The sequence below is a fragment of the Indicator indicator genome, chromosome 11 (assembly GCF_027791375.1).
Source record: "Indicator indicator isolate 239-I01 chromosome 11, UM_Iind_1.1, whole genome shotgun sequence".
In the NCBI taxonomy this organism is placed as follows: Eukaryota; Metazoa; Chordata; class Aves; order Piciformes; family Indicatoridae; genus Indicator; species Indicator indicator.
Window position 1 is genome coordinate 25,374,078 of NC_072020.1, and position 72,089 is coordinate 25,446,166.

General features: G+C 39.7%; 1 protein-coding gene across 1 annotated transcript; it reads left to right on the plus strand.

Moving 5' to 3' along the window:
• The first annotated feature begins 13,906 nt into the window (after positions 1-13,906).
• On the plus strand, positions 13,907-35,667 carry SP4 (Sp4 transcription factor). Its single transcript, XM_054384881.1, has 5 exons — positions 13,907-14,005; positions 14,488-16,045; positions 33,728-33,956; positions 34,171-34,370; positions 35,423-35,667. The coding sequence occupies exons 1-5, from the start codon at positions 13,925-13,927 to the stop codon at positions 35,665-35,667; spliced, it is 2,313 nt and encodes a 770-aa protein (XP_054240856.1). The 5' UTR covers positions 13,907-13,924.
• Positions 35,668-72,089: the final 36,422 nt, after the last annotated feature.

Below are 72,089 nucleotides of genomic sequence, written 5' to 3' on the forward strand. Positions count from 1 at the left end.
TGACCAGAGAGATTAGTATAGATTACTGTGATTTGCAAGATCGTGGCTTTGCTGAGTGAACTGCCAAGAACAAGTGAGAAAAAAAATATTAAATGTTTCTGAAGTCTTTCTCTTACTAACAATGAGAGATTATAAACTCTGGAAATTCAAGAGAAATATTTAAATAAGAGTTGAAAGTAAGGAATCCCAGATAAGTCTTCTGCTACAGGATAGCAGAAGGGATCAAACTGACATAAGCTGCAGCGTGGCAGTTTTCTGCTTATAGAGATTCTTCCTGCTTTGCTGTGTTCACAGCTGGCCATCTCAGCTTTACAGAGAGACTCTGCAGGGCTTGTGCAAAAAGCATACGCTGGTCACATGAAACAGAAGGTGTCAGGTTTGACTTTGGTTATCCCTGCCATTCCCCTTCTCACTCTCTATTCAAAACAGGAAAAATAGGTAGTGTAGGGATGGAGACCAAGGAATTCTACCTTCACATAATTTGCTGGTAAATGGACAGAATAGTTTAGCTACTCAGAGCCACATCTTCTATCTGCACCACCATATGATTATGGCAGCCACTGCCCAGCTGTTTCCTGCCCTTACCTCCCTCCAGTGACGGAGTGCATACACTCCCACAGAGGTGTACCTCATAGCACCCAAGCAGTTTGGCTCTCCATGCATGCTCTGTAGTCATTTCACCAATGCAGCAGAGCAGTGCTTACTCCAGAGCTGTGAGGTGCCCTTGTGAAGCTTCAGAGTAGACTTCAACTCAGGTGATTCAAGACAGCCTGCCTGGCTTTGCTAGGGGCAAATTCTGCCTGACCAACCTAGTGGTTTTCTATGATAAAGTGACTGTGACAGTAGATAACGGACAACCTATGGATGTGACCTATCTGGAGTTCTGCAAGGCCTTTGACAGGGTCCCCCACAACAGCCTACTGGCCAAGGTGGAGAGATACGGATTTGATGGGTGGACTGTTCAGTGGGTAAGGAATTGGCTGGATGTCACATCTGGAGGGTGGTGCTTAATGGCTTAAACTCCAGATGGAGAGCAGTGACAAGTGGTGTCCCTCAGGGGTCCATGCTGGGACCTGTGCTGTTCAGTATTTTTTTCAATGCTATAGAGAGTGGATCAAGTGCACCATCAGCAAGTTTGCAGATTACACCAAGCTGAGTGGTGTTGTCAACAGACCAGAGGGACAGGAGGTCATCCAGAGGGACCTGGACAAGCTGGATGAACCTCATGAGGTTCAACAAGAGCAAGTGCAGGGTACTGCACCTGGGCTGGAACAATCCTCACTATCACTACAGGCTGGGGGATGAGGTGATAGAAAACAGCCCTGTGGAAAAGGATTTGGGGGTGCTGATGGATGAGAAGCTGGACATGAGCAGGCAGTGTGAGCTTGCAGCCCAGAAGGCCAATGGCATCCTGCGCTGCATCAAAAGAAGCATGGCCAGCAGATGCAGAGAGGGGATTCTGCCACTTTGCTCTGGTGAGACCTCACCTGGAGTGCTGTGTACAGGTCTGGAGCTCTCAATACAGGAAGGACATGGACCTGATGGAGAGGGTCCAGAGAAGAACCATGAAAATTGTAATGGGGTTGGAGCACCTCTGCTATGAAGACAGGCTGAGGGAGCTGGGGTTGTTCAGCCTGGGGAAGAGGAGGCTCTGGGGAGACCTAACAATGACCTTCCAGTACCTGAAGGGGGTCTGCAAGAAGGATGGAGAGAGACTGTTTACAAAAGCCTGAAGTGATAGGATTAGGGGCAATGGTTTCAAACCAGAAAAGAGCAGATTCAGATTGGATATTAGGAACAGGTTCTCCATTATGAACAGATTGCCCAGGGAGGTGGTTGGGGCCCCATCCCTGGAGATACTCACAATGGAGCTTGACGGGGCTCTGAGCAGCCTGATCCAGCCCCTGCTGACTGCAGAGGGGGTTGGACTAGACAACTTTCAGAGCTCCCTTGCAACCCAGACCATTCTATGATTCTATGATATCTTCCATCTTTTAATATGTAAAATAGACATAAACCATAAATTATTATTTTTCAAGTAGGTAAAGAGAGAAACTATTTCCATATTATATGTTGAGCTTACTCACTTGTTTGGCAAGTTTAATGTTTAATTGCAGGAAAAAAATACCAACATTTGAAATAATCTTTCACGATCTAGTAACTGAATTTTGCAGTGCTCATACATTTCTCGTTGCAAATATGTATTTCAGCAGGAAACCACATGCGATAAATTAGATTTCCTGTTCAGCTTAGAGAGTAGCAGAAGGCTATTGATGCATTTAGGTAGTTTAGAGTTGTTATCTGCTGTTACAGGAGATACAACCCTGACATTAAAACTCTTTAGCTGTTCTTCATCTGAAGACTACTGTGAATAGTGTCAGATTGGTTTAGTCCATGTCTGTGAGCTGCTTGTCATGCAGCTATGGAGACAGCAAAGTACAAGAAATCTGAAGACTGGGAAAGCTTTGATGCAGACAAGTGTGTGTGTGCTCTAAAATAAAAAGTTAAACATACAGCTATAAATGAAGGTGCTCTTCTAAGTCACACAGAGAGCTGTTCATGGCCAAGGAAAAAAACCTGAAATCTCCTATTTCTTAGCAACAGCTTCTTATAGCATCACATAATTCCAAGCAGCATCCAAAAGCAATCTCCCTTTTTTTTCCCTCTCACATAATAGCTAAAACTTAATGAAAAGTGAAGACTTCTGTTATGATTTAGAATGTGAATTTTAGCACTTTGGAGGTGAACTTGGCAATCTGCATAAAGCTTTTTATAAAACAGAAAAGCCACTTTTTACATTTCCATCATAATTTAACTAAAAAAGTCAAGGTTATAAATACCAAAATGAAATACAACCAATGTAAAATAGTACATTTTCTTCACTGGTTTGTTGATTTTTTTTTTTTTTCAAAGCAGATGAAAGAACAAAATCAAGAAATCATTGAAATTTCCACAACCCAAAACATCAAATAGAGGTTGCTTTTCTTTCAAGGCCAAGAGCAAATGGGTATTTATAGAGAGGCTTAAATTTCACTAACAAAATTGGGTTACATATGAAAGGTTCCAACTGGTTGTTTTTAGGGTGATGGGGTTTGTTTTGGTTTGTCTGTTTCTTGGGGGGTTTTTTGTGTGTGCTTTTTTGTTTAGTTGAATGGTTGGTTTGGTTTGGGGGTTTTTTTGAGGGTTGGTTGGTTGGTTTGTTTTTTTATTGTCTGGAGTCCCATCTCTGGCAGAGGAACTACTCTGCTTGGGTGTGTGACAAAGCTCAACTGCACACCCACAAAGATGCTCAGAGAGACAGTGGCCTTAGGGGAAAACCAAATGATATCCTGTCAGGCTATCTTCAGGCCCATAACAGGGGCCATCAGCCCACTGAAGGCCCACCTCCACAAGCTCAGAAGAACACAGGGATGTAGAATGGTTGGCAGGGACCAAGGACCACTGAGGAACAAACACCTTATCCAGGCCTCTCCCTGGGCTGTCCCAGCAGAGCCTCAGCTGCACTCTCCTCATGAAAAAAAACATCACAATGAAGTGCTGTGAGCTCTCTCAATCACCTTTCAGTCCAAGGGGAGGTGCTACCCAGGAGTGGGATGCATCATGAGATAGAGAAGAAAACCAGTTTGGATTGAGCAGGATTTACTATGGGAAGTTTAGAGGAGGAATCAAAGGCAGGAAAACCGAGAGGTTTAGGTGATTTGGGCAGAAACAAGAGTGGGAAAATTGAGGGGTAAAGGGATAAAAAGGGTCAGTTGTGTAAATACTGTGTTTCAGTATTTCTGTATATCACTACCTGTAACCTAACATTTTGTTTCCTTTTTTAGCTCCTTCTGCCCACTGAGTTTCAAGTACACAACTTGGGCAACCAGCACTTCATGACAATGCAGTTTTGGTAAAGAAAATTCTCACAGGGTAGAGCAATATTTTGTTCTAGGCTAAAATGCTACACAGCAGAATCACAACTAATTGCAGAAAACACTCCAAGACTTATCAATATTGTGTTTTCAAACAAAAAGTATAGAATTCTGCTGGAGTCTCACCAAGATGTGACACAATGCAACATTTTCATTTGTGACTTGGGGGATGGATTGGAGAGCACGCTTACATGATGCCAAAACAGGAGGGATTCCAAGGGAATTGAAGGATTAGAATTCAAAATGACTTTGATAAATGGGAGAAGTGGTCTGTAATCAATAAAATGAAACTCAGCAAGCAGAAGTACCAAGTAATATACTGAGGCAAGAAAAAAATCAAATGCATGAACCCAAAATGAAGAATAGTAACAGCACTGTAGAAAGAGACCCGGGTGTTGCAGCAAGCCACATATTGAGTATGAGTCAACAATATGATGCTGATGCAAAAATAGTAAACCTCATCTTGGGACATTTTAATAGATGTCTCATATGCCAGACAGGGTTAGTAATTGTTTTTTCTTAACTCTCCATGGCAGTTTTAGGCTGATGCCTAGGAAATTTTCCACAGATCTTGAGTAGAAAGTGGTAGAATAAATTACCATTGGATGCAAAAGAAAAATAATGATGTCTAAATAATCCCATTGGTCTGATAATTAACATAAAGTTAGTTGTATAGACTAACTTTCTCTCTTCCTCAGTTTCTTTGCTCTAGCTCATACTAGCTGGTAGCTTTTGCTTGGCTGTTGCTGACCTTGGCTGCATTCTCATTGTGGATAGGTACTAACAAGATACTCTGCTCTTCTCTTTCTCTTTTCCCTTGTATAAGCAGGGGAAAGGGGGGAAGAGAGAGGGAAGCTACTGATAACCCCTGGTTTTGTCCAGGGGGGTTCTTGTGTTGTTTATAAATATATGTAACTATTGTATATTTTGTACATATTCATTGCATTTCATATTTCTAGATTTTAGTTTGCTTGTAAATACAGCTTCATTTGCTTCTAGCTGAGTTGGTCTGGCAATTTTATTTTGGAAGTAATTCTCCAAATTAGTTGGGGGGTAATTTCAAGTCTTAGTTTGGCGTAGTATAAAAGAATAGTACAAAAAGAAAGGGAGGCTTATTTTAAAAAAAGGTTTAAAATATGGAGAATGTTGAAAAAGGAGAAAGATGCATCTGCTCTGTGATGGCAGGTGTGGAGGTGATATGATAACAACCTTCCAATATGTGGAAGGTTCTCATAAACATAGATCCCATTGACTGGTTGTCATGACACTGAGGACAGGACAAAATCCAACTGGCTTCAATTGCAACAGGAAAGGTTTAGGCTAAGGTAGGAAAAACTTCTACCTCTGAGGATATCTACAGGTAGAAATAGGTCAGCTAAAGATGTGGTATAATCTCCACCATTCATCTTTCTAAGGGCTTAGAAAAACACTCTTCTGAGATTCTCTATTCCTTGGAGCAAGAGGCAAATATTTGTGCTCCTGCAATTTTCACTCTAGCTACTGTTGCTACAGTATCGAAGAAATAGAAATTTGTAACTTAAATTAGATTTTTCATCCTAATACTAAATATTTTCAAGTCAGGTTTTGACACTGGCTTGCCTTTCTTATCTGCAAGAAGAAATTCATGCCCTCGTGGTCTGCTCCTTGTAAGTAGCAACATCTGCAGGTTAGATCTGTTGCTACTGACCCGTTCTCTTAAGACAGCTTAATGCATCTCTCGATGCTTGCAGGTCTTTGATTCCATTTTGATTTACTTCTCACCATGTAAATCTTATGTTTCATTAGAGAGTCATTCTGATACATACATCAGCTGTAGAATTTAGATGTCACTTCTCATGATGTTTGCTCCTGGCATCACTGGGTCTGTTGTTAATTCTTGGAAGACTTCTTTCTTACCCAAATTTTCTAATATCTAATGCAATGTGTTTGTTGTTTTTAACATCCTGCTGTGGTGTGCTGAAATACTTACCAAGTTCATTTTAAGGATTTTATTCTCTTAAATATTTTGCCGTTGGTTTCATGGTTCTGTTCCTTTGGACACGGCAGTTCAGATCACTCTACTAATCTTCACTATCTTGCAGCTACTGTGACAGAGGGATTCAGCTGTAATTACTTCTTAAATCAGATCTCATTTGTTACTTAGTCCTAAATCTCTTGTGCACCAGTGAAGCTACCTACTGCTTAAAGCAGTCATTTGTGGCAACAGAAATTTGCTACTCTTAGCTATATCCTTCAGTGGCATTTGAGGCATTAATCCTGGGTACTTGAAATGATCTATTCAAACTACTTTACTTCCAATGGTACCCTTCTTTGTGGACTTCTTTCACAGGAGTCATTCTTCTGCCACAAAATGTACTGAGACTTGGATCTAGGTAAAAATAGAATCTGTGGTTCATGTTCTCAGTTCTCTCACCTCAGAAACTTCATTAAAGTTATCATATTGAAGAGCAGAGATTAGAAAATATATTTGAGACTATGGAATGTGCTTGTCAGTTTTGCTTTCTCTTAGGGTTCAGGGTTAAAATTCTACCTTATGTTCTACAATACAGCTGCTGTAGACTTGGATTTCCAGGTGTATTCATTGAATTTCTCAAACAAGAACTAGCGTTGCTACTGACACATCTCTCATGCAGCATTTTTAACATTTATTAATACAGGATTTGTGCAGAATTGGGTTACTGGTAGCATATGCATAATTTGGTCACAAACTGCAAATTATACAGTATCCTAGCTGTATCCTAGCATCCTAGCTTGAGGTGCATCCTACTTTCCCATCCCCTAGTGCCTCATAAGCTGCCAGCCCAGTCTCAATGTGGGGAATAAGGAAGAGGGATTGTGCTTCTGACTTTGAAGTACCCAATAATTAAAAAACCCCTCATATAAAATGCCACAAACCTGTCACCACACCCACTACATGTGTGTGTGGTGACATCATTTTTGCAAGATGAACTGAGCAAGAAGCATGTAGCTGGGCAGGGCAGCAGTGCTTTCAGTGGCAGCATAGATGCATGCAAACTTCCTGTACACAATGAGACACATAAGACTGCACAGTAGGAGCTACATCAAGGCACAACTTTCTGTAGAGTGAAATATTGTCACAGACAGGATCCCTTTCAGTATCATGTCTGGCTCTGTGAGAAGAGTTCTGCAAACACAAATGAGGCATCTCAGCAGCAAAACCAGATTTCTAGAATGGGAAGCACACTATTAATGGTAGGTTTGTGATGAGTTCAGCCCTTATTTGATGAGATAATGACTATTATAAGTATGTTGTTGAGCAAGTAGAAGAGCATAATCAGTCATGCAGGGACTCAAAGCATAATTCCACTATATCAATGCTCTGGAATCATGTTGGGATTGGAAAACCAACAGCAAGTGAGGTCATTCAGGAAATGAAACCATTTGGATAAGAAATGCTAGCAGACTTTCTCACATACTTTTTCAGATGCATCAAAGTTACTGAAGGGATAAAAAAAAACCCTTTCCACATATTTAGGTCTCCATGCTCTAGATCAAAAGGAAGAAGTTACTGTGTGGCAAGCTGTTATGGATAAACATGGAAAACAAAGCCAGTGCCTAGTGACTTAGCAAAGTGCATGATGTCTGGATGTCCCACAGCTCTCTCCTGGCCATGCTGACAGAAGCAGAACATCCAAGTTTCTAGCACATTGAGATCAACAGACCAACCCATCAAGGCACTGGTGACTGTGCCTGCACCCAACACACCCAACCTCATCCACTAGCAATCGCCACTGAGACCTTTTCAATTACTGCTTAAGTTGTTGTCAAATGGTAGGTGGATGTGTGTGCTTGCTCAACTCAAAAATCATTGATCTTCTGTCACATTGGATTCCACCCTTTGCTTTCCTCCAATTCTTTTACATATTTAAGAGTATCTACCTCCTGATTGTAAAGATGTGCACCCCAAGGTTTTCCCTTCCCTTTCTAATTTAGCACTGATGAGGGTAGTTTATATCACATACATACAGAGGTCAGTGGGGGCTCCTTGGCTTGGGAGAAAGCGGAATACAAGATGTTTGCAGAGACAGATCTGTCAGAAGTTAAGGATGGGAGAAGAGTAGCCAAAGACTTCATAGCAATGTAGAGTCATGTAGATGTGTTCAAACAGATTTGGGGCAAGACTTTGTTTCAGTTTTCAAGCCTGCATTACATCAGGCATAGAAAAGTGTACAGAAGATCACTCCCTTAAGGCATAGAGCCTCCATGCTGGGTGATATGATTCTGAGTGGTGAAGAAGCACGTCTTTGACTAAGCCAGGGGAAGCCCATCAATGAATATCCAGAAGGTGGTATTCCTGCTATGTCTTTCTACATGCTGAGCTGTGATCTGTTATACAGTGACAAGGTAAAAAGTCTGATGTCTTGAATAATGTCACGTGGAGACCACTGCTCTATCCTGAGCTAAAAGCTCGCTCTTATAATGTCATCCAGTGGTCAGAGTTGCTATGGTAACAGTGGGGAGTGCATGGTCCATATCTAGGGTCACATTACTGCACAAATTGGGTTCCGAATAAATAAGGGCTGGGTCCAGTGTCTGAGACATATCTTTTTCTCAGTTACTGCCACACAGTTATGACATGAGAAAAACTCAGGAGAACATTAGGTGAGTGAAAAGCAGGTGCAATGAGTATAGATGCAGTAGAAGGGAAAGGGAGCTTTGTGTTTTGGGCTTGGACAAGTTAGGGCCATGGCAGACAGGAATGGAGCATTCACTTTTTTCCCACTGGTCTTTTGGAAGCAAGATTCTTAACCCAGAGCTGCTCTGTCTCAGGTCCCCCAGGCTGATGCACTTGCAAATAAAGAACCCTACAAAAGAATGCCTTGGGTTCCCATGGTATTGTTGATTGATGTTTTCCACAGAATTCAAGCAGGTCAAATACCTCTGTCTCTGTCTACTTGGGATCATGTGGAAGAATGCCTAAGGTGCATGCCAAGTACTCTGTGACTCTGGTCCAGGGTCTTTCTGGTCAGTAATACAATGCCATCACTAAATTCTTCAAAGCTGCTGTTGTTGGAGCTGAAACAGTTTGCAACAAAACACCAGATTCTGGCAAGGGCCCAAATAAAAGAGGAAAAATACACACCCAAACCTGCATCTATCTACCAACCAACCTATCTATCTATCTATCTATCTATCTATCTATCTATCTATCTATCTATCTATCTATCTATATATATATGGGCAGAACAATTTCTTGGAAACATTTGGGTTCCATAACGAAGTACAATCAAGAGCAGAGAGGAAACATTAAATAATTGGCAAAAGAGCCTTTGGGCTGGTGAAGAAAGTTGATTGAGGAATGCAATTATCTGATACCTGATCCTGTAAAATATTGCCAGGTAAAAAATTGCTCATTCGTTTATTTTCATATTCTTACCTCCTCTGAAACAGAGTGGTCTTATACCAGTTCAGTCTTTTGTGTCTAAGGGCTGCAGCATTTTTAATCTCATATTACCTACCCTACAACATGATTTAAAGTTTTGCAAAGACACCGTCTCCTTACTGTCTGGGCTGTTTACAGCTGCTAGCCTCTCCCCTCTATCCAAACTCAGCCTATGCAAATGCTGGCAGATAGCAGTGAGGCTAACCAATGAAACTGGAGTACACAGTCAGCTGTCTCTCCCTCCCCTTCCACACCCCTCTCTGTTTTCTTCTTCTTTTTCTTTCTCCTTTTAAAAGTTATTTCTGTGTTGCTTTGTTCAGCATTACAAGTCTCACTGTGCTCTGTAGAAGAATTTCTCAGTAAGTTCCAAAATGTCAGTGTGTTAGGTGAAAAATCAAAGAATGTTATGGATAATTCAGAGAACAAGGCAGAAGTAACATAGAAGAAGATACAAGATCATTTGGGGAAAATTTGAAAAATAAAAAAATGGGCAATTCCCATCCACCTACCCCCCCTACCCCCCCCCCCTACCCCCCCCAAAAAAAAAAAAATAGTGCAAAACACAAGTGAGGAATTCGGGTGAAAAGAATATTTTCTGAGGTGGAGAAAAAAGTATTAGAAACAGGAAAGTAGCTAAACAGAACATAAAAATGGGGACAGCAAGATCCATGATGAAATAAAGAAAAAACTAATTGGGTACTAAGGAATGTCATCAAAAGATTATTGAACAAGAAACAAAATGTAGAAGAATTGGTAAACAAGAGACAGAAAACTGCACATATGGATACAGAGAAAGGACAATAAAAATATTAAAAAGAAGTTAAAAATTTTGTGATTAAGCAAAATATATGTCCACTGTGACAGATGCCAAGCAATAGAGAGTCAACTCTAAATGAATTTTCTTAGTTTGGGATGTTGTGCAAGCCAGCCACCCTCATGTGATACTACACCCGAGATACATCTTGCCAGGAACCTCATATCTCACTCTCATTTCCATGCTGTCCTCCCTTTCTGGGTGTCAACACACTTTTAAAGTTCTGAGCTTGATAGAAAGCAGAAATGAAAACTTTGTGCTTAATTTTTCCACGTTTCTTTTCCTTCCTTCCATTTCAGTATCAGTTCGGACTTCTGTGCCAAGAAATATAGATCCTCAGACCTAATACTATTTCCCTGTAACTCAACAGGTGACTTCTGTTGACTCCTATGGGAGCCTGCAGAGAACAGCAGCCAGTGGCAGAGTGCACAGCTTCATGCAGGAACAATGCTGAAAGAGGCAGGCTGAGAAAGCTTAAGCTGGCAGAAAGAATTTGAGCAAGAGCAACATTTGGAATTTGGGAAAGAGTAAGTGGTATAGGAGTAACTATAGATAGTAAAAATACATAAAAATCATGATGCCCCTACTGAAACCACCTACACCACCACCATCTTTTATCTGTCACTTGAACCAGTCTTGGAGTTGAGACAGTTTCTACTCTTTGCCCCCTAGAATCATATTTTCAAAAGCACCATACATATAGCCTCAAATGGAAATCCAGTGGAAGTTTAAAAGCTTCCACAGGAAAAAAAAATGGAGTCTCAGGCCTACTTGGACTTAGGGGACAGCATCCCGACTTTGAGGGTACTGCCCTGCCAAACCAGCCTCACCTCATCACTTGGCTGTCTCCCAGGGCAGCCTTGTTCTTCCTGCTCCCCAGCACAGACTAGAAGTCGTCACTGAGATTTGACTGAGCTGTAAACTGTGAGGTATTACCATTTTCTTATCTAAACCCAATATATTTTGCATTTTAAAGGTCTTTTTCTGATACATCTACTTGTGACCTGTGTGCTTCGACTGTATCAATGGCCTGGTTAACAGCCTGCAGCATGCTCATTTCTGAATCATTTTCTTACTGTGATGGAGAAGCTTGGAATTTCTGCATTTCCTGTCTTCAGAGGGCATGCTGGAGGCCTATGATGGGGATTGAGGGCATCCTCATTCCTTTGAGGGATGAAACTGTCGGACAGCTGGTAAAGAAATTCTTTGGCACTTTTGTCACTGACCTGTGGTATGCAGGTGCTCTGTATTACTTGACAAAGAATTCGGGCATGTAGTATAGAAAATCTAAACTGACAAGAGCTGCACATCTGTATCACTATAACTAAATTTCTTCCGAATTCAAACAGGACAAACAGGCTTTGTCATGCTGCTAGTTTTTGTCATTGCTTCCTTCACACTACAAGCAGTTTTAGCATACTCTTCTGTCTTTCCAAACCGGTGTGGTTGAGTGGGGAACACCAACAGCCAGCTTGCACGGGCCCTGACTCTACAGGTAACAGACAGTACCAGACTGGAGACAACCAGCAGCGTTAACAGTATTTATCTGGTTTTATTGCAACGACAATCAGACTAGCCCATCACAGCCTGCTAGCAGCTGACTCCCGCTCTGTAAATCCACAGCGAGGCTAAGCAAAGCGCTGACCTGACCTGACCTGACCCGACCCGGCCCGGCCCAGCTCCCGCCCTCAGCCTACATGACCGCGCCAAGTCGCGCCAGCGGCCGACGGCACTGAACGGCACCTGCCGCCAGTAAACCCCCGCAAGCCCCCGCCTCCAGCCGCTCTCTCTGCGCATGCGGGGCTGGCCGCTGTGCGCGACCCGTACCAGCTACGCGGAGCCACCTAGAACTACATATCCTGGCGTGCTGTGCGCGGTGCCGCCGCCGCAGCTGAGCCAATAGGCAGAGCAGAAGCCAGTTCCCGCCCTATCGCCCCCGGCTGCGGGAAATATCCCCAGCAGGTGTGCTAGAAATCCCTGTGCCGCCCTGCCCCTGCCTCGCTCCAAGCCTGGCGCGCAGGCAGGACGGCTAGCTTGCAAGGGTGTTAAAAAAAGGAATAGCGGAGCGGGGCAAAAGTAAGGGAGTAGGCCCTGGCTTCTACATGCAAACCATACCAGTCTCGCTTCTTCCCTCCCTCCCCAGCCGGGCGGTCTGAGGAAACCAACGAGTAGTGCTCCAGCAGGCTACTGGGCGGAGGGAGGGGGGAAGCTGCGCTTCAAGGAAAGCTGCGGCGCGGCTTCCCGCGCGCTGTCAGTTACCAGCGCGCGAGGCGGGCAGGTGTCACCGGGTTGGCCAGCGCTGTGCGCAGCCCCGCCCGCCCCTTGCCCGGATTTGCTGGCAGCCCGAGAGCGCGCGCTGTCAATCAGCGCCCGAGCCCCGGCGGGCCGCGGGGCAGCCCTAGGGCCACGGCTTAGCCGGACCCCGCCCCGCGGTGGCCGGGCCCCGCCCTTCGCCTGCCCTCCCCTCCTGCTGTCAAGAGCGGCACGAGCGCGGGAGCCAGGGCCGCCCGACCGTGCCGGGGGCAGCCACGGCCCCCCGCCCCAAAGCGCGCGCCCCGGTGGCCACGCCCCCTCTCGACCGGCGCGCGGCGCGGACGGCCAGGAGACGAGGAGGAGCAGAAGCAGCAGGAGGAGGACGAAGGTTGCCGTTTGCCCCGCTGCCTGCCGGGGCCGGGCTCGCGGGGCGCCGCGTCCCGCCCCCGCCCCGCCTCCTCTGCCTCCGGCGTGGGGAGCCGGGCTGAGGCGGAGAGGGGCGGTGGAGAGGCTGGGCTCGGTTTCCTGCTCAGTGGGCGTTAGCCGGGCCCCGGCGGGCCCCGCCCCCGCCGCCACTCGCCCTCCCTCAGCCTCGCAGTCTGGCCGGCCCGCAGCTGTCACTCAAGACGGCGGGCTGAGGCCGGCGGCGGCGGCGGGCGGAGAGAGAGGCAGCTACGCCACAGCCCAGCGGCGGCCATTCGTGGAAAAATAGGCCGTCCCGCTCCTCCCAGCTCGGGCTGCGACCGGCCTTCTCCCCGCTACCCCCACCCCACCCTCCGCCTCCTCCTCCTCCTTCTCCTCCCCCCTAGAGCGGCGCCTCAGCGGGGCATTAATGCGGGATGAGCGGTATGTAACCCCCTCCCTCTCTCCCTCCTGTGCACACCCCTCCCTCCCTCTGCTCCTCCCTCCACCCTTCATCCCCCCTCTATCCCGCCCTCCCGCGTTACCCCTTTTCTTCTCTGTTTCGCCCCCTTCTTACCCCGTTTTTCTCTTGCTACCCCTCCACCCATCTGTGCTGCTTCCTCTTATACCCCCTTTCTTCTTTTCCTCCCCTGCCAGCCCCTCCGACTTGCCTCCTCTTTACCTCCCTCCTCCATTCCCCCTTTCTTTGCTAACCCTCCCTCTTGTGCACATCCCTCCCTCCTTCATTCCTCTTTTCCTCCCTCTTTCCCTCCCATGCACAACCCTCCTCCTGCCCCCTAAAGCATCGACGGCCACTCAGTGGCCGTCGATGCTTTAGGGGGCAGGAGGAGGAGGAGGGTTGTGGGTGGTTTTTTCCTGCTGTCTCTGGGAGAGGAAACCAAACCTCCCCTTTCTGGGTGTTAACTCTCCAGCCCCCATGGGTTGGGTTTCAAACCACGTTTCTTAGGAGTCGTTCTTTTGTAATAATGATTTGCACTGTTGTTTTTATGAAGAGGTAAAAGCGACAAGCTGGGAACCAAAAAGGATATGCTTATAGGGTTTGTTACTGTACAAATGAAGGTGAATAATTAACCTGTTACACTTGATATTTTTGCAGATCAAAAGAAGGAGGAAACTATGCCCACAGAGGGAGAGAAATCTCCCGAGGCAGAGAATAACAACAATAATAATAAAAAAGGGAAAAGTGGAGGCTCACAGGTAAAGCACACACACCCCCAAACAGGGAAGTGCCCAAACTATTAGCATTTAAAATGAAATGTTCAGCTAACAGCCTTTCCTGCTCAGGGCATCTTTCTTTGGGTTGGATGAAACATAGTTGGTTGGCTGCAACATTTTTACTGCCTGGACTTGGAGCAGGGTGAAGTGTTTGTTATATTTTGCAGTGATCATCTGCTTTCCATTTTTCTTTATTTTTAGGGGTTGAAAGAAAAAAAATGACTGAATTGAGGATGTGGTTGAGGTCCTGGCTGTCACATATAAATTGATAATTGAGGCCTTTAAATGTAAAAATTACTTACAGAAATGCATACTTCCTTATTCAGAGCTAGATCATTGCTCTCTATGCAGAAGCACTTTTTTTTTTTTTAATTCTTGCTTCCTGTGTAAACCTTAATGCTTACTTCTAATGGTTCATACTGCTGCTCTTCTGAATTTGTTCTGTTTTCTCTCTTTATGGATAGGATTCTCAGCCTTCACCTCTTGCTTTGCTAGCAGCCACTTGCAGCAAAATAGGAACTCCTGGTGAGAATCAAGGAACTGGCCAGCAGCAGATTATTATAGATCCAAATCAAGGTTTGGTGCAGCTTCAGAATCAGCCACAGCAGTTAGAATTGGTAACAACTCAGCTTGCTGGCAATGCTTGGCAGCTTGTCGCTGCTGCTCCTTCTGCTTCAAAAGAGAATAATGTTGCTCAACAAGGATCTTCTGGTGCTTCGAATGCAGCAAGTCCTACCAACAGTAACAATGGAAGTACATCTCCCTCAAAAACCAAATCAGGCAATTCTTCTTCAACAACCCCTGGACAATTCCAAGTCATTCAAGTACAGAATCCAAGTGGCAGTGTCCAATACCAAGTGATCCCACAGATTCAGACAACAGAAGGTCAGCAACTGCAAATCAATCCATCTAATGCTACTGGTCTACAAGACATACAGGGTCAAATTCAGCTTATTCCTGCAGGGAATAATCAAGCTATCCTCACAACTGCAAATAGGACCGCTTCGGGGAATGTTATTGCTCAAAATCTAGCAAATCAGACAGTTCCAGTCCAGATTAGGCCTGGTGTTTCCATACCACTGCAACTGCAAACTATTCCTGGTACACAGGCGCAAGTTGTTACAACATTACCTATAAACATTGGTGGGGTAACCCTAGCGCTGCCTGTGATAAACAGTGTAGCAGCTGGAGGAAGTTCAGGTCAAGTTGGCCAGTCTACTGAGAGCGGAGTTTCCAATGGAAATCAACTAGCATCTACACCTGCCACTTCAGCCTCTGCTACTACAATGCCAGAGTCTCCTTCTTCATCTTCTACCCCTACGACCACTGCCTCAACATCTCTAACTAGCAGTGACACACTGGTAAGCTCTGCAGAAACAGGCCAATACACAAGTACAGCAGGCAGCAGCTCAGAGCAAACAACTGAAGAGCCTCAAACAACTGCTACAGACTCCGAAGCGCAGAGCTCTGGTCAGCTTCAGTCCAATGGACTACAGAATGTCCAGGATCAGTCGGGTTCCCTTCAACAGGTCCAAATTGTAGGTCAACCTATTCTGCAGCAGATACAGATCCAGCAACCTCAACAGCAGATTATTCAGGCCATTCCTCCACAGTCGTTTCAGCTCCAGTCAGGGCAGACTATACAGACCATCCAGCAGCAGCCTTTGCAAAATGTTCAACTGCAGGCAGTGAGTCCAACTCAGGTGCTCATCAGGGCTCCAACTTTAACACCATCAGGGCAGATCAGCTGGCAAACTGTACAGGTTCAGAATCTGCAAAGCCTTTCAAATCTTCAAGTTCAAAATGCTGGGTTACCACAACAGCTAACCATTACCCCTGTATCTTCAAGCGGTGGCACAACTATTGCGCAGATTGCACCAGTGGCTGTTGCTGGTACCCCCATCACTCTGAACGCTGCCCAGCTTGCTTCAGTACCTAACCTTCAAACAGTAAGTGTTGCCAACCTGAGTGCTGCCGGTGTTCAAGTTCAAGGAGTTCCTGTTACCATTACCAGCGTTGCAGGTGAGTGGCCTGACAAAGTTTTTGGTTTGGTTTTGTGTTGGTTTTTTTTTTTTCCCCACTTTCTAGGAGTACCAGACAGCTTCAAGTTAATACCTTATTCAGGATTTTCTGTAATAAACATGAACACCTTAACTACGCAGAAATGCCTTATCACTAAATTTCATATTTTATCATTGTATCATAAACTGACACGTTTCCTAAATATTGAGCTAATATTACTAGTTGTGTCAATTGAAATGGAACTGTTTGTATTTGATAAACTATTCTTAACTGATCCCATTCTCCATCTCATTTAAGATTTGTAGACTTCGGTACTGAACGTGAGATTTGACTGTTAGAGCTTTGATATGCTTAAAAACCAACAAGCTTTCCCCAACCAGTCAGTATAGTACCTGACTCTGCATAGAGAATGTAGGATGAGAGTAGTGACAGTGTGCGAACTGGAGTATCTTGTCATAGTATGCATTTGTGTGGAGCTATCTGTTGTATTCTGCACTAACTCCCAAACTTGTTCCCTTAAAAGTTTGAGTTGTGCAAAGAGACTGAGTGGAGAAGGTGTGCTGCACACAGCATAGCTTCTGTGACTTTTTTAAAGAATAAAAGTAATGGTACCTCAGTACTTGCTGATGAACTTTTGGTAGGTATTATGAATGTCTATTTGGTTATGCTGGTCTAATAGTTGGGAAAGGAGCTATTAAAAGGCTCTAGGCTGGATGACAGACCTTAATTCTAGAGTAAATCCTGTGCAAGGTCTCTGCAGTGCCAAACAAGGGCAACTCTGTGTGTAAAACTTGCAAACTTCTAACATTTCAGATAAAACTTAATTTAGGGACTCTGCCTATTTGATAACCTCTTACATAAGCTTGGTCTTATTTCATACAAATAAAAGGCTCCTATTGTAGTAGCTCTAATAAACTCTTGTCTCAACATCAACCTGACTGTAGACAGTTTTTAAGTATAAAACTGTGAGGGGGAAAAAAAATCATGTGTAATGTCTAGTGTGCATAAATAAACATTATTATCATATTGACTCAGCCTGGTTTTCATAGTCATATGCTAAGATGAGAAGCATTTAATTAACTGGGCAAAGGATTGTTTGTTTTAATTGAAGCGTTTATGAGGAGACTAAACAGTCTGGTAATAAGACATTGGCCACTGGGAGAATTTCATCTGCTATGGCACTTGATGGCATGTTGAAACACTAAGAGCTGGGCTGGATGCACTAAGCCTGACTTAGTGTTACAGCCACATTAGTTTGGGTAATCAGAATTAAAATCCTGATCTTGTTTGTAATTGTTCAAAAAGAAGTTTCAGTTATCTGGAGCTGACCAGCTGCTACAGTATTTTGTGAACCAATTTACCTTGGAAGAATTTTTTTTCTTGATGGGAAATTGCTGCTTTACTACTGCTGTTGAGTTCCCTACCTAAGTGGGAACTCTTAGGAAGCATGCTTTGGGAACAGCCTAGATTTAGGGGTACTGGAAAAACCTTTCTCCATGCAGTTTTTTTCCTGCTTACTGATGATGTACAGCTGTTTAGGACACAGTAATAGGTATTGGAACAAAAGATTTTGAATATCATCTTGCTCAGTTATCTTGCCTGTGCCTCTGGTTACATTTAGTGACTTCTGGGCAAAAATGAGATTGAGATTTGTAACTGAGGATCAAAGAAGGGGAATGAGTCATAAATAGAAGCCAAGTTTGACTTGTTAACTAAAAGTAAGCTTTGTGACCACTGAATTCCTTCCACCCTTTTTAAATTTTTTTCTTTTTCCTCCGTCTTTCTCAGTTGTTTGTTTTGGGGTGGTTTTTTTTTGCCTCTCCGAGATAGGCCTTTTGGTTGTTTCCACAGCACTTTTCACTGCTACTAGCATAGCAGTACCCTTTTCTTCATTTCTTCATATATAAGGTACTATTTCTGTTCCCCAAGGTTTTGCAGCTACAGAGAGAGAACAAAATTTGAGAATGTGAGAGGTTACTTATAAATAAGAGACGGAAATAAGAGAAAGAAATACCTACTCTCCTCTGAAACTTCCAGATGCTACACTCTGGGAATGGGAGACATGGTAGCATGGGAAGGAGAGTGAAGAGTACAGTCCTTAATGCTGCATCAAGTATTCAAGGAAAAAAGGGTTATGAGATGGAAAATTACAAGCATGCTAAAGTTAAGCATTTGGTTGTCACTTTAAAGGAATAAGCTGTCTTGATCATGGCTGTTAACTTCCTCAGATTTCCTGGGTTATATTAGAAACGTTTTTCGCTATTACTGTTACAGGAAACCTTTTTTTTTTTTTTTTTTTTTTTTTTTTTTTTTTTAAATAGCCCACTTGGTTACCTGAACATCTGCAGACTGGTAATTCCATTCTTTTTCTGCAGTACCTAAGATTGTCAGTGTGAATTCTTGTACATCAATTGAGCTCTCCAGGAGTGGATCATTTGCTACAAATGAGCAGTAAGGTGTTAGAAATGAGCCATACAGAGGATGTCCAGAAAGTGTGAGGGAGAAGACTGAGTGAAGGACTCATCCCATGCACTGATTCAGGAGCTCTAACTTTGTTAGGAGAAAAAAAAAAAATGATGTTGGCCTCCAAGCCAAACTGATCAAGCTAGCTAAGTTTCAGGGGAAAAAAAGAAATCACAGTAAGTATTTATGTGAAGTAACTCTTCTTTTATTTGTGTTGTAGTTCTGTTACTTGAACACTTTTTTGTTTGTTTGCTTGTTTTTTTCCTAGTTATATCTACAGTGGGATAATTTAGGTACCATCTTTTTTTTCAATAGTAAATGAAATAGTAAAACATTAGAATTCTAAATCATTGCCTGCACAAAAATTCTTGGCTTAAAATTATGGAAATATTAAGCTGTAGAACTGTTTTGGGGATGTTTCTTTTTTTTTTTAAACTTATCAGGTGGGCTCTAAATTCCAAGAGAGACAAATTTTCATACTGGGGAAAAAATACTGAAATCTTCAAATAAATATTATGTTTTAGTATGCTTTTTATAACCTTTGTTATTCAAAGTCTCTGCTGTCAAGGCCAGCAAGATGAGTAAGTATGTTTGAAGGTTTTTGTTATCTTTACCACTTAAGAGTTCAAATGTTGCCCATGGTAAGTATCACATTTTGAGTTATTTGTTTTGTGTGGTCAAAAATCAGGGCAAAGATGAGTTCTCACATCTCTTCACTTTCTGGCCTGAGGAAAAACTCGTTATGTTATCAGTCCTATACAGGAGAATTACTTTTTTCACTGGGAGAGTGGCTGCGCACTGATAAAAGTTAGCCAGAGAGGTTGTGGACTCCATCTTTGGAGATACTCAAAAGTTGGCTGGATGTGGGCCTGCACAACCTTCTTGTAGTGTTTGGACTAGATGACCTTCAGGGGTCCTCTCCAGTCTACTCCAATCTGATTCTGTGAAATTTTTCTGAGAATATAGTAAGTGTCAATCAAAGGAATCATTAAATGTGTCAGAAGAAAGCTAGATGGGAAGCTAAAAAATAAGTATCTGAGCCTTAAAAACAGATCCTTAAACATTTAAATAAGAACTAATCAAACAGTGGACCACATAAAAGCAACTGTTTACTTGAACATGCAAGGACCTACAAATACCTGCCTTGCTATGAGATCAGTACCTGGCATGGTCTCTAAGTAAGCTAGTTCTGTACAAGTACAAAGTGGACTGCATTTCTTACGTGCTGTGTGAATTGTTGTTTTGCACATGATTCCCTGTGGAACAAGATAACCTTTAATGTTAATAGGTGGTGACTTCCTGAATTTAGCACGTATGAGCTTGGGAGAAGCAGGTACTGCATAGTTCTCTTGCCTTTTTTCAAGGCTTCTGCTGTGACAGCTGTAGATGCAAGTTCAAAGGATTCCTGTCCCTACAGCCCTCCTCCTCTTCTCAAAATATCTTCTGCCTTTTTAAAGCTTATTCTCAGGCCTTTTTATTTGTCTAGATACATTAATTGACAATATCAGTTACTATGTGGAAGGAACCTGGTTTAGTACCTGATGATTCTTAGAAAAATAAATCATTCATAAATTGTTTCCTTTTGGTGGGCTAAGTTGTTTTTTGTCCCTTCAGCACAATGAACATGGAGTAGATTCATTTTAGGAATAGCATGGAATATGAACAGTTGTGGATGCAGAAGAAGATGAGATGAGCTAAAACAGACCAGTTAAACCATAATGAAATGCTGAGTACTAATGGATTTCCCAGTAAATGTTTTGTATTCTGCCTGTAAGATTTTTTTCATTGGAACCTTCAGAAAAGTTCTTGAGCTTTTTCCAAACTTAGTGTTTTTTGCTCACAGTGGGAATATAGTGGTGGTGGTAATGATACCTGCCCTTATGAAAAAACAAAACAAAACAACCAACCACCCAAGAAATAGATCAGACTTGTTTCTACATTAATTATACATCTTTAAGTAATTCTGTTACATGGTGATGAAGATTTTTTGTCCCATGCGAAAGTGTATGAGACACTTGTTTTAAAAATAGTGAAAAATATTACTTTTATTTTATGTATACTTAGTTCAAGCTTTGTTAGTTGAATTAGGCAACAGTCACCAGACTCCCATCACCTTGCAACTCAAGTTCAAGCCATTTCATTTGAGTGTGATATGGTCTGAATTGTGGGAAATTTTGAATCCATCCACCAAAATAACCTGGAGGAATGACTTACTCAGTGGAACTGTCTGTTACCTGGCAATACCGGAACTGGAGAGCTTTAAGTCTTCTGCAGGGATGTGCTGTGGACTATAGAACAGTTATTAATGACAATGAAGGCCAATATTGAGTGTTACTATTGGGGCACTTTGAAAACATAATGAACCTTACCCTTCTGTTTCATACTCTCTAGTAATGTGAGTTACTAAGGTATTCTTGTCTCTGAGCAGCTACTTTCATTGTACTATTAGTAGTTATGCAGTTGTTCAGTACCTTCAGGTCTCCTTCTGCTGTCTTGTGCCTTTTCTCATTTGTCTGCATCCAACTTCAACCTGTCTTTAAGGCTTTCCTTATTTATTAACTCTTCCTGTGTGACAGTCACTGGTTTTATGACTTGCTGTTCAAAGACAGAAGACACTGTTTAGATATTGCTATCATTCTGGTTCAAACTTTGCAGAGGAGTTTGAAACATTCTATGGAATTCTTTCATCGGGAATAATATGCATGTAACTCAGGAATAGTTACTGGAAAAAGGAAAACATTGCATACATTTTCAGAAAGGATAGAAGAAGGACCCTGGGAAGAAGTCAGCCTCACCTCTGTACCTGCTAAGATCACAGAACAGATCCCTCTAGAAGCCATGTCAAGGCATATGGGTGACAAAAGTGAATAGAGATGGCCAACATAGCTTCACAAAGGGGAATCACGCCTGACTAATCTGTTGGCCTTCTCCACTGTAGTGATCATACTGGTAGGTAAGGGAAGAGCAGCCAATTATCATCTACCAAGACTAACGTAAGGCCTTTGGCGTGATCTCACACAATAGCCTTGGTCTCCCACTGTTTGATGGACAAGGAATTGACTGGATGGATCTGTTCAAAGAGTTGCCAGCAGTGTGGCTCAATCTTCAAATGAAGGTCAGTAATCAGTGATATTCCTCAGGAGTCTGTACTGGGACCAGTGCTGTTCAGTATCTTTATTAATGACATGGTGGGATTCACCACACCTTCAGCAAGTTTTCAGATGACACCAAGATGGGTGCTGCAGTTTCTGTGCTTGAGGGAAGGGATGTCATCCAGAGGGACTTGAACAAGCTTGAGCGCAAAACTCATGAAGTTAAACAAGGTCAAGGGCAAGGCCCTGCACCTGTGTTGGGGCAATCTCCAATATTGATACAAACTGATTAATGGATTGTGAGCAGCCCTGCAGAGAAAGTCTTGGGGATATTGGTAGGTGAAAAATTGGACATGAGCTGACAATGTGCACTTGCAGCCCAGAAAGTCAATGAATCCTGGGCTGCATAAAAAGAAGCAAGGCCAGCAAGTCGAGGGAGGTGATTCTGCCCTTCTGCTCTTGTGACACTCTATCTGTAGTCCTGTGTCCAGTTCTGGGGTGCCTGGTAGAAGACAGATGTAGGCCTCTTACAATGGGTCTAGAGGAGGGCTGTCAAGATAACCAGAGGGCTGGAACACCTCTCTGGTGAGGAAAGGCTGAAAGAGTTGGGGTTGTTCAGACTGGAGAAGGCTCTGGGGAGACCTTAACGGCAGCTCTTCCATTACGCAGAGGGGACTTATAAGAAAGACTGAAAGGGACGTTTTAACCAAGGCTTGCCTGTAGTCACAGGACAAGGGACAGCAGTTTTAAACTGAAAAAGAGGAGGTTTAGATTGAACATAAGGAAGAAAGCATTTTCTATGAAGGTGATCAGTTGCTAGAACAGGTTGCCTGGAGAAGTTGTGGGTGCCCCCTCCCTGGAAGTGTTCAAGACCAGGTTGGAAGGGGCTTTTAGCAATCTTATCTAGTAGGTGTTTCTATGGCAGGGGAGTTGGAAGTAGTCAATATTTAAGGTCCGTTATGACCCAAACTGGCTTTATGAATGTGAAAGTCAAAGGTTTCTGACCCTGTGTGATAATGGCTGAACGTGATATATAGAAGAATATGCTGAGGTATGCTTCCTGCCATTCAGTCATCTGCAGCTCAGGTCTTTGGGAGCAAGAAATGGGATCTAATTTTTTTTAATATTTAGGAATCCTTGATGGATTTATTTCCATCTCCGAATTTGTCCTTTTTTGGCCATGTAAATTTTTTACATGTTCAGTACTTGTCTGCAATAATTGTCTTAATTTTTGTATAAAAAAAAAAAACCACATTTTTATTTAATGTTATTGAACTCCTGTATTGTGAAAAAAATAAGCTGTCTGATTCACCTTTATACCACTCACAGTTTTCTGTTTTCTCTGTCATATATGTTAGTTATTGAGAGAGGGGAAGGTATTTAGTCTGAAGTCCTAAACTATGGCAATTGTGTTGTTAAATGACAGAAAACACATTTTCACAACATGTGACCTGTGGGTCTCCTTGCTTGTGTTAATGTAATAGTGTGTCCAGAAGCAGAACTTAGTGACTTGGGTAGCTAAGAAAGGAGGGATTCCTGTAGGTGGTTACAAGGTGAAAAGGGTTTAAAAATAACTGCAGTATATACAAGTGAAGTGGCAAATATAAATACTAAGGGTGGAAGTCAAGTGAGCTGAAGGATGATGGTTGCAGAATTTATTTTTAATTTATTTTAATTATCTAACACATCGGGTGTGTCTCTGGATGTTCTTTTCAAGCAAGCTGCAGGCTATGGAATCTGCATTAAAAGATATGTACGAAGAATTAAGCTATTTTTCACAGAAACAAACAACAAAAAAATCTGGGGTTTTTTTTGTTATTTTTTGTACTTCCAAGTGTGCTGCTTGGTATTCTGAGGCTATAATTGTGAGGAGTAGAGAAATTTGGCATGCTTTTGTCCAAACTCATGAAAGGTCACTCAACTGTTCTCAGGTTGCCTTGAGCTGAGAATTGTTGCAGGATCAAAATGCTGTAAATATTATAGCACTGCCATCCTTTTCAAATGCTTCAGAGTAATTATAGGAGAAGCATTTAGTCTGCTAATGACAAAATTGCTTTGGTTGTAGGATTTTCTTAAGCTGAAATTCAAAATAGTGGCAGAAACAGTTTACAAACTATGCTGGAGAAAAACAAACATTTGCCTTTATGATGGTTGCTTAAAAATAAACTATTAATATAATGTTCCTCAACTTGGTGCATAAGGAACAAGCAATCTACTTTTTCAGCTAAACTGCCTATGGAAAATAACCTGGTAAAAATGACTCAGTAAAACAAGCTCTTTCAGCCTGACCTCTGAGTAGCAAGGTATGACTTCATCATTACTTCTGGATAAAGTGTGTAGGGGAAGCATTTCAAGTACCAGCTTTGCTCATAGTTGCCAGGTGAAATACATTTCTAATGAGCTGTTTCTGTGCTGTTAACTTAAAGAATTAAAAGTGAACTCTTAAGTCTTCAAAGCAAGATACTAGTAAAACTATTTCCCCAGTAGAGTGTATGGTCTTATAAAAATGTTCCATCAGTACAGGTGCAGTCTGAGAATATCAGGTTTTGCCATCCCCCCCCTCATTCTCTATTGTCAGGAAACAGCATATGGAGCAGAAAATGAATTGGCTGAACCTTCTTGTTCAGAAAATGTTAAAACAAGCAGACTGAGTGATACTGTACATCTTTGTCAGCCTGTTAGTTTTGGGGTCTTTCTTGTTTGTGGTTTTGTGTGTGTGTGTGGTTTTTTTTTTATTTGTGGTGGTGTTGTTTGGTTGGTTCTTTTGTTGTTGTTTTTGTTTTGGTTTGGGTTTTGTTTTGTTTTTAAAAGGTGCTTAGATCTGCAAATGTTGGTCCTTCCATTACCATCTGGGGAGGTCCTGGCAGCAAGAAGCTTGTTCAAAATCTGATTTCAACAGCTTCCTCAGTGTAACTTAGCTTTGTATGATTTTGGTACTGGTAGATACGATGCATCGGTTCTTGCTATTTTAATAAAGTTTCATGACAATGGTGATTATTGAAAAGTCAAACTGTATGGAAAGGGATGACATGTTCTAAGGAGAATGTTAATTTTAAGTATAAACAATGTTGTTATCAAGAAAACTGTTTTCTAATGATCAGTGATTAAAATTAATAATTTATCTAATAAAAGTAATTTTATTTTAAAACTTCATAAAAGTCGTAAATTGTAGCATAGTGGCTTTGGAAGCAATCAGAGCTGCATAACCATGTAATTTTTAGAATAAACATTTTGCTCTTGTCATGACACTTTCAACAAAACAGTATCTCTGGACAGCTGCAGTCTCTTGAGAAATCACAGAATTGTTTTTGTTGGAAGAGACCTTTAAGATCATCAAATCCAACTATTAAATTAGCACTGCTAAGTCATCACTGAACCAAGCATCATTTCTCCAAGTCTTGTAAATGCCTCCAGGGATGCTGACTCCACCATTTCCCTGGTCAGCCTGTTCTAATGCTTTACAGCTCTGTGACAAATTTTTTTTTTCCTAATACCCAATATATACCTCCTTTGGCATAACTTCAGGTTTACCTTAGTTCAGGGTATAGTTAAGTAGTTCTATGGACTTCTGTATACATCCACTCTTCAGAATGGAGTTGCCAGTGATGTTTAATACTGCTGAGGTGGTCATGGTAAGCCATGCTATCCCAACACACATATTTAGTCTTAATAGATTGGCAGACTCGTATAGTTTTGTTGATCAATTAATATCCTCTTGCTTCCCACTACCAAAAAAAATAAAGGAAACTTGAAATACATGTATACAAGTTAGCTACAAGTCTGACTTGTCTTTAATTATAGAGCAGTTTAAAGTGATGATGTGACCACCTTTCCCTTGAGCAAAATACTGAAGTTTAAAAAATATAGACCTTGATTTTTTTCTGTTTTCTTTGGTCAGTTGAGAATAACTGACGAAAATATCAAGCTCTTTTTTTTTTTTTCTGTACCAGAAAGGAAGATTAAGCATATGGTTTTAAAGGGATAATAATATTACAGAAGAGGAAGGCAGAATTTCTAAGAGTTTGGATCTTTGAGATTTACATGGCTTCTTTTGTGATTCTATAATGTGTAACTTTGTTACAGTCTTCACCAGGCAAGAACCAACAAAGTTACAGTTTTTACATCTTCAATAAAGCAGTCTTTGTATTGGTTACCCTATCTACCCATGGACTGTTACAAAATCAAGGCTTGCTTAGTCCTACTGTAAAAAGCCTTTTAAAATGCTTTATGAATAGTTTTTCCTCATAACTTTTAATCACCTTGCCAGTGTTCTTTTGATTCTGAATGAATTCTCAAGTGCTATACAACTTAACCTAGTTTTAAAGTCAGCTGTCTTCCTTTCTGTTGAAAGAATTCTGCATTTTCCAGGTGTGTACCTGTTAACTAATCCCTCCTGTGCATAGAGGCATATTTATTTTTATCTTGATCAACATGAAGATAGCATTTCATATAGCCAGAACGTTTACTTCAAGGACATTTGTTAACCTTCTAGTCAAGTGTGAAATATGTAAGCTAGCTAAATAGTAGTAAAAAAAAACCCTGCAAAACACAACCAAGCCCGCATCCCCCACTCATACCCTCCAAAAAACCAAAACAAGTACTGAAAATTTAACTTCCATTTTTTCATGTCAGCCTCCTTCTGTTCTTCCAAGATTAAGCTATTACTATTTCCATGGTAATACACAGAAATTGAACTGAGATGCTAAGAACAAATATCCTGCAACCGACATTTTAGTTTCCTTATGGCCAAAGTGCATAAGATAAGCATCTAGGTTTTTTGGTAGTTTGTCAGGTCTTGAGCTCCTCTCCTCAGGCTGTGTACAGACCAACAGTCAACAAGTTTCCTTCTTGTCCTGTCCCTATTTCAGAATAAGGGGGACAGCTGGAAAAAAAAAGCCAAGCCATGTTCTGTTGTGGCTATAAGATGTAGAATAACTTGAGATTTGGGACAGGGTGATGGGGTAGAGGAAGATGTTTCATAGAAGTAAACTTAAATTCTTCCATTTCTTAGATCTGTTACTAGTTTCTATACAGTGCATCTGATATCCTGCAGCACAGTTGGTGCTTGGCTTTTCAATTGTCTACTTGCTCTAAGGAGTCAGTGTTCATCTACAGGGCACTTGAGCACTCATCCTAAATATGCTTCTTTTTTTGACTGTTTTTTTCAATGCTGATGAAAATCAGGGTTTTTTTTCTCTCACCTTAGCAGTAGTATAAGTTATTTTTCTGATTCCAACTCTTGCTTTAGATGACCTAATAAATGGATCATATTTTCTTTCCATCCAATGCCACAGCATCCAGAACAACCAGAGGCATTGCCTTGTATTGATTGAAACCTTTACTTGGTTGTACAAAACTAAATTTTGTGGAACTGTAGCTCTGAGGTTGATTTTTATGCCATTTCTGTATAGTTCTGTCTGTGTTGTATTTGTGGTAGCTCTTTCCTATGTTTAACAAAGTAAAAAAAAGGGAAAACTGAATTTCAGTGTAATGAAAGATACTGGGAAAACTTTTCCATCTCAAAATACTGAAGTGACTTCAGGTTATCCTGAAGCATTTGAGTAAATCCTTATGGTTTTGAGAAGTCATTAAAGTAACTCCATGAAATTTCAAGGGCATTGTCTTTGTGTTGCCATTAGGAGTCTTGCACAAAAGGATGAAGTCTTCAGGGTTTTTTTAAGGTGTTTAAAACTTTCAGACATACTTTTTACAGCTTTAAATCTCATGCTTCAAAGTGTAGTCTTTTTCACAGAAGTTAACCTTAGTGATGATGCTATACAGTAGTTTTTGCACACACTGAGACATTTGATACAGGAAGCTTTTGGGGGAGAGAGTAAGTTTGTACAAATCTTGTCAAAATCAGCAACAGGAAAAAGATAGACACTTGCTGAAGTGCCCCTGTAGGAGGTAGAAAAGACAGATGTCTAGGTGATAATGCAGTTTGCACTGGAAACTTTCTTCTTGTAGTAGCATTTGGACACAATTCTGTGCTGTGATGACCCTAGTGTCCTGTTCTAGTTGAGAGGATCCAATTCCTCTCTCTGTTCCAAACTGATCTTCTCTGCAGACTATGTGGGTCCCTGGCATCAGCCCTTTGTACACTTTCTGTTCTGGGGAATTCTCCCTTGGTCACATGTTTGTTTCTTCATCAATCTTTACAAACCACTGCTTCAGGGTAGGATAGAGGGCAGAACTGTTTGCATATGATTCAAATGGTAGTGAATCACATTGTCTTCTATGTAAATACTGAAACATGGTATTTTCACATATATTTAATTTTAAGGAACTATTTGAATTTCATTCTTCAGCATGCAACCTTCTTAATTGATTTTGTTTAGGAAAAAATTATCCCTAACTAAATTATTGCCACAGACTTTTGTTTACATTTTAAAATCTTGGCTACATGGTAAAAGTTTTCTCTATTTTTACATGTTACATAAATATAAAGTTTTGTTAATATTTTAAATATTTAAATATTGTAAATGTATAAAAAATATCTCATTAAAAATTATCTGTTTGCAAGCTGGCTGTACTTCATGCACACAGGGGAAGGGGAGATGAGAAACCTCTTTTCTCCCATTGCTTTGCATCAGTAAGTTGTTGAGTGGGTGAATTGCTGTATTAACTCTGATGGTTGTAGAGCTTTGGAATTCTGCAGAGTGTCATTAACTTTACTTAGCTCTTCTGTAGTAATGTACATTAAATTATGAACATCAGTTGCAACCTTCTCTTTCATTTGTAGAATATGCAGTTGAACAATTTTTTTTTTTTTTTTTGCAACATTAGTCACTCTGGTTGTAGATATGTGCCTCAGATTTTACAGTACTGAGAACTCAGACCTGACAGAAAATGAAATGCAATGGTGTAGTTGGTATCAGTTTTTACACTAGCATTTTATTGTAACTCAAAGCTGTAACTGGACTGCATGTACAATAAAGTTCAGTCATATACAAGTTCAGTGATTATTTTGTTAATCAAGAGTGTTTCACAATTTCAGGAAATCACTATTAAAGAAATTTTGGGAACCTGAGAAAGACCTTTCATTTTCTAAATGTAAATGTGTGGTGACTGCTTTTACAAATCATTTATAGTAACATAGATGATGTGAGGTGTGACTTTATTCCCTCATGTAATGGTTTGTTTAGACCTCTCAAATCTGTATTGAAACATGTACTCTTTCTACTGGAAGATTTGATTGCAAATGGTGAAGTGTAGTGACATCAGGTCTTGTGGTTTGGACTGTGTCAGGAAGAAGCAATGTCAGGTGCTTTCACGATTGTAGTAGAATTTCTGGAAGGCTTTAAATGGTGTTTTAATACCCCTAGTAAAAGGTCACGTGCATTATTTTTAATAGGTCTTTTTTGTCCAGCTAGAAAGTGTCAGGAGGTCATTCTGTTCCTGTGTGGATAGCGTTGTCTCAGCCACCTGTTTTTAGAATAAGCAGGGTTTATTTAAAATAAAAATCTAATTTATATCTAGAGTAAAGTTTATTTAAGAAATAATAAAACTTCTTTATCTTCCCTTAATAAATATAAAATTACGTAAAAGTTAAAGCTCTTACTAGAATCCATTACAGATCATGATGTAGTTTTAAAAAATCAAATTCCCATACAACTCAAGACTAGAGCAGTCTCAGTTTCAGATTTAGACCAGGGCATGTTTGCTCATTTGTTTCATGAAAATTTTCTGATTTTTCTTCAAAAGCAAAGATTTTTCAACAGGTCTAAAATATATTTATTTTACTTTCAACAAGAATAAAGCATTTAATCTTTTATAACTTTAAAATGAGAATAGATGCATTTCTTTCATATATTACTAGTGTGTTAGCTTGTCAGGATGCTCTTTCAGGAGTTCAAAACAAAAATTAAGTCCAGAAATTACATTTTGGAACTTCCAGTGTTTTATGACGTTTATGTTAATCTCTTGCAGAGATTTATTTATCAGAAAAGACTGCTTCCTTCAGTTACTCTTTTAACTCAAAACATAGAGATTTGCTTATTTGAATATTGTGGCCTGAATATTTAAATAAGGCTATTTGAGTGATATTTTGAGAGTTTCAAAACCTTTTTCTGTGAATTTAGTAAGTGTAATCTAAGGGAAGGGAGTTTAAAATAACTTTATGATATTAATTTAAAGAAGAAACTCAACATTCACGTTAGAAAATATAACAACTTTGTTAATGCTATCTAAGGAAGAGTCATTTAATTACTCTTTAACTGAAACCATATGGATAATGTAATTGACTGCCTGAGCAACCTTACTTTTGACATTCTCTTTTGTATTTTTGTTGTCAACTTTCCAGCTGTGAAAATTTCCACTGAAATAGGTCACTATGTTTAATAAATAGATTAAAGTGTAGCTCAGTGGCAATGTCCTATATTCCTTGATAAGTGTGATCCTGACAGGGGTAGGGGAAGAAAAGTTCAGAGCAGGTAAAGTATGTGGCAGCAATGGTACTTGATATTCCGAAGAAGTATTACAAGATTCTTGTGTGGTTGATTGTTTCCTGACTTAGAGACTGAAAGTTGGTTTCTGTCTAATCAGCACAACAGACTGGATTTTTAGAAATGCTGAACAGACTTCCCTATAAGCATTGGTTGATCAGATCCAGCAAGAGCTGTATTGGACATTTATCACTGGCACTAGTCATGGAAACAAAATAGGAGTTGTCCTATTCAGTGTGCATCAATTTACATCTTCCTTGGAAAGCCTTGCTCTGGCAGCTGGAGGGAAGTTGCAATGAAACTTTATCTGTTCAAGAAAGTTAGAAAAAGGGGAAATTGAGAGAAAATTGTGCTCTTCAGCTGTGTTCTGATACCAAAGCAGTAAGGTCTTAGGACTGTTTTTCTCAAATAGGGCTTTGTGACATGGATGGAGTCATCCCTCTAACAGACAAATGGCAAAGGTTAATTTTTATTAATGTACTTGAAAACATAACTGATAGTGAAATTAGCATAAGAGGCTGCAGTAGGTGTGGCTATATCATCTGTTACATCTTTATCTTTTGCAGTGACCGTTCCTAGGTTCATCATTTATTGTGCTGCTCTATGAATTAACTGAGTTTGCATCTTGGGTATATTTAAAAGACAGAGAGCAATTCGTGCTCTGTGAAAGAATACAGGCTAAGAAAATTCTTTCTGTTAATTTGTTTACCTTTGGCTAACCAAAATCTGCAGTTGGTTTTCACCACAAGCAATCACGTTATCATTTTAAGATCAGCGTCAGATGTAACAAAAATCATCAAACCTTTTTGACTGGCTGGCTATTGGTGGCACTTAGTACTTAGCAACTTAACAGCTTGACAAGGAGTTGCCTCTGGACCAGCACTTTCTTTGCAAGCTCTTCTGTCCTCTTCTGCCACTGTTAGACTTATTTGTATTTATACCGAATATTTTTATACCAAATCCACTAATACTTGCATTTTTATCAAAATATTCTCCTTACCCTATTCTCCTTCAAGGATTCCTTTGACTGTTTTTCTTTCCTTAGAATATGGGAAATAAATTTATTTCCAGTACATTGCTATTCTGAAAATAAAGACTGTCTTTGCGTATGGAGACTCTTCTTATGCATATGGAGATTCTGCACTCAAGATTAAGACTGTAATTCTTTTTCTGTGGTTCCTCTGCTGCAAATACCAGGCTTTTAAAAGATTTTGTTGTTGTTTTTGTTTTATTTTACTATTTGTATGTCCAACAGCAAGTGAAACTCAAAGCTACCTCATCTGATTTTGGCCTTTTTCTTTTCAGAGACCTGAAAGTATTCAGCATCTGTCAATACTCGTGGCCTGCTTAATAAAACAAGGAATTAATGTTTATTCATATCTAGGCAGAACAGGTACAAGGTCCAGATGGAAATCAAGAGTAGTAAATGGGAAAATTTGGTTAGTTCTTCTGGTGAAAATAACCTGGTACTGACTTAGGCACATGACAGATTTATTCTATTTCCTGTAGAGTGGCCTGTTAGAAGACAGTCAGCTCACTTTGGGAGGTCCTCTGTATAGCATGTTCTTTAGTCCTAATGTGTCAGCATGTATGTGGTGGTGGTAGGTGGTGTGTTAGACTTCATCTGTGGCTGTTATGGTGGTGTTCTTTAAGATAGCCAAGCATATATTGCTCCTCAGCTGCCATGTCAATGGAATAGTCATTATCCCTTGCAGTGTTCTATATGAACTGACTTGGTAGCTAGGCAGTTTACACTTCAGAGTGTTTTTAGAAGTCTTATCCCCATTGATGGTATCTATTACAGAGGCTTGAGAAGTTTGAACCTTATTTGAATCTCTCTGAAACATGTTACCTATGATGGATTTCTAAGGTTTAAATTAGTGCTTCAGTACTGAGGGCTTTCATGCCTTAAAATACTGAGTCTATTCTAAGCAATGCTGGTTGGTCATTGCACTCTCAGCAACTAGCTGGTATTTCCTCTTGCTATGAAGGCACTGAACTTTTTAAAAATCACAGCATCTAAAGATACTTTGTCCCCTGCCAGTTCCTGGCAGGACTGGCATGCAGTGTTGTCACACTGTGGCTGGAAGTCTTATCTCTGTGTTAGATGTAGTTTGTCACATTATTTTCTTAGACCATATAGTACTAACTATTTAAGCAAACATATTATTACTCTACTGCTGAAGAAACTGCACTTCTTACCTAGATTGGAATTGTCTTTATTTTGCTTTAATATCTGACAATAATCCTGATTCCCTTTGATCAAGAATGCCAATGAGATCAATGAATTTATAATGACACTGAGTTCTTAATTCATCAAGTCAATCTTAGAATTCTGTGTGATTCAGTCAAGCTGCTTTTCCAGTCTTCTTGAAGACATTCTCCCTTCTGCAAAATAAAAATCATGGAATAATTGAAGTTGGAAGGGGCCTATAAGGATCATAGAGTCCAACTCTCTGTTCCTTACAGGACTACCTAAAACTAAGAGCATCATCCGGATACTCCTTGAACTCTGACAAGCTTGGAGCTATGATCACTTCCCTGAGAACCCTATTCCAATGACCAACCAACCTCTCAGTGAAGAACCTTTACCTAATGTCCAATCTGGACGTCCCCTTATGCAGCTTCATACTATTCCGATGTGTCTTGTTGCTGGTCACCAGAGAGAGAAAATCAGCACCTTCCCTTCTGCTTCTCCCCATCATGAGGAAGTTGTAGACTGTGATGAGGTCACCCCTCAGCCTTCTCTTCTCTGAGATGAACAAACCAAGTGACCTCAGATGCTCCTTTTAAGTCTTGCCCTCAATGCCTTTCACCGTCTTGGTTACACTCTAATATTTTGATGTCCTTCTTATGATGAAGTCCACAAAAATGCATCCAGTACTTGGGGTGGGGCCACACAAGTATGTAGCGTGGGGCAGTCACCCACCGTGACCAGCTAGCTGTGCTGTGCTTGATGCACCTCAAAGCACAGCTGGTGCTTTTGGATTCTAGGGCACACTGTTGACTCATATGCAATTTGCCATCAATCCAGACCTCCAGATCTCTTTCTGCAGGGCTGCTCTCCAATTTGTTGTGCCTTAGTTCATATGTATAACCAACACTACCCCATCCCTGGTGGAGAATCCTGAAAAAAAAAAAAAACTGACCCAACAAAGCTCTGGTATGCCAGCTTGTTCAAGTCTGGTCTTACAACATTTCTTTTCCTATATGCAAGTCTCTTTGTGACTCAGTGCTGATTCGGGATAGGCTGTAGGAGAAGTGACAATGTATCATAAAGCAACTTTTTAAAAGTAGCTAATTGCAATCTTCTGATTGTAGATATGTTTTCAGAGGTTGAGATGTTAATTTGCAATAGATTTAACAGTATTTCTGTGTAAGATTTTGTTTAATGGTTTCTCAGCTTTTGAGAAAAAGGAAAGCCTTGTTAAACTAGTTCACATTTCTTAGTGTCAGTAATTTGCAGTCTTGTAGTGGTCAAATAACAAACTGCATTACACAGGGCTGTCTAAGCTAGCAGGTAAATACCATGGTAATGCTTCAGAAACATGGCTTGATTTATTATTTCTTTTGTGCCTTCCCTGCACTTGAGGGGCACTTTTGTTCTATAAAACATGTAAAGTTTATTTGTGCATTTTGCTTGCTGAAATGACTAACAAAAGGTACAAACACCTGTTTTACAGGTCAACAGCAAGGACAGGATGGAGTAAAAGTACAGCAAGCAACAATAGCTCCGGTTACTGTAGCAGTAGGTGGCATTGCTAATGCAGCAATTGGTGCTGTTAGTCCTGATCAGATAACACAAGTGCAGCTGCAACAAGCTCAACAAGCCTCTGATCAGGAAGTGCAACCTGGCAAGAGATTGAGAAGAGTTGCCTGCTCATGTCCTAATTGCAGAGAGGGAGAAGGAAGGTAAATGTAAATTTTATCAGTATGTATTTAGACATCTTCTCCCAGCTTGCCTTGTATTGCCTGTATTTGAATGTTTTCTATTAGAAAGTATGTTTAGCTAGTTCTTCTTAAACAGGGGATTTTAATTGTTGCTATTAGCGTGAAATATTTTTCCTAGTAGCTAATAAGATTTTGGAATAGAATTAGTTACCACTTCAAATTTTATCTTTTTAAGAGGCACCAATGAGCCAGGAAAAAAGAAACAGCACATCTGCCATATTGAAGGATGTGGAAAAGTGTATGGCAAGACATCTCATCTCCGAGCACATCTGCGCTGGCATACTGGTGAAAGACCATTTGTATGCAACTGGATTTTTTGTGGCAAGCGATTTACGAGGAGTGATGAGTTACAAAGACACAGAAGAACCCACACAGGTTGGTCAGCCCTCTCTGCATGCGTAGTACAGCAAGTCTGAATCATAATGGCCATGGTTCAAGAGTGATATTAAAGTTCTCGCTTTAAAATGTAAATATAGTAACTTTAAAACACAGGAAATAGTAGATTTCAGTTTTCATCGATTCAAGCTGGCTGTGAGATCAAATCAATAAAATGAGAGCTGTCCAAGCTGGTTTTCTCTACCTATGGTAGGAAAAGATCACAGATCACATATAGCTGATGTGTATTAGGGGTGCTTGATCTGAATTTAACACATGAGACTTGTAGGACTGGGCATGGACCAGAATTGTGGTATTCTCACATGGAGTAGCTCAGTCCTTAAGAAATTTGTTAACCTAGTCATATATCAGATTTGGTCTTCTGGGGAAGTTTCCTGACATTTCAAATGAGAACTTGAAAAGCAAGTTCTCTTAACAGTTCAGATTGGAAAGGTGGTATTTTAGAAACTGGAAATTTGATCAGCTTTCGTATTTCTAGCCTCAAGAAGGTGTGCCCCCCACGCCGCCAACTTAGAGCATCGGAAGACAGCACTTGAAGTCTAAGAGCTAGTTAAATTCAACCAGTGACAGGACTTCTTAATGTGTTGAATTTATCTCTCCTGACATAGATGTCTTATCCTCATGGAGCTTTGGCATTCCTGTTTCCAAATTCTGTTCTCATCACTATAGTCTAAATAGCAAAAGTATACTTAAAAAATGCTATCAAGTCATTCTTTCAGGTCTTTTACCTCTCCTATTCTGTCAGGTTTATGGAGGTTTGGTGACCTGAAATTCAAACTTCTCATCAGAAAGTGGCAGCATAGCAAATATTTGTTGAGAACATTTTAGTAGTAAAGAGTAGATTGCCTGTGACTGAACAGAACACATCTGGAAGCTAGACAGGTGGAGAAGAAAACATTGTATCATTTTAAAGATGCTTCATAAGGACACTTTCTGTCCTGTTGAATGGTAAAAGGGACAGATTCAAATGATCAAACAGGGCTCAGTGCTGTCTTTCTGTAACATTTTGGTTTTTCCTTCTTTTAAAAAAGGTGAAAAGAGGTTTGAATGCCCAGAATGTTCTAAAAGGTTCATGCGAAGTGACCATCTCTCGAAACATGTCAAAACTCATCAGAACAAGAAGGGTGGTGGAACAGCCCTTGCTATTGTTACCTCAGAACTGGACTCATCAGTTACTGAGGTTCTTGGTTCTCCAAGAATTGTCACTGTTGCTGCCATTTCTCAAGATTCAAACCCAGCAACCCCTAACGTTTCAACAAACATGGAAGAATTCTGAAAGGATCATTTGTATGGACGCCTAGTGCTGCACTTAAGTTTACATACCTTTCAGGATATGGAAATGGGCTGGTAAAGTGGATTACAGAGCAGGAAAACATGTTTTCAGTCATGAATTCTGTAAGTGTTCGAGTTGGAGGGTCAGCATGGGAAGTGTACACCGGTGCAACAAGATAAAAATCTCAAAAATACAAGCAGTGCAAATTGATGTACTGGATAAACAGCTGGGGGAATGTTATTTCCATACTGTACTTTTTTAGTTACATGTCTGTATATCATTTAATGGTTTTAAATGAACTTTCCCCCCTGCCTATTTTGGCGTTGTGTGTTGATGTGTTTATAAAAGCAGATAATATCAATGTAAACCAGGGTGGACGTTGACTAGGATTAATATCATTTGATGAAAGTACTGTGTTTCTAAAACAAATTTGTGATATTTTTGTGAGAACATCTTTTCCCACACAATGAAACTGAATACAGATTGAGTGACAGTAGGAATATTTTAGGTTTTCGCTCAGTCCACAGAACATGTCAGTTGATTTTGGCCGTCTTTTCTCAAGTTTTGGAATTGCTCAAGCAGCAGCTGGATGATGCATGCTGCAAAGTCAGTTCTGAGGTGAACCTCAGATGAATTTTGGCCACTACATTATAGTAGTGTGTATGAACGACAATCAGTGAATTCTAATTCCTCTCTTTGTTTGGAGAGCTAAAGTTATGTAGAATTAGTGTATGCAGTAGGAAAGATATTAACATAAGATTCTACAAAAGCGATGGTGTCTGTATGTAGGATGAAAAACGAATACGGCAACTGTTGTCTCAGTTATTGGTATTTAATTTAAGTATGTTTTAAAACATCCACAGTCCATTTCTAACTCATAGCTTACATGAACTCTAGCTCAATTTTAAGTATTTAAATGTTTTATTTAATGTTAGAGTTCATGGTAATTAATGAGGCAATTGAGTGTTGTAGCTCATTCTCCAGCATCTTGTCTCTGTAAATATTAGTTTGTTATATTGTGGTTAATGTGCTGAGTTCTTTATGCTTTGACTTAACAGCCAAAGAAAAGAATTAGTTATCACATTTTAACCAAAAAGAAAAAAAAAGGTATTGAAAGTAAATGTTTTCTCTCTGTTCCCGTATATATTAACGTCTTTATTTTCTCCTCAAGAATAGTGTGTAAGCTGGTAATAATTATCTGTTGCCTATCAAATCTTACATCAAGCCTCCAACCACAAAACAAAGTGGGGAAAGAAGACTATAGTTACATTTTTACCACATGGTTTTTGATTTCAAAGGTTTGGTTACATTTTCGGATGTGCCAGCTTAATACAGGAATATAGAGGAAATGAAAAACAGCAAAAGCAAACTGCATTTTTTTTAATGTGAAAACTCCAATATGGAGAAGGAGGAAAGATGGCCAAATATTTCATACTCAGGATTTTTAATTACTTCCCATAGGCATAAATGTAACCATTTACACATACAGTCATTTAGTAATACTTCTCATGACCAGTTTTGTAATAAATTTATATACCAAAATATTTTTGCTGTAACTAAAGGAAGTACAGTGCAAGAAGGATAAGATTTCTTTTTTTTTCTTCCCCTGCAAATTACAGAAGGAAGAATGTGTTTGGTAGCTGTTGGTTTGAGAGACATAGCAGATACCTTGTGCATTCCCTCAGAAAACGTACTTCTCATCTGAATGCTTTATCAATGTTGTGGTGTCTTCTGTATTTTTGAAGCAAGAGAAATACCAATCATTGTTTACACTGTGTACACTTTAGGCCAGCCCTTTGTAGCAAAATGCTAAGCTGAAAGTATTTTATACTTTCAGTTTACATTAAAAGCTTTGAGATTAAAGAAAAACAATTTTACACTGTGGTTATAAATTTCAAGTTTCTTAAAGCTTTTGTAGACTTGTAACAAAGTCTTTAAATTTTAGTTGGGTTTTGTACATTATTTTGTATATTTTATTTAAAGTACTCTTAACTGATGTATCTGGATTTAAAACATCAGAATCAATTAGATGTTACATTTAATACAGATGAACATTAGGTAGTATTAACTGTTAATTTTATTATACAGGAAATGAAACGTCAAATATATATTTTATCATTATGCTTCACAATCAGTGCTATAAATTTCTTTATGCAAAGAAGAACTTTCCTAATGTTAATACCATGTTTCCTAGAAGTTAACATTTTTTGTAAACTGAACTTATGAGCATTCTGCACAACCATTTCATAGGTATTTTTTTCATGCATACTTACGTATGCAGATAGCAAGCTGAAGTCATTTTTAATCTGCAATGAATCCCTATTATAGTTGTATCAAAATCTCAATCTGGTTGGCTTCATAGCATCTCAAGTACATTAACTTGTGTTAGCAGGTGCACATTTCACCGCTGGAATTAGAAACATTTTGACAGTCTGTTCTGCATACCATTCTGAATCCACTTTTCTGTCTTAAAAGGATCGTAAATTTCAATGTCCTTTATTTGACTCAGTGGGATATAGCTGTTGTAAGTAATAGGGCACAGATGTGCAGTAGTATCTTGTTTAATGACATTTCACTGTTCATTCCCTTTGCCACCGTTAAAAATTTTGCTTTATTGTAATTATCAGTGCAAAGTGTATTTACCATGGTAGAACTCCAGTGTTAGAATAGTTTTTTTCTTACAGTATACTTTATTTGGTTAGGTTCGTGTATGTGTTGCCGATTACATTAGAGGTTGGTGTTAAGTCATTATTTATCACATTCTTTCACGAGAGCAGTAATAAAAGTGTGTAATCTAGGAGATAAAAAAAAAAAGTTAATTTGTCAAAGTTAAGTAAGCATGATGTTTAGGTCCTATTTTTCAATTTTATAACTGTTTTATTGCAACAATATTTGTATTTAAGTCTTCATTTTAATGCCTTGTGGTGGTTTTTTTATGCATGTCACTGAATTGTCATCCCGCAAGAATTGATGTGCAGCATAGGGTATTAAATCTACATAATGATTTTGAAACAGAAAAATAGTTGATGGCAAAAATGTAAATGTTTTGCAAAAAATTCCTTATAAAAAAAAGTTTTGTAGTAATATTTCACTTGTAAATTTTTCTAAAAAAAAAAAAAAAAAAGGAAAAGGAAAAAAATGAGAGTAACATTTCCCCACATCTAGAATTTAGAAATTAATTCTGCCAGCAAAGCCTGTGAGGCATTAATTTGACACTTTTACAATGCTGATTTGTATAATTTTTTGGTGGGTTTGGAACTAAAATCATGTACAAGTTGTTGCCTGCAATAACATTTTGCAAGTAACCTATTAAAATTCCCTTGAGTTTAAAAGGTTTCTTCATTTAATTACTTACAATATAAAGCAGCAATAAATTATGTTTGAGTGATAATCTGTTCATCAAGAAGAACACTAGAAAGCAAATGCTTCTCAATGGGGAAAGGTTGGCAGCAGCTTCTGGATCTGTGTAATTAAGACCTGTACTTGCTGGTCAGCGTTTCCCAACTGGCAGACTCCCAGCAGGGAATTAAACCAGCAGATTCTAGCTCAGCATGAATTCTGTGGGGCTTGTTCAGCTCTTGCAAATGGAAGTTACGGTTGTTCCTGAACATACCAAAAGCATAATGAAAGGAAAGGCTTTTCTAAGGTAAGTAGGTACACAGGCAAGCACACAAATAACTATCTTAAAAAAAAACAGAACCAACCAACCAAAAACCAATACAACAACAACAATAAAACCCCAAAAATCAGCCAGATAATTCTGTCTGAGAGAGAGATAAATAATACAAGTGTCATTGAATGCACTGCAGACAGGGAATGAATAGAAAAAATAAATGAAAACCTGAAAGTACTGACTTACTTCATAGGAGTTACATTGAGCTGTTAGTGAAATGTAAATGAGCTCCTGTATTGTGTTCTATTAAAATAACTTTGATGATAGACTAAATTGCTAATTATAATGGTATACTTTTTTTTTAAATACTGGAAGAATTTTTATGTTAAGCCTTACAATCCTTTCGAAGTTAACAAATAGTAGCATTTCACAAAGAAAGAAATACAGAATTACAGAATCATTTGGGTTGAAAAGGCTCTTAAGATCATTGAGTCCAACTGTAAACCTATCATTTCCACATCCACCACTAAGCCATGTCTTCAAGTGCCACATTTGCATCTAAGACCACTTGCTTGCTCCATCTTCCAAAACAACATGGAATTCAAAATCTGTGGCTTCTAGCCTTGCACTGCAACACAGAATCATCTTCCCTCTTTCCTAATTGATACCTAAACTGAATTATCTTGATTGTATGTCCAATGAAGTACCTGCTTAAAGTCTCATTAACCTCAGTTTGATTGCACTGATTCTGATATTAGTCAAACTTATTAACTGAAGTCTAACTATGTCATAATTCAAAGTAACTGCATCTGACCAGCTAATATATTGTTACTGGCCAATTCTTTAGTGTTTTGACACTGGTGTTTTGGTTATTAATATGTAGATGGGATTTGGAAGCAATTTCTAGGTTATCAATAAGACCTCACATACACAGCCACCATGGTACAGTAACAGAAAATATAACAAGATCTAACATAAGGACATTAAGGATGCATATGCATGTTGTATTTTACCCTTTAAATGTGATCATCCTACTCTGTAAAACACAAAGCATGAGACCAAATTGAGTAATTTTTTCTGCAGCTTTAGTTTCAGTGCCATTGCTATAATTCTTTGAAATCATATTTTATATGTATTTCATTATCTTAATTTTATGTCCAGATAGGTAGCAAATACCAGGGTGGGAGTTTTCCTGTATGCAATATTCATATTTGATTAATATTGAACTTCCTGCTGTCTTTGGTATGCTTCCCAAGTCCCTGCTTCACATTCCTTTTCCCCAAAGCTACTTGTGTCATTTCCTGATGTCCTGATACTTGTCAGCGTACCTGGAAACCCTGTGGGAGCCAAGAGTTTGCATACACTATCCTTTCTTGCTAGAATAAGTTTTGTAGGGAGAATAATAGCAGACCTGCTTCCCTCTAAAAATGATTACATGCTGTCACCAGCAGCTAATTGGTGATGTAATCCACTGATATAAATACCACTAAAGGCACTTTCTTCAACCAAGCTGGGCAGTAAAATCCACTGTGAGTGGGGGATTTGGCTCCATGTGCTCGTTCAGTCATGCAAGTCATTTACCATTACCAGAAGTGTTAAAAAACTATTTCCTCATTTTGCCATGGATTTGTCTGTCTCTTGCGGAGTTTAGGATAAAAAATTCATAGATTGCAAAATAATTTTGATAGGCTCTGCTATTTTGGAATCTTTCAGGTGAAATGTTTCTCTAAGTCATTCCACTAGCATTGCTGAGGTGTTTTTCTGTCTAGTTTATTTTAGTTTGTTGAGTGTATTTTTTTTTTAGCAAGGATTGAAAATTACCTACTTCTAAATTGCCAGATCAAGGAACACAAGCATTTCCTTAGCTTACATGGGCAGCAATGTGCAAAGTAGGATTCACAATACATAGATTCCAAGCTTTGCCTATCATTTATGTGCCTAGCCTTGAGCCATTTAATAATTTCTTTAAATTTTTAGCACAGATTTTCATAAAACAACAATAACAAAACACACACACACAAAACAACCAAGCAAAAAACCAAAATGAAAACACGAAAAACCCAAGCAGAAGCAACAGAAACAAAACAAAAAACTAAACTAAATAAAACAAAACAAAATGCATTTTGTCATCCTTTGGAATTCCCTCTAGGGAGAAATCCTCAGTGTTCTAAAATGAGGTGTACTGAAGACCATAACTATTCAGAGGTTTCTTTACCACCAATATATTCTACAGCATTTCTAGACTTTTTCACGTCCCCTCTGCTGCATCCTAGCCTAAGCTTTCTGTTAAGACCTCGCTTACTGCATCCTCAAATTCTGTATCTTTATATCTTAATCTACTTCCTGCTAAAGCCATTAAAAAAAAAAAAGATAGATTGGACAAAATAAGTACTCTGTCTCAAATATTTATCTTGGAAAATTCTTTTGGAAAGTATTTAAGTTGAATGAAGTCTCTGTTCCATCCCTACATATAAGTGGAAGTATAGTCCATGGTAGAGTTTAAAATCAAGTATGAATTTGCAGGGTAAGGTAGGGGTTCTCATAAAAATGTTTGTACTGATGGTCTGAAATTCTGTTCAGTGTTAATTTTTAAGCCATTTTAAGTTCAGTGCATAGCTTTATATCACTTGTCTGCATTTTAAAGGAAAGTCTTGAGACAAACTCTAGGAAGAACCCAATCTCAAAGCTGGCTGACCTTTCAGTGTTTACATGTCTGTCAAAGTTTTGGAAGATTTTTTAAAACAACTGGAAGTAAGCATTAAAAGAAGCATGCTCTCTCTAGACCTAGGCACATTTCAAAATGTAAATTAATTATATGAGGTACAGATTTACCTTTAGAGTTCAATTTACTAACTTAAACTACTGCTAATCACAGGATGTTAAGGGTTGGAAGGGCCCCTGGAGGACTTTGAGTCCAGCCCTGCTGCCAGAGCAGGACCATAGAATCTAGTGCAGGTCACACAGGAATGCATCCAGATGGGTCTTGAAAGTCTCCAGAGAAGGAGACTCCACAACCTCTCTGGGCAGCCTGTTCCAGTGCTCTGGGACCCTTACAGTAAGTAAATTCTTCTTCATGTTGAGGTGGAACTTCCTGTGCTGTAATTTACATCCATTGTCCCCTTGATAGGTAAGTTGTGTGTCTGGAAGTGACACATGCATCTTTCAGGTGTTATTTGAAAGATTTTTTGAGTTTGTCCATCAACAAAACCATAAAACACAATCCTCTTACTAACTCCTTTTAGTCAGTTCTACTTCAGTCTTGCAAATACACATTCCCTACTTACAGTTCAAAAAATGTAAGGAATTAATACTTGAAATTACATAGAGCGGTGGAGCAAAGCCAAAAAAGAGAAAGCCAAACCAAGTGAACTGACATTTTCTAGGCACATATTTGCTTGTATTCTGTTATAATTTTTATTTTGGCATGGCAGATTTTCATCATCTTCGTCAGTTCCTAACAGGAAACTTCCATAACTAGATATGGAAGGAACGTTTAGGTAAAAGAAACAACACAGCTAGAGGAGCAGGCTTCTGGTTGGTGTACCTTTTCCCCTTCAAGTCTTAGTTTTTACTAACAGCTGTCACTAAAGCTTACTGCTGCTGGCAAAGGGAAAACAAGTCAAAATTGTTGAAGGAGGCAAGAATTACTTGAAAATAGAATGAGAGGGGTAATAAAATACTTAATTAGCAGGAAAAAAAGGTGATGTAAAGATGCATTACAAAACAGGATACTAAAGAAAGGGAACAAACCTGAATGGGATCTAAAATCTAAGGAAATAATACGTGAAAGGGAGCTGGGGTTGTTCAGCCTAGAGAAGAGAAGACTCCAGGAGGACCTTAGAGCTGCCTTCCAATATCTGAAGAGATCCTACAGGAAGGCTGGAGAGGGACTTTTCATAAGAGTGTCTAGCAATAGGACAAGAGGGAATGGTTTTAAGCTGAGGGAGAGCAGGTTTAGACTGAACCTTAGGAAGAAACATTTCAGTACGAGGGTGGTGGGACTCTCGAATAAATTGCCCAGGGAGGCTGTGGATGCCTTCTCCCTGAGGGTATTCAAGGCCAGGTTGAACGAGGCCTTGAGCAGCCAAGTCTAGTTGAGAGGCGTCCCTGCCCATGGCAGGGAGGTTGGAGTAGATATCTCTAAGGTCCCTTCCAACCTAAGCCATTCCGTGATCCTGTGATTCTAAAATTATAATAGAACAGTAGGAAAAGTTGGAGTTCCCATTTAGAGGTAGAAGGAGGTGCAGAATAGGTAGGATTATTCTTTTGCAAATAAACTTTGTTTTCTATGCTTTTAACTTCTGAAACAACACTGGTCACGCACACGATACAGGCAGATACTTTCTATCTTGATCAACAGAAGTCACTGAGTACTCACTACTAAAAGCTCTTTAAAAGTGTAATCCTTGTTAGTGTTTATTTTTCTGAACTACTAGATTTGCAAGCACAGTGGAATATGTTAAAAGTAGAGTGCCCTGGCAGCTGTGCATGGACATAGTAAATGTCAGTCATCCTGGATTTGTTATCACCTATTTACATTAAGATAAGCAATCAATTTTCACAGGCTCTCATAAAATAGAAAGAATTTTCTACTTACATAGAAAAAAATTCAATTTCCCTCAGCTTATTTCCCTTCCTCTTTTATAGCAGCATGAAACTATGCAGAAATCAAGTCAGTAACCTTGATGGAATAAAAATATTCTGGTTTAAATGATAAGATCTTAAGACATCTCACTCTTAAATAGAAGCAGAACTGATTTTACTGTCTTCCCACATCAACTTACTGAAGAGAGTTCAAATTAAGTATTTCAGAGGTATTCTGGTCAATATGGCTTTCACATTAAACACTATCCACACTTCTACATCAAACTTCTGTTGAACTAAATGCCTCTTTGAAACTAATGCTGAAACTTCGAGTAGCCTTCTCTTTTTACCCTTTGGGCTTTCAAAACTCATTTGCCATTGTGGGTCGCCTAGAAGCCACTCTGATTGCTATTTATTATTACTGTGTAGCCAGTAATAATGAGCGATTGCACCTTTGTTCTTCCTTTAGTTATGACTGTTCAGTAGCCTCTATCTTCTGTTTGGTTTAGCACAGCAGTCTGTTTACCACACTGTTAGAATAACATTTCTTAATCCTTTAAGAACTCTAGTCTATGTAAGATTGTAATCTAATTAATAGGTAGTAGCATGCATGTGAAAGAATAGAGAGCTGGACAGCAATGGAGTATGTAACAAGCCAATTTATAAAGAGGCATTACCTGCAAAAATGATAAATTTAGTTCTGTCTTGATCTGTTTTTTTTCCCATTCTTTCCAGTCTGAACCTACTCTCCCTCAGTTTGAAACCATTCACCCTTATCCTATTTTTAGACACCCTTATGAAAAGTCCCTCTCCAGCCTTCCTGTAGAATCCCTTCAGGTTTTGGAAGGCAGTTCTAAGGTCCCCGTCCTCTCTTCTCTAGGCTGAACAACCCCAACTCCGTCAGTCATCCTCAGAACAGAGATGTTCCAGCCCTTGGATCATCTCTGTGGCACTCCTCTGGACTTGCTCCAGCAGCTCTGTGTCCTTCTTATGGTGGGGACACCAGAACTGGATGCAATATTTAGAGTGGGATCTCACAAGAGTAGTGTAAATGGGAAAAATCACCTCTCTTGACCTGCTGGCCACACTCTTCTTGATGCAGCCCAGGATACCATTTGCCTTCTGGACTGCATGAACACACTGCTGGCTGATGTTGAGCTTCTCATTGATCAATACACCCAGGTTTCTTTCTCTAGGGCTACTCTCAACCCCCTCTGCACCCAGCCTGGATTTGTGCATGTATTTTTTGTGAAGATGGGAAGGCAAACACTAGTGACTTCTGAAAAATCAAACCGAGGTGCAGCTTTAAATTGCAGTGGTGCTCCACACAGCAGCTGTCTTCACACCACTGTGTAAGATGCAGTTACATTTCTCGTGACCTAAAGTTTAATGCAGCGCCACAATGCTCCCCTCCGAGCCCGCGTCCCTGCGTGTCCCTGCACCGGCGGAACGTGTATCAGTAGACGCGGTGGCGCTGGGCCCCTGCTGGGCACAGGACACCTGTGGTCTATTTCATTTCTAAGGGCTGCTGTCTGACGGGCTGTCCTGGCATCTCCAGGACATGCCGGGAAACAAGTCTGGGCAGGCAGCAAGCAGTTAATTTATGGCAGTTTTGTAAACATTTGCGAGAGGGATGCTGCGGCAGGGACCCGTATTTCGCACATGCTGGCGGCGGGCGGGCAGGGGGTGGGTGGTGTGTAAGTGTTGCTCCATCAGGATTCGGTGAGGGAAACCACGAAGAATTCCTTCAAATCCGGCCGCGCCGGCCGTGCCCTCCTCTCCCGCCCTCTCTCGCGGGCGCTGCTGCACGCGGCGGGCGGCCGGCCCGGGCCGCCCCCGGGCACCCGGCGGAGGTAGCGGAGTAGCGCGGTGCCCCCAGCTCCTCGCCCACCCTCGGCGGCGCAGGTGGCGGTCGCGGACGGGGACTGAGTGTCGATCCATACCCAGGGAGACCGGGCCGCGGTGAGTGGTAGGTACGGGGCGGGGGTTCGAGGTGGTGAGGGGGGGAATTTCCGTGGCAGAGGCAGCGGAGCAGCCGCTCTCCAGGAGGTCCCAGGCGCAGGTCCTGGGTGAGGCCGTGCGGCGGACTCTCCTTCGGCACCACTGTCCCGCGAACAGCGCTGGTAGCCACCGCTGGTCCTTCCCCCTCGGGGCATCGCGGGGGCTCTTGGTGAGCTTCTCCGAGGGAATTTAGGGGGTTCTGGCTCCCTCGCTGCTGGGTGGGTTTGCGTTTCTCGCTCTTCATTCCCGAGAGCTGTGCGATTTTGGAAGCCTGAAGAGCGACTAGCAGCAGAGACAAGGGAAACGCCGTCTCGCAATGAAGTTTAGTTACAACCCCAAACAAAAAAGTTGCGGGTTTTTATTTTGTTGTTGTCGTTTTGGTTTTGGAGGAGATGGGGGATAGACAAAAGCTGAGGCTCTTTCCAAATCGTTAAGTGTTCATGTAACTCTTCTTTGCATCACTGTCAGGCTGCACTTGCACCTCTTCTCAAATTAGCTCAGTTCATTTTAAGAATAATTCAACGGTGATAGGACTGCTGGTGTTTTACAGTGGCAGTCTTTCTCCTGGTCTCTCCTTCCTCATCCTCCCTTGAAGCTGAGTCCTTTTGAAGATCTGTGCCACCTAATTTGATGAAGGTCGCAGATTTCTCCTCCACCACGCTGGCTCAGTGGCGTCTGTGTGGAGAACTAGAAATGTGAGAACTGTGCAAAGCTTGATACTAAGTGAAATGCTTTGTGGCAAATGTGTTGTTCTCATGAATGTAGTGTCCAGCTGGAAAATCTGTGAAACTGTAATTGTGCACAGCAGAGATCCTCTTCTCCCCCCACTGCCTTCCACCCATGGTTGTGCGGTGGCCAGGACTCTTGCTGTTTCTTACCTCTGGTTGCTGATTTATGCCAGGAGCATGCTGACCTTCTCTGAGGGATTATTCCTCTGCTGAAGAGCTGCCTCAGTCCCTATTAGTCCTCTGCCTGATCCATTTAATGGGCTACAACCTAACTATAAGGGTCACTTAATGTTGTTACATGTACTTGTTTGTGTGAGGGAGTGATGTCTTGTGGTCACGATCCCAGACCACACACAGTTCTGCCTGTACTCAGTTAGGGCTTTTAACTTTTTCAAGTTAAAAGTATTTTGCTTCAGTGAAAATTGAGATTCTGTATTTCTGTGCAACCAGTGAAATTCACAGTAACTTGCACAGCTGCCAGGCCATGAAATAGACAGCCCTGGTAAATAAGGTTGTGAAGACTTAGTTTATTTGTGGGCATGAATACAAAATTCACCGTGAGATTATGCTGTTAGAAGTACTCCATTAATTTAAGGAGTAATATGTATGGAATTGAACTGAGTTAAGTTTGTGGCTGTATCTTCTCATGCCCTAAAATGCAATCTCTCTGGTATCTGAAGGTGTGAGCCCCATGTTGTATCTGTTAGCCACAAAGCAGCCTCACTGGAAGATGAGAGTATATGGCTGCTTGGCAGAACAGAGTATAGATGATTAAATTCAATTATGTATATTGAAATACGGCACTGATGAAAGGTGGTGTGGAGTATCCAGGGATGGTTTTCAAAAGATGGTTTGCATGGTCAGGTTTCCAAGCCCAGAGGCTTGGAAAAGGTCAATCTGCATTCATAGGGAAGCTGGAAAAGCAGGTTTAGGAAGAAGACCAAGGCATGCATATATGTGTATATATATATATATATATATATATATATTTATATATGATGTTGATGTAGTATAGGTCTTTTGGAAAACATTATTCAGATTTGCAACTTGCCTATTTGCATATAATGCTTTCTCCACTCAGTCCCAACAAAATGTGCTGAGATGACTTTTTACTTTTATAATGTATCAGTTGGAGAGCTCATGGGTAGCTGAGGGTCTCTTCATCTTGTTTATTCTAAACAGTAGTGCAACAGTGACAGTGTCAAACAAATAGCCTGCATCCTACTTGCTTCAATTGCCATGCAAGGTGGTGCAGAATGCTGTCTGTGCTATGAGGAAGACCATAGAATGATTTGGAATTGAGAACAAAAAGGACTTTCCATTTGAGGAACTGCCTGAAATACTGCTCCAGCATACAGCAGCTTTCATAGAAGAGGTATATTTATAGACAAATCCTTGTCATAAAGCAGCAAAACCAAGGATGAGACTTGAGCTGGTATCAGAGGCAACTGATGCAAAATAACTCTTATGAAAGGAAAAAAAAGTGCCTCTAAGAAAAGTAACTGCTGCACTATCAGCTCATCAGAGGTGACTTGTTGCTGGAGGCTCTGTTCTGTGCAGTATGTTGCTCTTGTTTTCATTTGGTTGTGTTTTGTAGAATGGATGTGACTGCTGTCATCTGAATTGTTTACAGCATAAATTTATATATTCTTCCCTGTGCTCATGTCTCTAGAGCCATGCTCTACGCAGTGGTAGGTGGTGTGCTTCATGTCCAGTCTATGTCATTGTGAAAGATGAGGGATGAGTCACTTCCCTTGTGGGCAAAGATGACTAACCGCCTCTCCTTTGGGAGCAATGACATGGTGAAGCTTACCACAATTAGGCACACAGGGAATCATTACCTCTTCAGCTCTCTGCTGACTGTATCATATAAAACCAGTTTATTAAGTCACATCATTAAAGGCTTTTACAGCTCATAAAGGAGAAAGGCTCCTTTAAAGGAGCTCCTTTAAAGAGGTAATAAGAAACAGGAAAAAAAATGCATTCATTTTTCCACCAGTTTTCCCAAAATCGCACTACTTCTGAAATGTAAATCATAAGAGACTTGTATACATTTCAAAACTTGTCTTATAAGAGATATTGGGAAAGAACAAAGCATAAGTATTTTAAATCATATTTGTCCAAATGTTTTTAGTGCAGATGTCTTAAAACAGCATAGAAAGCTTGTTTTGTTAACAACACTGTGTAGTAGATGCTCAGAATTAGGGCTGGATATGAAATGTTTGAAGGTTATTGGGGTGGGGGGGGGTGTTGTTTATTTTTGTCTTGTAAAAGTTCTGGGAATAATATGAAATTGTTAATTCTGAAGTGCAGCTGAGGCTGTGTGAATATCTTAAAGAAAAAGTAGAAAGACTGTAATCCAGATCACACTCCTACTTTTGAAATAAAATTTCCTTAGAATTGCACTTGAAGCTCTGTTTTAAACCAATAGTGGATCTACACTTGGTGCAGAAAGGCAACCCCATGGATGTAGAGGTGCTGTACCGTTCTTTCCAGGTCCTGAGTCATGCCTCCAGTCCTGACCCTGATTGTCTGGGTCTCTCTTCCAAAATTTTGAGAAGTGTTGGCTCAGCAAAATGACATTTTCTTAAATGGAAATATTCTAGTTCTGAGTAAATTTACAGATACAAGACCAAATTTTGGATGGAGGAAGAGACCACAGCAGGGGTTCAGGAAATCAGATTTAAGAGCAGGACAGGCAGATGGGTTTCACAGAACAGTTTCAGTAGTTACTCCTGCATTTCTATGAAAATTTGGTGTTTCAAGAGGATGTGCTGCTTATGTCACAATATTCTGGATAGTGTGCATACATACTGATGGCAATGACAACAAGAACAGTTTTCATCTTCCTGTCTCTCAGTACTTTGTTAGCAGCATTCAGATTTAAGGCTGGTCATTATCTCAGTGGTTTGATCCTGAGAGACAGTGGTTATGAATAGGGGCAGGGATGGAACTGCTGCTCTCCTGCCGAGAAGGAAATCTCTTCCTGATTGAAGCCCATGACAAAACTCCCATCAACTTCAAAGGAGAAGGATTTCAAGCGCAACAACCTGAATGCATCTGAAATCCAGCCTTGGGTAGTCTGGAAAGGTCTTTTTTTTTTTTTTTTCAGTTAGGAAGAGAAAGAATGAGAGCAAATAATGACTAGCATAAAGAAAAGAGAAGAGGAAGTTAACTAAGTTCACAGTTGCTAAATCTGTGTTTATTAAGGAAGCTGATTTTTGTGAAAGCTGGTGTAAATATTCATCTGAGTTAGGTATGCCTGCTTAACATGAGAATGGGATTATTTCTCCTTTGGTTTGATGTTATGGAAGCAAAGATCTAAGATTTGGTTGTCAAACAGTATCTGTAGCACAGCTGTAGCTCTTTACTTAAGTAGCTTATTCGGTAGAGAGAAGCTAAGATTTATTAGCACATACTAAAGTTTTACCGTATCTTGTAACTGCCAGCGTCCTGTGCTGCTCACCTGTGTTATTAAAGGAATAAAAAGGTAAAGAGAGAAAGGTGCTTAAAAGTATTTTAAAACTTTTTGAAAAGAAGAGAATACATAACAAATGAAAGTTTATAGGTATCGATGTGGATTTAATGCTTGCTTAGTGTATACACAAGAAGTGTCTTGATATTTAAATCCAGTCTATAAACTCCAGTGCTGTCTCATGCTTTGATTTCAGTGTTAAAACAAACAGAATAACCCTCCAAAATATCAGTTTGGTTTTCCATTTCCATACTGGAGCAAACCCAAACTCTCAGATTTATGAAATTCAGGAAGCTGAAGGGGTTTATTACATTAAGGGAGTATAACTTTCATAAAGCCACCAATGGCCTCAATAAATTAATAAAGGATTCCCTTGAGAGCACAGACTCAGTATAAGGCATGCCCTCATCATGGATGAGATGGGAACTGGCCAGAGTGACAGATCTCAGGAAGGGGAGGATGGGGTACCATGGGAACAAGGCACCACTGCTCTGAAGCAGCTGGGGGTGCTCAGGGTGGAGGCTTGGATAGCATGTGAGCTTCAAAATTCTGAAGAAACCATGTGTTACTTTATCAGGACCTAATAAATTAGCTCCTTGGAGGGGAATGATGGTTAAAAGAGAGAAAGAGCAGCACTGCGCTGCTTGTCCTAGCTTCTCTAGCTTCTGTTTTTGCCTGCTCACAGCTGAGTAATAATTGCAAAGCAACAGGTTCACTGTGGCTGCTCTTGTGCTATTGATGTCCTCACTATCAAAACAAGCAAAACGGAACCATAAAAATGAATCTTGAGGTTGTAACTAGTCATGCAAGGGCAGACTTGCATCGCTACTTTCCCTTTTGCTTCTTTTTCAGTTATTTCTCAATTTCTTGCATGTAAATCACTCTGGCACAGAGAGGAGTAAATGGGACATGGTATGAATGTGGCAGCACATCTTTGGCTACACTAGACTGAGTTCATAGCAAGGATCCATCTCCCTAAATTATGTAACTCAAAGATTACTTGTTGATTTTGATGTTTGATAATAAAATACTTTAAGTGTTATGAGGGCCTGGAGTGATTAAAGTCTATACATTGACGAAGACATTCCTCCAAGAAGTTCACTTGGGATGCTGGTCTGAAGCTTTAATTAATCCATCTATGGATTGGACCTGATTCACCAAAGTACTTTAATTTGAGCATGTGCTTAATTTTAAGTGTCATGACAAATAGCAACATGCTTCAAGTTCCTACATGCTTTCCTGAGAACTTTGTACTTGTGTGGTTTAAAAGAAATAATGTGGAGAGAATTTAGGTTACACTGATGAGGTGAAAGAAGATAGGATGAGAGGCCTGAAATTGGATATTAGGAAAAATTTATTTACAGAAGGAGCAGTTAGGCATCAGTAATAGGCTGCGCAGGGATGTGTTGGAGTTACCAACCCTGGAAGTGTTCAAGAAATGTGTGGACATGGCTATTCTGGACATGGTTTAATGGTTATGCTGGTGTTAGGTTGATGGTTGGACTCGGTGATCTTAAAGATCTTTTCCAACCAAAACAGTTCTATGATTCTGTAAGATGAAGAATTTAAGATAAATATCTGAACCGGAGAAAAAATGGTAATCAGCATTATGCATTTGCACCACAGAAAAAAAAATCTTCTATGTCGATAGAAAAAGAAAATGTAAAGATGATTTTGATTCATATAGTCATGAATCTGAGAAGTGTGTCTTGAGGTAGCTTGTTCCCAGATTTAAAGATGCAGCTTGCAGAGTGTGACCAATAGCCAATTTACTATTATAACTGATTTCTAATGTTACTTCTCCCATTCTCCCTCCAGGTGTTAATGCCTGTTGTAAGCAATAATCATAGAATCACAGAATGGTTTGGGTTGGAAGGGACCTCTAAAGGTCATCTAGTAATCAAGCTGTTCTGCAGTAAACATGAATGTCCTCCACTAGATTAAGTTGCCAAGATCCCTATCAAGCCTCTCCTTGAATACCTCCAGGGATGGGGCCTCAACCACCTCCCTGGGCAACCGGTTCCAGTGCACCACCACCCTCAAGGTAAAGAACTTGTCTAAATCTACAGTTTAGTTTGAAACTGTTGCCCCTCGTCCTATCGCTATCACTAAGGACAATCATAAGTGCTGTCCAGGTTGCATTTCCCAAGATATGAAGCATCATCCTGTGGAAATCATGAGAAAGAAAACACAAATTATGAAAGGACTGATGTTGGGAAGGCCTCATCTTCCTCTTCCCACAGTTGTAGCAAAGACTGACTTGCATCAAATATATGCTGAAAATCAGTAAGGAAAGACTATTGTGTGACCTGTGTCACACTGGAGGAAAAAACATGTGGAGCAAGGGGGTAAGAAATGCATGCTACTTTGGGAATTTTACAGTCTTAGACATAGGCTGGTAGTAAATTCCTTTAATGAGAAAGTAATTACATGATTAATGTTCCAAACATAATTATTTTATTATTCCATTTAAAAAAGACATTAAAGGGTGTTTTAAAGTATTTTCTTTGCATTTAATATATTTGAAACACTATAATTGCCCTGTTATATGAAAAGATGAATACCCAAGAATCTCTATTTCAGGTTTATCAATTTCAAAGGCAAGACTTAAGCTGTCTGTACAGTCACTGGAATTTGGAATCTCATGAAGCTGTGCTTCCAGAGTACAAAATAAGGTTATTCTGTTGAATTACCTTTCAAATATTCTTCCAGTAGATTACACTTCTCTGTTGCCTTGAGTGTTTAATGTGAACTGGACTAATCATAAAGGGTGTCTCATCGTTTTCATTCGAGGATGGCACCAAAAAGGAACGTGGCACTAATCATTGGTTGTACATTTTTTACCTGTAGAAACTGCAATAAGATGAGCTATGTCCTGGAGAACTCATGATTTAAGTAAACCAAAGGTTTAGGACTCACTGTGTACAGAGATGATTAACAGTCAGTTTTCGGATAAGGGAAGATTTATAATCATATTAATAATAGATTCTGAATGCCCTGGTCAGGGTCAGGTCCTTGCTGTATGTCATGGCACTGAAGCAAGTGTGCCAGGCAGCGTAGTATAAGTAAGCATAGAGCTAAAACTGAGACAGAACAGATGGTTTAGGTTAAGTGAAAAGGCTAAGGGTGGGAAAAATAGAGTGTAAAAGGGAGAATGGAAACTTTAAATTTTCATTAATATTTTATTAAAATACTTTGCATTATTAGTACTTTTTTTTTTTTGGTAAACACTGGGAAAATGTAATAACATATATTAAATAAAATCTATTTAATATTTATGTTAAGTATCAGCATTCATTCAAACACCAACTTGCCATGTAACTTGCATATTAGAAAATGAAACAGCAAAATGCTGATTTTTCACATCTGGAATAATTGCAAGCAAGTGGTCAAGGGATCTGCCTCCACTAATTTCTGAGAGGGTGTTTTGGCCATGGTATTAGTAAATACATCTAGAGGTGTGATCTGTGTCTTCACAAACAGCCTTTGACTCTGTCTTCAGGGTTTTTTCTTATGATTTTCCTCTTACAGCACTAAAAACCCCTTCAATTTAAAGGGAAGTGGGGTGAGAAGAGCTCTGTACTGTTACTGTGTAGTACTTGCTTTGAAATTCAGGGGTTTTTTGTTTTTTTTTTTTTTTCCAGACCAGATCCTAATTCCAGAGTAGTACTGCATGCTATCAAGTGGTTATTAAGTGGTCATATCAAAGAGGTGAATAGGGATTCTGAAGAGCTGAAGCTCTTCCGCATAACCCTCATCCAGACCCCCAAACTGAGCTGAATTTCTGGAAAGCAATCAAGGACAATCTTTTGTATATAAACAAGCAAGTGATTTCAGGTATTGTAAACATCAAAGAGGACTTTCTTTAGCTTTGCCTGTCCCCATGCACGCTGAAAAATTAGATGCCAAGATAATTTGTCATTGTTTTATTTTTACAAATACCTTCTAGTGGTTTCCCAAAGTAATCAGACTTTGTACAAATTATCAAAGAAAACCAGAGTTAAACTTCAGAGTACAATGAAAGTTAATGATGAAATGCTAGGTACTGTAAAGAGTTGTGTTGTTCTTGTTTACCTTCTCTGGATTTCTTCCCATAATATTTCTCAAACTCTGGAGAAAACAAAGTTGAGAAGACAGTTCAGATTCAGGGAATTATTGTCAGATTTGACTGAGACTGATACTATTGTTTAATGATAATAATCATAGTTTGTTACAAGTGAAACAGCTCGTTTTAATTGAAAAAGATGTGCAAGGTTATTTACTTCCCAGTTATTAAATGTTGTTGAGTGCTGTGCTTGATCCTCTGGTTCTTCTGTACAGGTAATGTACAGGTAAGTGAACATTATGAGTAGCCCAGTTCATTCCCCACTGAAAAATTTTGGGGCCTTTCCATGTATTTTAGCTGGCATGGATCAGCCTTTACCTACTGGTAGACTTAATACTTATTATTCATTAATTCTTTGAATGCAATTGTAAGTTGCTTGACTTCTCCCTTCTACTCTTTCTGCTCTTTTGACAGGTAACCATCACCATTAATTGCTTGCTTTCTCGTCTGTTAAATTATAGCTTCAGAGTCCTGTGGTTCAAAAAGTGATTAAGGTCTTAAAAGCCAAAGAGAGCAGCTATTATCCTGCTTCTCAGGATATTTTCAGGAGAGAAGAAGACGGTAAGGAGAGGGTGAATGAGGTGTATATTTTGTCTGAGTTTGTATGTGTGTGTGTGTGTTACAGAATAATCTATAATTTGTCTTGATATAAGAGCGTAAGTCATGATGGTGAGATGTATCAGGGCTACAGGGCATACACATTTATATCAAGCTCCTTTGTGTGTTGAGATGGCTCATTACCTGTTGGGATTTATTTTTTTTTTAACTTTATGTGGTTATTTTCCTGTCATAAAGATAGGTGGGAGATATAGCAGTTACAAAATCAATTAGTGTGTGCAATTTTTTCAGCAGCATTTTCAATTCTTTCGCTGCAGTAAATCTGATAGATAAATTCTGCTAAAAGAAATTAAATAAGACAGTTAGCAATAAAGAAACATTTTGCTAATATACTACTTTATCTAAAATTAAAATTTAATGGAATGTAATAAAAATGCCAGCTTCTGTAATTTTATTCAGTTTAGGGGACACTAGCTCTGCAAACAGCTTACACTTGCAAGTATTATCTTGCCTATTTTATTCACAGTTGAATGTTCCCATTAAAAGTTTTAAAATAAGATTTTAAAGTACTTGCATATTTATGTATTTTTTGTTTCTGGTTTGGTTGGTTTGGTGTCGCTTTAATTCTAGTGTTAAGATTCTGGTTTCTTGGAAGCAATAATTTTGTATTAGTGAATTGAACTATACTTAAACAGTTTTTCTGCCAATGTATGACTAGAAGAAAGGATTGAAAACTCTATCATCAGCTTCCTTCAGTTGGTAAATAGTCTACAGTGACAATGAAAAAATTTGCTACTTCTTTGACTTAGTACTATCCCCTTCCTCGTGTTTTTAAGGTGGAGATTAACAGGGTGACATAAAATTTTCATTAAAATTTATCTAAATGCCTGGCAAATTATTGCTGTCTTTTAGAAAGCAAATGCAGATTAATGGCAGAGCCTGTGCAATCTGTTCTTAACCCAAAATAGCAAGGTTTGCAGCAATGCCAAAAGGTTTGGATGGAGCCATTTATAATTCTTGCTTTGTAAGGTTTGGAGAAAGAGAGGGTAAGAAGTACCTAGGAGGCATGGCAATGTGAAGTACAAGAAGATGAAGAAGGGGCATGGGTTGGGGGGAAACAGAATAGAAACTATTTTGGATAAATTGATGGTAAAAGAATAGAAAACTCCAGCCTATAGTTCTGTCCTCATGACTGCCTCTGCCCCTGCCACTTACTGCATCAAGACTGTTCTCCACGGACCCTGGTCCTCTCTTTCAGGTTATTCATGTTACTGCCTGCAATTATGCATCAGGTACACATATGTTCTGGGTTTGAGGTCCCTTCCAACCTCTGATATACTGTGATACTGTGACTCTGGTTTAGGACAAAGCCCTATTCTGCTGATTTACTAAAAGAAAAGGACCTGTGTTGGCCCTTCTGTATGTGCTGGCCCAACATATGCTGCATGAGAATTAGTACCCAAAGGCTATGGAGTTGTTATGGCAAAGAGGTAAATGAATTTCCAATATCACTTTTACTGTTGGGGGAAAACATCCCTTTACTCTGATTTCCTGAATGTTCATTCTACAGTAGATGATCCATGAGAGTTAGTCTAGAAGGATGGGTTTGGAACAGGTTGAACACAACAGGTCATCTCAAAAGTGAGAGTTGTATTGTGAGACAATTGACAAACTAGAATACTTAGAGATAACTATTTTAAAAGATAATACATATTAATTTTGGTGTTCATGTGTAAAGTTGAAAAAACTTTTATGACTGATGTATTGACTGCCTTTAAAAAAGTTACTTTTAATGATTCTTTTTTCCTGCTGTTCATTTATTTACATTCTAGCCTAAGCTGTGTCTTTCACAAGAAAATGTTTTCAAAGGAGAAAGTGAAGAATTGGAGCATATGAAAATAGTTAAAACTTACTTTAAAAGCTTTAAGGATTCATTCTTTAGTCACAAAAACAGATTGGAGAGTTACTTTGCCTGTGGCAAGGAATATAAACCGTAAGATTTCAGATCTGAGATGCTGTTTTCCAGATCTGATATGTTCCTCAACTGCTTACTGAAGACTGAGGTATTACTTATCCAGGTTGCTGGGTAAATGCAGTATCTGAGAAATATGGGCTATTGACAGTTATGCAGACAGCAAGACTGTTGTGTCTAATATCCAGAACACAGACCTGCAGTGCATTGGAAGAGTTAAAAGAGTGTTGAACAGGATGCAACGAGCAGACTCGTGTCAACAGTAAGAAAAATGGCAAACATGTTTCTTAGTTCCAGTCTTTGCCAGGGTTTTGAAGGTAAAGTGCTGCTCTTCACATGCAGCCTGTGTCTGCGACTTTCTCCTTAGCATGGCACCGGCCTGTTTTTCTAAAATTGTGGAGTCATCTATTTATAGCTAGGAAAAAATGTGATGTTTTAGGCTAGTCTCTGAGTAAGAGAAAATACTCTTCAGCTCCTCTCTCAAAATTGTCCTGATGAGCCAGGGAAGATGAAAAATCTGAGGTCAGGAAAGGAGTGTAGAATGCTTTTCTAATATTGTGGTAACAGTAGTTGTGTATGTGTTGTATGTGCTTCTGGCTCTTCCTAAGACCTTTTTTTATTCTTTCCTGAGCCTGGAGGCAGTTACAGTAGGAGCCTAGACTGACTGCTGATTCCCTTCTGGGAAGTGGGCGATTCGCTTTTAGTATCTGAGTTGGAGAATGATGTACTTCAGTTTTGCAATTATTTATCCAGTGTGCCTTTGCATCTCACCCTTTTAAAATACTATCAGAGAGTAAAAAAAACTCTTTTTATGTCTGACAGTGCCTACCAGAGCGACTTCTGAAAAGGATTTGGGGTGAAGGCGCTGGCTTTTGGCAGCTGTTGGCAGACAGGCAGGCTGAGGTGCTCTGTATGGGGTATTTGCAGGTGCTTAGGAGCAGCATCTTGTGCCAGCAGGTGTACAAACATGGCTGCTTCTGCCCATCAGAAGCATCATGCACAGCCACAGCACATGAACTGACTCTTGCTGACAGTCTTGGTTCTTGCCAATCGAGTGGACCCTCACTGTTATTTTAACAGGCACATTTTCTGAAATAGACCCAAATCTTAAAGCTGTTACAATTAAAATAATGTATGCTACTAATAATGGAATTGTTAGAAGATTATAGAAATTTACTCTTCCATTAGATGTGGTAGGAAGTATATTTTCCATGTATGCACACAGGTTTCTCTTGCAAATATGTGGCTCTATCTAAGTAGCTAAAAGCCCAAAGGAGTGGTCATAAACCAGTCTTGAAATAAATGGACAGCATAGATTTAATTCATGCAGAAGGCTGAAAAGTTTTTAACATCTTTGGGGTAAAATTCTGGTACTGCTTTAAAATCCACAGCAAAGCTTCCTGTGTCTTAAGGTCAGGACTCACTATACTGTGCTTCTAAATTCATCACTCCTGATAAAGCCCTGTACAACTCACTCTAAATCCTTGTACAAAGTAGCCTCAGAAAGATGTGAGTGGCAGCAGAGAGCTATTGCTGATTTTTATTTACTTTTTTTTTTTGCCTTCTGAGGCAGCAGGTTGCTCTGAAGTGTCCCTGCCTGCAGGAGATGTGTTTTCCAGATGCCTGTTTTCAGGCCTGTATGTGGTTTTCCTGGTTTTGCCCTTCATCTGTGGAGGATTCTCTGCATACTCAGTACATACACGTAAAGTGGTGTCAAGGCACCTGAATGACCTTTTTAAGCTCTTCAGTAAAGTACAGCAATGTTTGGTCAGAGGTAGATTGTGAGATGATTTGAGCTGATCCATTTCTGAGGCAGTCATCCCTTCCATAGTGACTTGATTGCCTTACAACAAAAGCAGCCCGTTTTAGCACGCTTCTGAACCCTCGTTCTGCATTGTAAGTTTGTTGACTCTCCAGCTTATTGCCAAGTAAAGCTTAGACAGTGAGTATTACTTTTCAAGTTTGAGCCACCCTTACTCATGTGTGCAGGCTTGGTGGTGACAGAAGTGCAAGTGGAATACCAAGCACCAATTACTGTGCTGTTTTTATTGTCATCATTAAAATATTTTTTTCTACTTGCCTTTGGGTTTGACAGTACTAATCATGAGCTTTATCAAACAACAGCTGTCATCTCATAGTTGATACAGAAGTGTCGAGGTGTGTGATATATGAATCACAGAATCACAGAATTAATCAGGTTGGAAAAGACCTTTGAGATCATCAAGTCCAACCTAAAGGCAATGCTTGTATGGACCATTACCTCTGCCCTGTTTGGCCGCACGTTTTATTTGATTCTATGATTCTATGATTTCAGCCCTTTACAACACCCACTGCTTTAATTCACACAGACATTATTCAATTACATAAATGCTGTGTTGCAGAAAATACTGTGGAATGTCTCATACAGCAAGGTCCTACTGTCTAATGCAGTATCCGAAATCCCATCTTTACCTCACATGCTGAACTTCAGACCCAAAACAATCTCAGGTAGGAAAAGGTAACGTAAACAGAGGGAAGCAATCATCCTGTTCCATCCATACTCCACTTTCTTTGGCAAAAGCATTCGCAGCACTGTGATTGTGGAGCAGATAGCAGAGTAGCATCACCATGCAACAGAGGAGCAGTAGGCAGCCGTCAGAGGCGGGACACATTTACCTGGATGCCCCCCTGAGGCGTACCCGCACTCGGTCTGGACAACCCGCACCCCTGGGAGGGAGGCCGCTGAAGGGGATGTGTATCTCAACCACCGCCCAGTCGAAGGTTTTCCTCTGCAAAGACGCAGCGCAGCAATCCAAGGCTGCGAGATGGCAGCAAAGGGACGCCACTTCCCGCCCCCCCTCAGGCTGCCGCCGCGAAGCGTCCTCACTTATTTCCAAGGACTCGTCTTATGTGCTTCTGAACAGGCTTCTGAACGTGTGGTATGTGTTTGGTTAATGTGAGGATGACATTGCCCAAAATCCAGAGCAGTACAGTGTCCTGCTTTGTGGTGTGACTGGGAGGCTTAGCCCTGCAGAGAGGACCAAAGGGTGCTCAGGTTTTGGGGCACAAGTGTGGGCTTCTCGGACTGATTGCCTTAAATGTATTCTTGGTGTGTTAAATATGTGTAGTCACAGAATTAATTCTGAATTTTTTATTTTATGTGGAGAAGTGCCTGTAGGTCATCCCATCATGTGTTTTGGACACCTCTGTGTGGGTTTGTGCAGTGTGTTTAAACATAACAAGATAAAGCCAAACCCCAATCTAACACCTCCATGTTCTGCCACTCTGCTCTGGTGAGACTTCACCTGGAGTGCTGTGTCCAGCTCTGGGGCCCCCAGCACAGCAGAGTCATGGACCTGCTGGAGTGGGTCCAGAGGAGGACAATAAAGATGATCAGAGGGCTGGAGCACCCCTCCTGTGAAGACAGGCTGAAAGAATTTGGGCTGTTCAGCCTGGAGAAGAGAAACCTCTGGGGAGACCTTATATACATTTCGGTATCTGAAGGAGATCCACAGGAAGGCTGGGGAAGGACTATTCAGAAGGGCTTGCAGTGACAGGATGAGGGACAACAGTTTGAAACTGGAGCAGGGTAGATGTAGGTTGGACATAAGGAAGAAGTTCTTTACAGTGAGGGTGGTAAAATGCTGGAACAGGCTGTCACAGGCATGTGGTTGAGGCACAGTCCCTTGGAGACATTCAAGATCAGACTCGATATGGCCCTGGGCAGCCTGATCTAATGGGAAGTGTCCCTGCTGAGTGCAAGCGGGGCTGGACAAGACAACCTTTGAGGGACCCTTCCAACCCCATGCAGTCTTTGAATCTTTGAAATTAGCTGCAGGGGTGAAAGGGTTATAAATGAAGATCTTTAAACAAGTTAATTTGGTATGCCTTTCCAAAGATGTAGGATTTTATTGAATGTTTACCTTGGCTAATGGTGTTTTTGATTTTTTTTTAATTATTTTTCAAGTGACTTGCAACAGAAGAGATGCAGTCAAGCTGTAAAAACCCAACCAGCCAAAAAAAAAAAAATTCCCAAGCCCCACAAACAACCAAAAAACAAAAGAAACCACCCCAAATCTCCCTCCAAAAGGAGCAGAGTGTTTTCTCAGAGGTGATCCATGTTTAATATATTTAACACAAGAACAAACAGCTTTACCTCTACATGTTCCTTTTTGGTTTGCTAAGAGGACAACGCAGAAGGTGCTGGAGCTCTCCCTTTAGAGCCAGCATGAAAATACATTTATATGCATCTGTATTTCCTGCTCTAGTATTATTTTTCAAGAAGTCCTCATCTGTGAACATGGTTTATTACCTCAAGTATTAAAAAAATACAGCTGTACTACAGCAAATGACTTATTTTCTGTTGCCTTATACATGTGATAGTTGCAGATTCTCAAGATAATCTAATTAAATGTAACAACAGGATTCAAAAGATAGTTTACTTAGTGAGTTGACTTCAAGTATTTGAGCAGCTGGTTTGATGCTCATAATGTCCTACTTAATGAAAACATGCAGAGATAATTTGTGCTTGCAAAAACTTGTTGAGATGTTCTTTAATAGGAAGGTTACCAAGAAGAAATAGCATAAAAGTGAGAAGTAATATTAGCTGACAGAGGTGGCTGTCCCTCTTACCAAGCTTCCTAAACAAAATATCATAGTAAGTTTCTTTTCTTGAATATTTGTATCACTAGTATGGACATGTATTGATCTGTAAGCATGTGTACCAATGCAAGATCTTACACTATTCCTTAAAAATAACCTATACTGCTAAGCAGGCACTAAATCGAATGATATTTCAAAGTACATATTAAAATATTTGTAATTTGTGGTTTGGGAGTTTTGGGGGGTTTTAGAGTTGGGGTTTTTTTAATTATTTGGGTTTTTTTACTGTTTTCTTTTGGGGTTTTATGTTTTATTTTTCATTTGTATTTGGTTTTGTTGTGTGGTGTTCGTTCTTGTTTGTTTTGTTTTGGTTTTGTGGTTTGTTTGGGTTTGGTGTGGGTTTTTTGTCTGTTTGTTTTGGTTGTTTGGTTGTTGTTTTTTTTTTTCCCAAGAAAAAATTCAAACACTACCAAATTTAAGTTTCTCTTCTTTCTCAATGTTGCACATGCTCACTGATTAAAAAAAAAAAAATCAACATGCTTGCTCATATTGTTTATTCATGTTCTTTTTGAAACTTTAGCATAATATGCTTTGAATACAGTAGTCTAAAGTGGACTATTTAATGGATCTTTCAAAAATATCCTGAGAGGACATTGTTAACATTTCTACAAATAAGTGATTTATTATGATAAAAAACTTATTTAAAGAGTGGAAATTAACTGTTTTCTATGTGGCCTTTTATGGTTCAAATACAGAGTCCTTCATATGCCTTTTTGGGTGCTTGCAGAGACAATGCAAACCCAGCTTTTCAACCTCTGCAAAAATTGTTCTCAACTTTTCTTATATTGAATCATGTATACAGGATCTATAGATTTCACTGCCAGGTTTGGGTAAGCTCAGCATGCTCTATAAATGTACTTTGAGTGCTCTTTTTCTCTTCAAGGCAAATAAGAGCCTTAGATGCTGGAAAAAAAATAAATGGTACTAAAGCAGGAATCAGAAAAACTACTTGAAGTGACAATGTCAAAAAGCAAGTAGGATTGCTCAAGAAAGTTTGGGATAAGAATGTTTATTTATATTAATGTAAGATTCGTGGGGCTTGAGCACATCTCTTATGAGGAAAGACTGAGAGATCTGGGGCTGTTTAGTCTTGAGAAGAGAAAGCTGAGAGGGGATTTTATCCACATCTATAAATATCTGAGAGGTGGATGCCAAGATGAAGGTGCCAGTCTCTTGTCAGTGGCGCACTGTGATAGGACAAGGAGCATCAGGTACAATCTGGAACACAGGAGATTCCAGCTCAATATGAGCAGACACTTCTTTATGGTGAGGGTGACAGAGCATTGGAACAGTCTACCCAGAGAGGATGTGGAGTCTCCTCTGAGGAGACTCTCTTCTTTCAAAACCCATCTGGATGTGTTCCAGTGCCCTAGGTCAATCCTGCTTTGGCAGGGAGCTTGGACTCAGTGATCTCTAGAGGTTCCTTCCAACCCCCAGCATTCTGTGATTTTATTCCAGAAGTGTTATGGTTTTGACTAAAAAAAAACCCCAACACCATCAAATAACAACAAAAGAAACAAACCAACCAACCAAACAAAAAACAACCCACCAACCAAAACCCAAACAAAGCCACAACAAAGAAAAACAACAAGAACAAAACCAACCAACCAACAAAAAAACAACAAAGCAAACAAAACCCAAGTGGATATTGCTGAGCATTTTCACATTACTATTGTTCTTGAAGTTGTACTGCTATGTTTTAAGATTTGTGGGCTAAAAATATTTGTGTTCTCACATTAACCAGTTTCAAAACTGAACTTTTTTTGATGCCAATAACTTGCTCAGAAAGCCAGAACTGAGGATTCTACATCAGAAAACTGTAGAAGTCTAGACGCAAGTATCCAGAAAAGACAGTGTACAGACCTGCATGGGAAATCAGTCTTGTAAAGTTCTGTTTCCCTCAAGAAGTTGTTAAAAATATATGTGCTAGATTTTATTTCCATAATTATATGCATAGCATTTGTATTGCCAGGAGGAGGTGCAGGGCAGTTCCCCCCTGCATCTCCCATGTGCACCAGTATGTTGTACGTGTTCAGTAGCAGAAGAAAGGTCTCTATGTACACCTGTCAGATACTGAACCATGAAACTATTTAAATGCTTGGCTTTTGGAGTTGGATTTTGATAAAATGGATTATTTTGTGTGCTTTGTAGGTAGTGGTGGTGTAGGGTTGGAAAAAAATAAGACCCAAGAACGATTACTGTGTGATGGGCTTTCCCTTCCATCCATTTAGCTGTTATGTAGGAGAAGTTAGTCTTTACCAAATGCTGTTGACACTTTTATCTGTACTTTCTGTTCCAGAGCAGCATTGATGATTGGACTGAAACCCCGTGGAGATAGATTAATGTGGAACAGATGGATGTGCAGCTCACAAGGTTTGCCAAGGCAGGTTCCATAGCTGTCTCTTTCTGCAATTTATCTGCCTTGGTGCCACCCCTTCCCCACTCATTCTGCTCACTTTGATGTTTGAGTGGATTTGTTACTTATAACCAAACTGAATGTCCTGGAACATGTTTTGCTTTGAGGGATTTCCTTTAAAACTGTTCTTGTGGATGAGTATCCAGTCCCTGCAGAGGTACATGATAAAACTGTGCTGTCAGCTCTCCCAGTTGAGGCAGTATGTGAAAGAATAAAGAGGGCGGGGGTTTATGACAGGCCCCACCAGATGACAGTTGTCATTCTTAGAGATGGGGAATTTGCAAAGGTTTATCTGCTCTGAGACATAGCTTGAGGGTGTTGATAGTTGTAGCAAAGATGCTCATTTCTAACAACAGGGCACTTTGTTTATTTGAAGAATTTGCAATGTTTTGTTGAAAGCAGCCCTACAAAAGACAATTCTAATGGGACAAGGGAAGTATGGAGTGAAAGTAGCAACAAAGGTCCCCAGACTATTTGCAGTCTGTGGTTTATAGACAGTATAGTAGTTGAGCAGGGAAGGAAGAAAGTCTTGAACCTAATAGGTATAAAGTTTCTTTACACAGTTGCAAGAATAAACAAATTTATTTGCAGGCCAAATTAGTGGTGCTTTAGGAGAAGATTCGGAATGCAAAGCAGATGTCTTGGCTTACATTGCTTCGGAATTATGAACTGCACTTAGCCAGTTCTTATACTGGTGTTTGTCATGCTGTGATGCGGTGCTAAAAGCAAGGAGAGGGCTGAGATAACTAACTGCATTCTCCTCCTCCTTTTGCATCATTCCCTGTAGCACATGTGCCAGGTCCTGGAACAGAGATGCTGATCACTCCCCATGAGCTGATCACTTGTGTCATGTTCATCACGCTCTGGTGTACTAACGAGTCTCCCTCACCCCTTGGAATGGTGGTATGAATGTATTAAGTTTATAGATGCTTTTAGATGCAGTGAAAGAATAAGAAAAGTAGACTTAGTTTACCACAATCTTGATGATTTAAATGGCTCTGATCCAACTGCAACCATCCAATCACTGTGTAAATGCAGCGTTAAAATAGTTCCTCTGCTTTAAGTGGCATACTGGAATGTACATATCCAGAGTCTTTGCTTTATCTGCCACATAAACCAATGACTTCAGTAAAACCTCCCTTTGTTTTGTGCTAACAGCAACTGTCCCACACATCTGTGCATGAAACAAAGCCGAGCTTTCTGATAAACCTCCTAATTTTTCCTTATAAGTTATCAACAAGGTGACTGCTAATGACAAGTAATTATTGCAGTTATTTTAATCCTATTCCTTAGGAAATGTGGCCTTTAGATACAGCAGTTCACTCATAGAGGTTTGGAGTTAAAAGGTGAAGAATCTGATGTCATCACTGAGAGCAATATTGGAGTTGCAAAATCCTGCAGTCAGAGACAGTGGTACCAGGTTATGAATGTGACAGGAATTAAATGTTCAGCCAGAGACTGCTGATGGTATCTCACGCTCTGCACATAGATGCAGCAGTACTGTCAGGCAGGTGGTAGAACCACTGCTGCCAGCTATTCAGTGTGTAAGAGGAGCAGAGATTTTGGCTTCAGATAGAGGCACCTTGTGGCTTGAGAAGTGAATTTGTCTCTGCTCAGACAAGTGGACCCAATTCTCTGAAGACAGAGCTGGCTTGCAGAGCTACAGCATTCTTCCACGCCTGACTGTCGCCCTGCTGAGCCTGAAAATAGCACTAAGCTTGAATGATTCTCTTTCTTGTTTGAACAGGGGAATACTTCAGAGTGATAATTTATATGAAATATTTATAAGAAAACCAAGCAATGTGGCTAGAAACTTTACTGGATAGCAAAGGAGAATGTTTCTGGATAGTAAACAGAAGAAATGACAGGCACAGGGAAATGGAAGGTAAGGAAATATAATTTTTTTTAAGTTAGTGTATAGGGAGTCTTGACCTGACAGTAGGTAGGAAAAGAAGAAGAAAAAAAATAAAAAAAAAAAAAAAAGAGTGAGAGAAAAGAAAAAGAGACCAAAAAGAGGAGAGGTATATTTTACAATGGTTCATTATGTAACTGGAAAGCCAGAGAAATTGTATGAACCAAAAAATAAGTTATTTCAGTTTCTTAAAAAGAATTCCAGTGGCTTGGTTCCTAGGTTGAAAAATGGATCAGCTGTTGATTTTCAAATTTTGAATTAAAGCATCGTTAACTTTTTTTCTCTCTAAAAATAAAATTCAATTTTCAATCATTTTTAAAATGAAGAAATCTGGAAACTGAGGAAAAGAAATACAAAAGAGAGTGAGCAAACCAAAATATTTCTATTCCAAGCATTCTTCATATCTGGGTTGTTTTCTTTTTTTTTTTTTTAAAAACAGAACATTTAAAACTATTTTTAATGCAGAAAGATCCTAAGCAGGCCTACCACAAAATATTTGCTATTTTTCTTAACAGAAAAATGAAAAAAAAATTGTCTGTGGTAAATCTTTTCAAAGCTTTGAATAAAAAAATTCAAGTTGGGGATATTTTAAATAAACAAAGCAGTAACAAAATATGGCAAATGTCCCCACCATCCCCCAAGATTTCTAGTGTGAAAATAATGTGTCTGTAACTTACATGAACTTCAGTGGCAGCTGTGCAAATAAACCTGCCTGTCAGTATTACCACGTACAGTATGTCACAGCAAAAGAACGTGCAGACTGTCTCTCTACAGACTGTTTCAGAACAAAAAAAAAATACAGTAACAACATCAAGAAATATTTAATTTGGGCTGATTACATTTGAAGTCCAGTGCAACGTATTTAGGGTTTGGTTTTTACTTGAATTAATTTTGAATGTTTTGGTATATGCTTATGTCTGATTGTGGCAGTTTTAGACTGTGCCTAGGAAATTCTCCACAGATCTTGAGTAGAAAAGTTGTAGAATGTAAATAAATTACCATTGGGTGTAAAAGGGAAAATAATGATAAGGTCTAAATATTCCCATTGGTCTGATATCTAACATAAAGTTAGTTGTGTAAACTCTTTCTCTTTTCAGCCTTCTTCGCTCTAGCAGATAGTAGGTGGTCGCTTCTAACCTTGGCTGCATTTCTTTGTTGTGGTGAAGTACGAATAAGCTACTCTCTGCTTTTCTCCTTTTTTTCTCTTGTCCTGTGTATGGGGGGAAGAGGAGGAAGAGGAGGAAGTTCTTGGTAACCCCCTGGTTTTGTCCAGGGGGGTGGTTCTTGTGTTGTTTATAAATTGTGAATACGTCTAAATATTGTATATTTTGTGCATACTCATTGCATTCCATGTTTCTAGATTGTAGTTTTGCTTGTAAATACAGCTTCATTTGCTTCCATCTGAGCTGGCCTGACAATTTTATGTTGGGGGGTAATTTCAACCCACCACACTGATTTTTCTTATTCATTTACTTATTTTATTGTCTTTTTGCTTTATAGGCCAGGCTTTTAGCAGCAGAAGATACCACCTCGACAGACCTTCCAGGAGTCTGGTTTCATAAAGCAGGAGATGAAGTCCAAATTACAGTTAAAAATGCCATGAAAGAGCTGGGTACTGAAAAGGTGAGAGGTGCCCTTTCTTTCCCTTCTGTTTTGTTGGGGATTTGGTTTGTTTGTTTTTCAGAATAGTGTGTCACAAACTATGTGATTAAGTTTTGTTTCAAAACAGGTGTTTGTAGATATTTATTTATTTTTCAATTTCCCCTTTAAGAAATAGAACCTAAGCCATGGTTATGAGGTGCCTTCCCCCCACTCTTTTTTTTTTTAGTGCTTATCTTGTCTCAGTACAGTAAACAATACAAAGTAGAAAAAAATCTGAGGGACATTCCACATGTTGCAATAGCTTCCTCCAACTTCTGCACGGTGTATAACCCCCACCAGTTCATCAGCTCTCAGAACTTTTGCAACAAGATCGTTCCAAACAGGCTTTTGTTTCGTGCCAATGTACATATATTTCATCACCTGAAGAGGAGGAACAGGCTGCACCTTAGTGACAATTTTGGTACAGCAGGCATCTTTGACTTTCTTCCTGAACTGGGTCCTTGACTGCAAATCCCTGTTCACACTCCACTGTTCACCTTGGTTTACTCATGCATCTCTGCTAGTCTAGTCCCAAGTTTCCATTAATCCTAAGGACAGGAAAGGAGACTCATTCTGAAATGGTTATGCTCTGCAGTTGATTCTAGTAGAATGTATTAAACAGGGAATAAAATCCATGCAGTTGCCAACATTCAGTAGTAGAAATGGGCAAGCATTATCTATTACAATTATTTCTCCATTATTTTGGCAATATATTTTACTATCTCTGTCTAACAGAAGTTGTGTCAATTCTGCCATCTCTTTAGCAGAGTGGATTCTACACTCTGAATGGTTACACAGCTATAATTCATTAAAATAAAAAATTAGTTCACTAAACAACATGATTCTTACAAAGAAATAATTCTGTGAGCTGAGAATGAAAACAGCTTGGCTGCTGATGGATTTCTTAGTGAAGAGCATCCACATTGATTTTTCTAAAGTTCGATAGGAACAAGTCCATGCTCCTCAGTGCTCATCTTCTGATTTGCCCAGTTAACAGGAATCAAAACACTCTATAGAAGGCTGATAGCAAAGTTCATAATACTCCAAGGTGTAGCTTTATTGTCTTTCATCTTTCTGCCAGGATAATGAAACAAGATAGACTGCAGGAAAAACCAAACAAACAAAAAAACCCACAAAACAAAACAAAACAAAACAAACCACAACAAAAACCACCACAAAAAACCCACACCAAAACAAACCTTTATAAATCTTGAAATCAGCCACATTTAACCAGCTTTGTTATTTCAGTTTCCAATAAAACCTAATAAAGGAAAGGGGTGTTGTATCACAGAGCAGATGTGGATGTTGCTTGAAGGAGGGCAGGAATATACTTACCTAGTAGTCCAAAGAATCACACTGTACTTGGGTCATATAATAACCAGTGTTTGAAAGTTCCACCTTTTCACTGTATCTCTGATTCAAACTATAATTGGTTTAAATTTAGTTTATAGACAACTAATTCTTATGCCTATACTTGAACTCATACATGCACATGATGTTTTTAATGTGGATAGCACAATGTGGAATATATTATACACAAATACCCACACAGAGAAAAGTTTTGTGTAGCCCTGCACATTCCAAATCCACATCTCCTTGTTTACATGTTTTGCTCCCTTACTCGTCTTTCCTCCCTCCCTATATATATATATGTATAAAATCACCAACAATTAATTTGTTATCAAGTACAAATTCTTGGTACTGTACACAAACAAACACATTTGTCAGTGTGGAGAGTGTTCTTGAGCAGGATACGTGTTTCTTTATGGATAATTTCATCATACTGAGGTGCATTACTGCCATGGCAAAGTGCGTTTGAAATAACAAGACACTGAGGACACCTTATCAATACTGTAGCATACTCAAAAATAATCATCATGTCTAATACAACCCATCTGCAATTATTTTGATTGAAACTCTTAAGACGAGTAATTAAAGGCAATGAATTCTTTCACTTTGAGTATAAAGCTTTCTTCAAGCTACAAGTGAAGCTCTGGGGTAGATTATTTAACCATCTGTTCAAATTGCAGGTTCCTCTTCCTTGGAATATCAAGAGCTGTAAACAGGTCACTGATCAGACTCAGGAAAATTGGGGTATCATCTGTCACTATTCTAGGCAAATTGAAGTCTTTTAGGGCTCTCATAAGCACCTGAAAAAGGGTGATAAACTACATATCACAAGAGCATTAAATCCTTTTATTTTTAGTATTCTTTTTTTTATTCAAAAGCAAACCACCAGAAACAGTTCCTAATCACAGATGCTTTTAAGTAAAGATTTAACATGATCTTCAGGTCTGTTCTTGTCTCCTCATTTCAGTGAGCCTGCAACTACCAAAACTGGGCAGTCCCCAGTCTTAATAGCCCTGTGAAAATACTTTAACTAGTCATGTTAATACAGGAAATAAAACTAAGTGGCAATATTTAAGAATTGCTTTACAGAGTAAAATCACACCTTTCTTGTCTCTTGTTTGTGCTGTAGTTTTGCCATGGTTTTAGGCCAGTGTTGGAAATCTAGCAAAGAAAAAAAAAAGAGAACAACAACCGAAAAAAAAAAAGGGCAAATATCTCATTTTTAGTATTCCATTACTTCATTCCATATTTTTAAATGGCAAAATTTGCACCACCACATATTACTGCATAGGGTGCAATTACGCCTCCAAGGCAGGCAAAAAAAATTGCTGATAAACATCTATAATTTGACCTGATGTTAGCAATATTCTTCTGTTTCCAAAAGAAATGACTGGACAAAATGTCAACATATTTTGCAGCCAGCTCCAACATCAGAATCAAAGGAAAGGAGAAACAGATAGGTATTAGGCCTAGAGGAAAAGCCTTAGAAACTTTTGGTAAGTGAAAGGCAGAGGGAAAACCTCTGTCTTGCTCTATGCTTGCCTAGTGAGAAGGTAGTTAGCCAATGCAGAAGGCACTCTTCATTACACATTGGCTGTTCAGTCCCTCTTCTTCCTTTTTTCCAGGGCTGTCTAACATTCATCTCTTTCCCTCTCCAGTTTTTGTAGGCTAGGATACTAATGCACCCAAAAGTATATTGATAGCCCTAAAAGCCCCAACACTGGACCAATGTTTTCAGAGCTCTCTGAATGGCTGTATATTTCCTGCAGCAGTCCAGAATTTTAGTCAAAAGGATTTGACTTCTTCCATTTCCATTAAAAGAAAACCAAATGGAATAAAAACCAAAATAAGAACATACTAGTTTTTTCTTTAAGCACTGGTATCATTATTATTATTAAAATGGGAAACAATTGTAACTGATTTTTCTAACTTCAGAAAATTACTCGTGGACAAAGTAACATCACCTCTGAGGAATCTCTTGTTCTAGTAAAGCAGACAATATTGCTGTCCTTAGAAGTTCAATGTTCAAAGCCATGATTTCTAGAAACATTGCATGAATGTGTCAGGAAAACTTCAGGGCATTTAGAGATAATTTTAAAATTATGCAGGCATGAAAATAAAGTCACTTTGGCTCCTGCTTGCTAAAGGTTATGGCTTAAGGTTGAAAGGTTCACCGTGTTCTTATTCCACTAATAAAACTGAATATTAACAATTTCTTGTGAAAAATCATACAACTGGACATGAGTGAACAGCATACAGATAGGGAAGAAATTTTAAACCTTCCAAATTTTGTAAGCTGCAGATTTTCAACTTAACCATTCTAAATCTGAACTCTTCTTAGTACAATAATGACATTTTTTAGCAATGCTTTAATTGCATTTGCCAAACAATTCTCCAGTGTATTTGCTGGAAAAGGCTTAGAATGCATTCATTTTGGATTAATTGTTATTTTTTTATTCATAATAATTCTTACTTTGAGATCTTTTCTCCTCTCCAACTGATAGTTATGTCACTAATACAGATGCTGCACAACAGCATGATGCTGTTCAGCCATCCCAGGTATGAAGCTGTGATATACAATTATTTAATGCAAAATTGACACATTACAAATGTCCCAAGATGGGAGGAAAGGGCACTTTCTTCTAAATCCGTATCTGACAATTTAATAGGGATAGGGAAGTAATTTAAGTGCCTTAAAAATAAAAGATAATGTGTTAGACAATTAAAAAATTCCAATTATTACACAACATCCAGCCACACTATTATGGAGTAAATGTTAATTTACACAAATCAAGCCCAGAAGTCCAAAGAGACCCTCACCTGTTTAGAAAGCAGCTCCCTACAGAGAGTGTGCAAGGTAACAAGTTTCCTGGCTAATAGACTTCTATCAATAAACCCTTCAGCGACCAGCTGAATTTCAGAGATCAGTTCAATGTCAGGGACACCCATGGCACAGGGTCTAAGGAAGAAAACAAACCCCATAATCCAAACACACAGCTTAGTATTTAAACATAGTAAGAACAAGTCACTTAAATAATGACTGTTGCATGCAAACATCTTCAAAAACAGAGCTTCAGAGAGTCACAATTATGAGTGTCAGTCAAAGCTAACAAGGACCTTACTTCAAAGTGAAAGGAGCTAATTAGACACTGTTGATTGTTAGTATTCAGTAACATTGCTGTACACAAAGCAGGCAGCTGAGAAACACAGGGCTTGTGAGACAGGTACCACCAAACTTAGAGTAGGCACAGACTACAGTGTCCACACCTGCCATCAATGACTTTAGGACACTGGCAGCAGCTGTACAGAGTCTGAAAGTCAAGTGCAACACTCTGCTATTGTTAAAAATCCCATCATTGTTCAAAGGATTTGGATTTTGGGAAGGCTTTCATGCTTTTATGTGAAGTTGTGGTAGCCTTTGGAGGTTGC

Bases quoted from the DNA above. Each gene is read 5' to 3' on its own strand.
- SP4 (XM_054384881.1), top strand. From the start codon at position 13,925: ATGCCCACAGAGGGAGAGAAATCTCCCGAGGCAGAGAATAACAACAAT. The intron at 16,046-33,727 runs GTGAGTGGCCTG...CCTGTTTTACAG, and splicing joins TACCATTACCAGCGTTGCAG to GTCAACAGCAAGGACAGGAT. The intron at 33,957-34,170 runs GTAAATGTAAAT...TATCTTTTTAAG, and splicing joins TGCAGAGAGGGAGAAGGAAG to AGGCACCAATGAGCCAGGAA.